Below are 72,089 nucleotides of genomic sequence, written 5' to 3'. Positions count from 1 at the left end.
GCACCGCTACAATATTATCAAGGATTATGGTGGAGGAGGGCACCGCACACGGCTAATAGATCTCAAGGATCAATTGTTGTGTCTATGGGGTGTCCCCTGGCCACGTATATAAAGGAGTGGAGGAGGGGAGGGGCCGGCCCTCTCTATGGCGCGCCCTAGGGGAGTCCTACTCCCACCGGGAGTAGGATTCCCTCTTTCCTAGTAGAACTAGGAGCCCTTCCAAGTAGTAGGAGTAGTAGGGAAGGAAAGGGAAGGGAAAAGGAGAAGGAAGGAAGGAGGCGCCCCCCTTCCCTAGTCCAATTCGGACCAGACCAAGGGGGGGGGTGCGGCCACCCTTGAGGCCCTTTTCCTTCTTTCCCGTATGGCCCAATAAGGCCCAATACGTATTCCCGTAACTCTCTGGTACTCCGAAAAATACCCGAATCACTCGGAACCTTTCCGATGTCCGAATATAGTCGTCCAATATATCGATCTTTATGTCTCGACCATTTCGAGACTCCTCGTCATGTCCCCGATCTCATCCGGGACTCCGAACTCCTTCGGTACATCAAAACTCATAAACTCATAATATAACTGTCATCGAAACCTTAAGCGTGCGGACCCTACGGGTTCGAGAACAATGTAGACATGACCGAGACACGTTCTCCGGTCAATAACCAATAGCGGAACCTGGATGCTCATATTGGCTCCCACATATTCTACGAAGATCTTTATCGGTCAGACCGCATAACAACATACATTGTTCCCATTGTCATCGGTATGTTACTTGCCCGAGATTCGATCGTCGGTATCTCAATACCTAGTTCAATCTCGTTACAGGCAAGTCTCTTTACTCGTTTCATAATACATCATCCTGCAACTAACTCATTAGTTGCAATGCTTGCAAGGCTTATAGTGATGTGCATTACCGAGTGGGCCCAGAGATACCTCTTCGACAATCGGAGTGACAAATCCTAATCTCGAAATACGCCAACCCAACAAGTACCTTCGGAGACACCTGTAGAGCACCTTTATAATCACCCAGTTACGTTGTGACGTTTGGTGGCACACAAAGTGTTCCTCCAGTAAACGGGAGTTGCATAATCTCATAGTCATAGGAACATGTATAAGTCATGAAGAAAGCAATAGCAACAAACTAAACGATCAAGTGATATGCTAACAGAATGGGTCAAGTCAATCACATCATTCTCCTAATGATGTGATCCCATTAATCAAATGACAACTCATGTCTATGGTTAGGAAACATAACCATCTTTGATCAACGAGCTAGTCAAGTAGAGGCATACTAGTGACACTCTGTTTGTCTATGTATTAACACATGTATTATGTTTCCGGTTAATACAATTCTAGCATGAATAATAAACATTTATCATGATATAAGGAAATAAATAATAACTTTATTATTGCCTCTAGGGCATATTTCCTTCAGTCTTTCAATGAGAAAAAAATAAGGAGGAACTTTTTGGGACGAGACTCCGCTGCCACGAAGCGGAACCTTGGCGGATCCAATCTAGAGCTCCGGCAGATCTGTTCTGCCGGGGAAACTTCTCTCCCGGAGGGGGAAATCATCACCATCGTCATCACCAACGCTCATCTCATCAGGAGAGGGCAATATCCATCAACATCTTCACCAGCACCATCTCATCTCCAAACCCTAGTTCATCTCTTGTATCCAATTCTTGTCTCAAAGTCCGGGATTGGTGCTAGTAGGTTGCTAGTAGTGTTGATTACTCATTGTAGGTGATGCTAGTTGGTTTAATTGGTGGAAGACCATATGTTTAGATCCTATATGCATATTATTACCCCTCTGATTATGAACATGAATATGCTTTGTGAGTAATTACGTTCGTTCCTGGGGACAAGGGAGAAGTCTTGCTATGAGTAGTCATGTGAATTTGGTATTCGTTTGATATTTTGATAAGATGTATGTTGTCTAGCCTCTAGTGGTGTTATGTGAACGTCAACTACATAACACTTCACCATTATTTGGGCCTAGAGGAAGGCATTGGGAAGTAATAAGTAGATGATGGGTTGCTAGACTGACAGAAGCTTAAACCCTAGTTTATGCGTTGCTTCGTAAGGGGCTGATTTGGATCTGCTTGTTTCATGCTATGGTTAGGTTTACTTTAATACTTTTATTGTAGTTGCGGATGCTTGCAATAGAGGTTAATCATAAGTGGGATGCTTGTTCAGGTAAGAACATCACCCAAGCACCGGTCCACCCACATATCAAATTATCAAAGTATCGAACGTGAATCATATGAACGTGATGAAAACTAGCTTGATGATTGTCGGTGTCAAAACCGGCGGATCTTGGGTAGGAGGTCCCGAACTATGCGTCTAGGGCGGATGGTAACAGGAGACAAGGGACACGAAGTTTTACCCAGGTTCGGGCCCTCTCGATGGAGGTAAAACCCTACGTCCTGCTTGATTAATATTGATGATATGGGTAGTTCAAGAGTAGATCTACCATGAGATCGAGGAGGCTAAACCCTAGAAGCTAGCCTATGGTATGATTGTTGATGTGTATGTTGTCCTATGGACTAAAACCCTCCGGTTTATATAGACACCGGGTAGGGTTAGGGTTACATAGAGTCGGTTACGATGGTAGGAGATCTGCATATCTGTATCGCCAAGCTTGCCTTCCACGCCAAGGAAAGTCCCTCCCGGACACGGGACGAAGTCTTCAATCTTGTATCTTCATAATCCAGGAGTCCGGCTGAAGGTATAGTCCGGCCATCCGGACACCCCCTAATCCAGGACTCCCTCAGTAGCCCCTGAACCAGGCTTCAATGACGACGAGTCCGGCGCGCATATTGTCTTCGGCATTGCAAGGCGGGTTCCTCCTCCAAGTACTTCATTAGAAGATTTTGAACACAAAGATAGTGTCCGGCTCTACAAAATAAGTTTCCACATATTGCCATTGAGAGAATAATATTTACACAAATCTAATCTGCTGACGTATTCCGTAGTCTGACATCACACCACGGCCAAGCTTTTATTCAAACCGTTTTACTGTCCCATCTCAGCGCGTTATGCGAGGCGGTTTCCTTGGCATGTCTTGTTAAAGCAGAGATCGTGTCCCCTTATTCCGGGATTCTCATCAATACAGGCGTGGGTAACCCAACCGTGCCATCGATTACGGCGCTGGGAGATAAGCGAGTTTTACCAGGCTGGTGGGGACATGTAGCTGTGTCCACCCATATAAGGGGATAAAGATCCACCTTTTCACCTACGCCTTCTTCCTCCTTCGCCTATCCATTCTTGCGCACTCGAGCTCCAGCGCCCAAGTCCGCACTCCCCACCTCAACCTTCTCCAGCAATGTCCGGAGCGGGAGGCAAGTGGATGGTCTCCTCCGTCACGGAGGGACACATCAAAAAGCTGAGGAAGGCCGGATACCTATCTAACGACATCGCGTACCGGCTCCCCGAGAAGGGGCAGCTCATCCCCACCCCTAGGCCCCATGAGAAAGTGGTGTTTCTCCCCCATTTCCTCCGCGGACTGGGCTTCCCTCTCCATCCATTTGTCCGGGTGCTCATGTTCTACTACGGCCTGGATTTCCACGATCTGGCCCCGAACTTCGTCCTCAACATCTCGGCGGTTATCGTCGTGTGCGAGGCCTTCCTCCGCATCCGCCCCCATTTCGGGCTCTGGCTCTAGACTTTCAACGTCAAGCCGAAGGTGGTGTGCGACAGCCAAGCGGAGTGCGGAGGCGCCATGGTGGGCAAGATGGCCAACGTCCTATGGCTCGAGGGCTCCTTTGTGGAGACCCTGAAGGGGTGGCCATCAGGGTGGTTTTACATCACCGAGCCGCGCGACGCCGAATGGGTCGCACCCCCCGAGTTCCGGTCCGGACCCCCAACGCGGCTCACGTCCTGTAATGAGACGGGCCTGTCGTGGGGTAAAAAAGGAGAGCTGACCGGACTCCAAACATGCGTCAAAACCCTAGCGGACAAGAAGCTCAAACTTGTCAACGTAGTCTAGGTTATGCTCATCCGCTTGATCCTCCCGTGCCAACGACGGGCTTTCAACCTATGGGAGTTCGACTCGGCGCGGCACCAAACTCTGAGCAAGCTCTTCGACACGACGTACGAAGATGCCTGGAAGGTGCTTTTCAAGGGCGCCGAGGCTCCCGCATCCGCTACTAAGGATCGCGGATTCAGTGCGCAGCGTCACGCGCTCGTGGTAAGCTGTTTTTTTCCTTTTACAGGGTATCAGTTTTCCATAGTTTGACTCTATGCGGGATCTAAGCTCCCTTTCCTCTGACAGGATTGGCAGGTGACGTCCGGACAGATCAACTGTCCGGCCCCTTTGCCCGAAGGCCCAGCGGACGCTCCCTTGGCGAGGTTGCTGGTTCCGGCACCCTATGTGGTGCCGGAGAAGAAGGTCAATAAGAAGGCTACGGGGACTCGAAAGAGTGTCCGACGCCCGGAGGTGTCGGATTCATCATCCGACGGATCCAAGACGCACTCCTCCCGTGAAGATGAGGAGGAGGAAGAAGAAGAGACCCCTCCCCCTCCAGCGGGGGAAGGGAAGAAAAGGAAGGCCGCCCCAACTTGGGAGGCTGAAGGGTCCAAGAAGGGGAAAACCCTTCCTCTGAACTGCTCCACCGACACCGACGGCGGCGGAGAGGAGTGGGCGCCTAGGGCCAAGCCCCTGGCCAAATCGTAAGTATCCAGATACCAGAGTAATTTATAATATTCGTTTATTGTACAACTTTCCCTCACGTCGAATATGTTTATGCAGCCCACCCAAAGACCGGCTCGACGCGTCATTGAGCGGCTCACTGGACTTGTCGGATGTGAACTCACTTCCGACGGCTTCCTTCCCCCGCCCTACGGACGACACCGAAGTGTTGTCCCAACAGGTTCCAAGCCGGGAGGAGGTGGTCCTGGAGGCGCCGCAAGGCGACCTCCTGGACTCCAGGAGTAAAGGGGATGAAACCCCCCAAGGCTCCAAGTCCGGCTCGAGGCCGAACACCGCTCCGGAACCTTCAAAGGTTCCAGAGTCCGGCCGGGGACCTCCTTCCAAGAGGAGCAAGTCCACCGTGCCGGCAGCCTCCGTCCAACCGGAGGTGCCGGACAATATACTGGAGGCGCTCCAAGGTGCCTCCATCGACGAGGAGCACCGCGCTATTATGAGTGTGGTGGTCCAGAAGGTTCAGTCCACAAAAAACGGACTGACTGAAGCTTGTACTAGCCTTTTGACAGGCTTCGAGGTAAGTAAAGAAAGTGTAAATAATAGTACCGCATAGACAGTAGCCCCTGATGCTCTGTTTGGTGTTCGGGAAGAAAAGCCGAATAGAGGATCAAATAGAATTCGCAGGAGTCTAACAAAAATGAGTCAATATGCATGTGCAGGCTACCCTGCTTGCGTCCGCCGCACTGACTGCGGAAGTGGACACGCTAAAGCAGGACCTCGAAAGGTCCGAGCAAGATCTTGAGCGTGCCAAGAAGCAGGTCGAGGACAATGAAGGTAAGAAATACCTTATTAAAAAATATATATAGAAAAGGTGCAATTGCAAAAAATGACAGGATTATCGTGGCTATTGTAGGGGCCACGTCTGAGGTGGCGACCCTTAAGCAAGCGCTGGACGAGGCCGAGAAGAATTCGGCCTCGGAGCGCACCGAGTGGGAGAAGTATGAGGCTGAGGTTGGCAAGGTGTGGCAAGAGCTCCAGGCTCTCATGGAAAATCATGAGAATTTGGAGCGTGACTCGAAGACGCAAGCATCCGAGCTTGAGGTGGCTATTGAAAATGCCAAATCTGCCAAGGCCGAATCCCAGAAGACCCTCCTGGAGTTGGATGAGGTGAAGAAGATAGCGGTGGGTAAGGAATTCTTTATGCAAAGCAAACACATAAACGGTAGTTACCTGTTACTTACCCGAATCCGGAGCTCTCCAGGAGCGTTCGCAGATCTTCCCGGAGTGTATCCGATGCCGCCGCATTCTATTGAGCCGAGGAGGGCAGCTCGATGGAGAAGGTGTTCTGGTCTCAGTATGCTGAGGCCGGACACCCCGAGCCCCTGAGCGACCAGCTGAAGCAACTGGTCGAGCTCCACAAGGCGGCCGAACAGGCCATGAAGGCCCTCGTAGTTCGGCTGTGGCCCGGAGAGGCTCAGCCTGGGAGCTATTTCGGGCTGGTGCAGCGGCTGGTGGAGGCCTGTCCAAGGCTCGAAGTCATCAAGCGCTCCGTCTGCATTGAAGGTGCCCGTAGGGCCCTTGCCCGTGCTAAGGTGCACTGGGGCAAGCTGGATGCTGAGAAGCTTGTGAAGGACGGGCCACCGCCGGGGAAGGAGCATCGCAAGCCCGAGAATTACTATAAGGATGTTTTGAAGGGTGCCCTCCTTGTGGCGGATGAATGTTCTATGGATGTAATTTTTGAGTAAAACTCGCTTGTTCTGTCCTGTGCGCTGAAAACTTGTTCATATGCGCTAAGCAATGCTGTTTGAATTTAAAATATTACCTTCTGTGCGGCTGTTTATCAATTCTGAGAGATGGCGAGTCGTCGGCTTCTGCCCCCGTGCCGCTAGTGCTGGGGTGTTCGGGGATAAACCTGAGCGCTCTTTTCCCATGTTTGGGTCCTTCGAGGGAGGCGCTCAGCCCAACGAACAAGGCAATCGGACTATAATGCATGAACACTCTCACTTAGCCATAGAATTCTATAATTTTAAACGTCGGCGAAGCCCCTGGTATTCGGAAGACCGAGTTCGGGGCGCTATCCACGCCTTGGCCGGACAGAGCCGGCTCCTCGCCCTAAGCGGCATAAGTCATTAGGGACTCGAAAAAACCACTGGAACAGCGACCAGCTCTCGCTTCATCATGACAATCAGTTTTAGCTTTCTCCACTGAGGTGCTCGACCCAGCTCAACCGGGGCACAATCGCAGTGGTTCTCCTAGTGCTACCTTACCCGATATAGCGGAACGTAAGGCACCAAAACATAGGAGCCGGACAAACCCAACTATTGACCCAAGACATGATTCGGAGCCGATGCATATAATGTTATAAGTTCGGGGTGCCGCACTTGTTAAAGTGTTCGGACTTCTCACACCATATTGAGGGGTACTAAAGCCCCTGGCGTATTTTGGCCGTACCAACGTATACGGGTGCAACATGTCGTTAAGTAACATATATAAAAAAAGGTAATGCAAAAATAGACAAAAGCTATGCATTGTTTATTAAAAAGGGCTGCGATCAAAGCAGAACGATACAAATAATGTGATAAGTGGAAGGTTGGACTAGTTAACGTGTCCATTCCAGGGGCAAGCTGCGGAATATTATGTGGAACGGGTATACTGCTCGTGATAGAGACCACCTGGGAGTTCTGTAGTGCGGCGTGGCTTGTCTGCTTCCCTGGTTCTTGCATCGTTTTGTGCGGCAATTGAACTGCCGAACAGGCCTTCCGAAGGATGAAGTCCTGAAAGTAAGAGAAAATTAAAAAATCGGCAGCCCTTGGTACGGTTTAAGCCGTGTTTTGGGTGTGCCGTGATGGTGCCCCTCCCCCTGTGCCCATGGTATCTCTAGAGCGTAGTTATGTACGCGAAGTACTAGCGTCACCTTTTTGCGAGGGTTGGGGTTGGGGCCGCATTGCTATGCCTGCTCGGATCATGCCAGGCGGTCTTGTTGTAGGTTACTCCAGGCGCGCTTGACGGTGTCCGGTCGTTTAGTGGCCGGACGGGAGAACTGCCTGGAGAGGCTGCTTTGAACTTCCGCTGCAAGGGCCGCCGTGTGCTCCTCCGTTCGGAGGGAGCGTTCAGTGTTTCCATTGACCGTAATTACTCCTCGAGGGCCTGGCATCTTGAGCTTAAGGTATGCGTAATGCGGTACCGCATTAAACTTAGCGAACACGGTTCGCCTGAGCAGTGTGTGATAGCCACTGCGAAACGGGACTATGTTGAAGATTAACTCCTCGCTTCGGAAATTATCCGGAGATCCGAAGACCACTTCAAGTGTGACTGAGCCTGTACAGTTGGCCTCTACACCTGGTATTACGCCTTTAAAGGTCGTTTTGGTGGGCTTAATCCTCGAGGGATCTATGCCCATTTTCCGCACTGTATCCTGGAAAAGCAGGTTCAGGCTGCTGCCGCCGTCCATAAGGACTCTAGTGAGATGAAATCCGTTAATAATTGGGTCTAGAACCAATGCGGCGAATCCGCCATGACAGATGCTAGTGGGATGGTCCCTTCGATCAAAGGTGATCGGGCAGGAGGACCATGGGTTGAACTTTGGGGCGACTGGCTCTACCGCGTATACGTCCCTTAACGCATGCTTCTGCTCCCTTTTGGGGATATGAGTTGCGTATATCATGTTCACCGTCCGCACTTGTGCGGGAAAAACCTTCTATCCACTGTTGTTCGGCGGCCAGGGCTCCTCGTCGTCATCGCTATGCAGCCCCTTGTCTTCATTTTTGGTGTTTAACTTGCATGCCTGCTTGAACACCCAACAATCCCTGTTGGTGTGATTGGCTGGCTTTTCGGGGGTGCCATGTATCTGGCAAGAGCGGTCGAGTATTCGGTCCAAACTGGACGGGCCCCTAGGATTCCTTTTGAATGTCTTTTTCCGCTAACCGGATTTAGAGCCTCTGAATCCGGCATTAACTGTCGTATCCTCAGTATTGTTGCCGTTAATGCGGCGCTTCTGCTTGTTGCGACGCGACCTGCCACTGCTGTCCCTGGTGTCCGAATTACCAGGGTTCTTGGTCATATTGTTGCTACGAGCAAGCCAGCTGTCTTCTCCCGCGCAAAAGCGGGTCATGAGTGTCGTGAGTGCTGCCATAGATTTCGGCTTTTCCTATCCAAGGTGCCGGGCCAGCCATTCGTCACGGATATTGTGTTTGAAGGCTGCTAGGGCCTCACCGTTCGGACAGTCAACTATTTGATTTTTCTTTGACAGGAACCGTGTCCAGAATTGCCTGGCCGATTCCTCTAGCTGCTGAATTACGTGACTTAGGTCATCGGCGTCTGGGGGTCGCACGTAAGTGCCCTGGAAATTGTCGAGGAATGTGGCTTCCAGGTCCTCCCAACAACTGATTGATCCTGTTGGCAAGCTATTAAGCCAATGCCGAGCTGGTCCTTTAAGATTGAGTGGGAGGTATTTGATGGCGTGAAAATCATCGCCGCGGGCCATGTGGATATGAAGGAGATAATCCTCGATCCATACCACAGGATCTGTTGTGCCATCATATGATTCGATGTTTACGGGTTTGAAACCCTCGGGGATTTGATGATCCATTATTTCGTCTGTAAAGCAGAGTGGGTGTGCAGCGCCTCTGTACTGGGATATATCGTGACGTAGCTCCAATGAGCCTTGTCTACTGTGTTCGGCCCCGCCGAATTTGTGGCCGGCGTGACGGTTACCGTCTCGAGCCGTGGGGCACCCACGCGATCCGTAGATCGATCTTGTGTGCCTTGCCTTGTCCTCCAGCATGTCTCGTAAGTCCAGCGCATATTCCCGTGCCTTGGTACGGGGTGCGGCTTGAGTGGAGGGCCGAGAGGCCTCTCTGTCGCGACCACGAGGTGGCCGGTTGGCCGCATCAAGTGCTTCCTCCTCTAATTGGGGTAGCAACCCACGCTTTGGGTAGCTCTTGGAGGGGCGTTCGAGTTTATGCTCTTCGGCCGTAAGGACTTCAGTCCATCTGTCGACTAGCAAATCTTGATCAGCCCTAAGTTGTTGCTGTTTTTTCTTGAGGCTTGTTGCCGTGGCCATAAGCCTGCGTTGAAAACGCTTTTGCTCGACGGGATCCTCTGGCACGACGAATTCGTCATCGTCGAGGCTTGCCTCGTCTTCGGAGGGAGGCATATAATTATCGTCCTCGACCTCTCTGTCTGCCGCTCTCTCGTGAGGGCTGGTTTCTCCATCCTCCTGTGCTAAATCTTGCTGGAGGGGGTTTTCTTCGGCGCTTTCCGGAGTATTATTATCTCCCGTGCTGGAATCACCGTGTTTGTTTTGGCGGGATTTTCAGCGGCGCCGTTGACATCGGCGCTTAGGCTGTTTCTTGGAGGGGTCATCCTCCGCTGTTACATCGCCATCTCCCTCTTTGGGGGTGTCCACCATGTATATGTCATATGACGAGGTGGCTTTCCAGGGCCTAGTAGGCGCTGGCTCTTCATCATCTCCTTCATCGGCGTCCATACCGTCGATATCTTCGGAGTCGAAGTCGAGCATGTCGGTTAAGTTGTCGACAGTGGCTACAAAGTGGGTGGTGGGTGGGCTTTGAATTTCTTCATCGTCTGTATCCTAACCTTGCTGACCGTAGTCCGGCCAGGGCTCTCCAGATAAAGAGAGAGACTTTAGTGACTTCAGGATATCGCCGAAAGGCGAGTGCTGAAAGATGTCTGCGGCAGTGTACTCCATGATCGGCGCCCAATCGGATTCGATTGGCAAGGGCGCGGAGGGTTCGAAGTCCGGAGAGGAGTGCAGCTCCTTGGAGTCACGAGTCTCGCAGAGTATGGAGCTGGTGCTTGGCTCAATCGCCGTTGGGGTCGCAGCCCCCGAGGTGGCGTCCAACCGCCCATCCTCGATCGGCGCAGTTGGCTCCGAATTAAGGGTCGGAGCCGATGCGGGTGCGGCCTCCAGGGCACTGTTCGGCGGCAGAGCTAGTTCATGCTCGTCGTGACAGTGCGGCGCGTTTGGCAGTGGCTCGAATCCGTCAAAGATCAAGTCTCCGCGGATGTCGGCCGTGTAGTTTAAACTTCCAAATTTGACCTGACGGCCAGGGGCGTAGCTTTCGATCTGCTCCAGACAGCCAAGCGAATTGGCCCGCAGTGCGAAGCCGCCGGAGACAAAGATCTGTCCGGGGAGGAAGGTCTCACCCTGGACTGCATCGCTATCGATGATCGTAGGAGCCATCGAGCCTGACGGCGATGACACAGAGGAACTCTCAATGAAAGCACCAATGTCGGTGTCAAAACCGGCGGATCTCGGGTAGGGGGTCCCGAACTGTGCGTCTAGGCCGGATGGTAACAGGAGACAAGGGACACAAAGTTTTACCCAGGTTCGGGCCCTCTCGATGGAGGTAAAACCCTACGTCCTGCTTGATTAATATTGATGATATGGGTAGTACAAGAGTAGATCTACCACGAGATCGAGGAGGCTAAACCCTAGAAGCTAGCCTATGGTATGATTGTTGATGTGTATGTTGTCCTATGGACTAAAACCCTCTGGTTTATATAGACACCGGGTAGGGTTAGGGTTACATAGAGTCGGTTACAATGGTAGGAGATCTGCATATCCGTATCGCCAAGCTTGCCTTCCACGCCAAGGAAAATCCCTCCCGGACACGGGACGAAGTCTTCAATCTTGTATCTTCATAATCCAGGAGTCCGGCTGAAGGTATAGTCCGGCCATCCGGACACCCCCTAATCCAGGACTCCCTCAATGATATTCTCATGTGTCCTCGGGAGCGCTTTTCCTATTATAAGAGTTCGTTCCGGCTTGTCCTTTGCTACCAAAAGGATTGGGCCACCCTGCTGCACTTTATTTACTTTTGTTACTTGTTGCTCGTTACAATTTATCCTATCACAAAACTATTTGTTACCACTTATTTCAGTACTTGCAGAGAATACCTTGCTGAAAACCGCTTATCATTTTCTTCTGCTCCTCGTTGGGTTCGACACTCTTACTTATCGAAAGGACTACGATAGATCCCCTATACTTGTGGGTCATCAAGACTCTTTTCTGGCGCCGTTGCCGGGGAGTGTAGCGCCTTTGGTAGGTGGAATTTGGTAAGGAAAAATTTATATACTATGCTGAAATTTACTATCACTTGTTACTATGGAAAGTAGTTCTCTGAGGGGCTTGTTCGGGGTATCTTCACCCCGTCCAGTAGAGCAAAGAGTTGCTCCTCAACCTACTGAACCTATTGAAAATGAAACTCCTTTTGAATTTCCTTCGGCTATGATGGAAAAACTGCTAGCTAACCCTTTTACAGGAGATGGAACAAAGCATCCTGATGAGCACTTAATATATGTGGATGAAGTTTATGGATTATTTAAGCTTGCAGGTATACCCGATGATGTTGCTAATAAGAAGGTCTTCCCTTTATCTTTGAAGGGAGATGCATTGGTATGGTATAGGCTATGTGATGAGATGAGATCATGGGACTATAAAAGATTGAAGTTGGAATTTCATCAGAAGTATTACCCTATGCATCTTGTTCATCGTGATCGCAATTATATATATAGTTTTTGGCCTCGCGAAGGAGAAAGCATCGCTCAAGCTTGGGGGAGGCTTAAATCAATGTTATATTCATGCCCCAATCATGAGCTCCTGAGAGAAATAATTATGCAAAGTTTTTATGCTCGGCTTTCTGAAAACAATCGCACCATGCTCGATACTTCTTGTGCTGGCTCTTTTATGATGAAGACTATTGAATTCAGATGGAATTTATTGGATAGAATTAAACGCAACTCTGAAGATTGGGATCTCGGCGAAGGTGAGTCAGGTATGACACCTAAGTTTGATTGTGTTAAATCTTTTATGGATACCAATATTTTCCGTAAGTTTAGCACTAAATATGGACTTGATTCTGAGATAGTAGCTTCTTTCTATGAATCCCTGGCTACTTATGTTGATCTCCCTAAGGAGAAGTGGTTTAAATATCATCCTCCCATAGAAGTAAAAGTAGATGCACCTATTAAAGTTGAAGAAAAGACTGTCAGTTATAATGATCCTATTATTCCTACTTCTTATGTGGAGAAACCACCTTTCCCTGTTAGAGTAAAGGATCATGCTAAAGCTTCAACTGTTGTTCGTAAAAGCAATATTAGAACTTATACACCTCCTGAGCAAGTTAAAGTAGAACCTAAAATTGCTATTGTTAAAGATCTCTTGTCTGATAATATTGATGGGCATGTTATTCAGTTTGAAGCTGAAACTGCTAGAATTGCTAAACCTTGTGATAAAGATAAACATAGACCTGTGGTAGGCGTGCCTGTTATTTCTGTTAAAATAGGAGATCACTGTTATCATGGCTTATGTGATATGGGTGCCAGTGCTAGCGTTATACCTCATGACTTATACAAAGAAATTATGCATGATATTGCACCTGTTGAGTTAGAAGATATTGATGTCACAATTAAACTTGCTAATAGAGATACTATTTCACCAATTGGAATTGTTAGAGATGTTGAAGTATTGTGTGGGAAAACTAAATATCCTGCTGATTTTCTTGTTCTTACTTCTCCGCAAGATAGCTTTTGTCCCATTATATTTGGTAGACCCTTCTTGAACACTGTTAAAGCTAAGATAGACTGCGAAAAGAATGTTGTTACTATTGGCTTGGATGATATGGTTCATGAGTTTAATTTCTCTAAATTTAGTAAACAACATCGTGAGGAAGAATTACCTAGTAAGGATGAAATTATTGGTCTTGCTTGTATTGCCGTACCTCCTAGTGATCCTTTAGGACACTATTTACTAGACCATGAAAATAATATGTTCATGAATGAAAGAAGGGAAATAGATGAAGTATTCTCTAAACAAGAACCTATTCTGCAACACAACTTGCCTGTTGAAATTTTAGGGGATCCTCCTCCACCAAAGGGTGATCCCGTGTTTGAACTTAAACCTCTGCCTGATAATCTTAAATATGCTTATCCTGATGAAAAGAAGATATATCCTGTTATTATTAGTGCTAACCTTTCAGAGCATGAAGAAGAAAGATTATTGAAAACTCTGAAGAAGCATCGTGCTGCTATTGGATATACTCTTGATGATCTTAAGGGCATTAGTCCCACTGTATGTCAACATAAAATAAATTTGGAAGCAGATGCCAAACCAGTTCGTGATCCTCAACGACGTCTGAATCCTAAAATGAAAGAAGTGGTAAGAAAAGAAATTCTCAAGCTTCTGGAGGCACGTATAATCTATCCCGTTGCTGATAGTGAGTGGGTAAGTCCTGTCCATTATGTCCCTAAGAAGAGAGGTATTACTGTTGTTCCTAATGATAAAGATGAATTGATTCCACAAAGAATTATCACAGGTTATAGGATGGTAATTGATTTCCGCAAATTAAATAAAGCTACTAAGAAAGATCATTACCCCTTACCTTTTATTGATCAAATGCTAGAAAGATTATGCAAACATACACACTATTGCTTTCTAGATGGTTATTCTGGTTTCTCTCAAATACATGTGTCGGCTAGAGATCAATCAAAGACTACTTTTACATGCCCTTTTGGTACTTTTGCTTATAGACGTATGCCTTTTGGTTTATGTAATGCACCTGCTACCTTTCAAAGATGCATGATGGCTATATTCTCTGACTTTTGTGAAAAGATTTGTGAGGTTTTCATGGACGACTTTTCCGTCTATGGTTCCTCTTTTGATGATTGCTTGAGCAATCTTGATCGAGTTTTGCAGAGATGTGAAGAAACTAATCTTGTCTTGAATTGGGAAAAGTGCCACTTTATGGTTAATGAAGGTATTGTCTTGGGGCACAAAGTTTCTGAAAGAGGTATTGAAGTTGATAAAGCCAAGGTTGATGCTATTGAAAAGATGCCATGTCCCAAGGACATCAAAGGTATAAGAAGTTTCCTTGGTCACGCCGGATTTTATAGGAGGTTCATTAAGGACTTCTCAAAAATTTCTCGGCCTCTGACTAATTTATTGCAAAAAGATATACCATTTGTCTTTGATGATGATTGTGTAGAAGCATTTGAAATACTTAAGAAAGCATTAGTCTCTGCACCTATTGTTCAGCCACCTGATTGGAATTTACCCTTTGAAATTATGTGTGATGCTAGTGATTATGCTGTAGGTGCTGTTCTAGGGCAAAGAGTTGATAAGAAATTAAATGTTATTCATTATGCTAGTAAGACTCTAGACAATGCTCAAAGAAATTATGCTACTACTGAAAAAGAGCTTTTAGCAGTTGTATTTGCTTGTGATAAGTTCAGATCTTATATTGTTGATTCTAAAGTAACTATTCAAACTGATCATGCTGCTATTAAATATCTTATGGAAAAGAAAGATGCTAAACCTAGACTTATTAGATGGGTTCTCTTGCTACAAGAATTTGATTTGCATATTGTTGATAGAAAGGGAGCTGAGAACCCCGTTGCAGACAACTTGTCTAGGTTAGAAAATATTCTTGATGACCCACTACCTATTAATGATACTTTCCTGATGAACAATTAAATGTTATAAGTACTTCTCGTAGTACTCCATGGTATGCTGATTATGCTAATTATATTGTTGCTAAGTTTATACCACCTAGCTTCACATACCAGCAAAAGAAAAAGTTCTTCTATGATTTGAGACATTACTTTTGGGATGACCCACATCTTTATAAAGAAGGAGTAGATGGTGTTATTAGACGTTGTGTACCTGAGCATGAACAGGAACAGATCCTACGCAAGTGTCATTCCGAGTCTTATGGAGGACACCACGCTGGAGATAGAACTGCACATAAGGTATTGCAATCTGGTTTTTATTGGCCTACTCTCTTCAAGGATGCCCGTAAGTTTGTCTTGTCTTGTGATGAATGTCAAAGAATTGGTAATATTAGTAGACGTCAAGAAATGCCTATGAATTATTCACTTGTTATTGAACCATTTGATGTTTGGGGCTTTGATTATATGGGACCTTTTCCTGCCTCTAATGGATACACACATATTCTAGTTGCTGTTGATTACGTTACTAAGTGGGTAGAAGCTATTCCAACTAGTAGTGCTGATCATAACACTTCTATTAAAATGCTTAAGGAAGTTATTTTCCGAGGTTTGGAGTCCCTAGATATTTAATGACTGATGGTGGTTCACACTTTATTCATGGTGCTTTCCGTAAAATGCTTGCTAAATATGATGTTAATCATAGAATTGCATCTCCTTATCACCCACAGTCTAGTGGTCAAGTAGAGTTGAGCAATAGAGAGCTCAAATTAATTTTGCAAAAGACTGTTAATAGGTCTAGAAAGAATTGGTCTAAGAAACTTGATGATGCATTATGGGCTTATAGAACTGCATACAAAAATCCTATGGGAATCTCTCCGTATAAAATGGTTTATGGAAAAGCATGTCACTTACCTCTTGAACTAGAACATAAGGCATATTGGGCTATTAAAGAACTCAACTATGATTTTAAACTTGTGGGTGAGAAGAGGTTATTTGATATTAGCTCACTTGACGAATGGAGAACCCAAGCTTATGAGAATGCCAAGTTGTTTAAAGAAAAAGTTAAAAGATGGCATGACAAAAGGATACAAAAGCGTGAGTTTAATGTAGGTGATTATGTATTGCTATACAACTCTCGTTTAAGATTTTTTACAGGAAAACTTCTCTCTAAATGTGAAGGCCCCTATGTTATCGAGGAGATCTATCGTTCTGGTGCCATAAAAAATCAACAACTTCGAGGGCACAAATCCGAAGGTGGTAAACGGTCAAAGAATCAAACATTATATCTCAGGTAATCCCATAAATGTTGAAACCAATATTATTGAAACCGTAACCCCGGAGGAATACATAAGAGCCACTTTCTGGAATGTTTCAGACTCCGAAAAGGAATAGGTATGTGGTACGGTAAGTAAACTGACTCCAAAACAATTTTAAGGCAATATTTCTCCATTTTGGAATATTTAGAAAAATAGAAAAATAAGTAGCAGTCCGGGAAGGACACGAGGGCCCCACGAGGGTGGTGGGCGCGCCCCCCTACCTCGTGTTCCTTCCGGACTCCGTTTTCTTGCACGTTACGTATTTTGGTCGGTAAAAATTCATTATATATTTTCCCGAAGGTTTTGACTCCCGTATCATGCAAAATACCTCTGTTTTTGTTTTCGAGCTATTGCTGTTGTTGATTAGGGCAAGATGTCTTCTGAAGAGTCAATTGGGGAGATCCAGGTATCTAATCCGGCACCGGAACCAAGGGCAAACAGCGACACTGACCACTTTGGGCCAGCAACGGAGGAGGAGATGGAGGCTGACTTGATGAGAGTAGATGCCATGGTGGACCAAGAAGTCACCTCTCGCCTCCGAGTTGGGTTCACAATGGGGGGAACTATAGAGCTCAGCTATTCCAAACTCAGTTATCCCTTCTAATGTTAGATTTCTTTCTTACGAAAATATGAAGAGGAGTGTCACTTGTTCTCCCGCAGCTATGCAACACCCTTGGGTGCAAGGAGCTTTAGCTGTCACAGGAAAGCTTCATAAGGAAATAATGGACCTCAAACAGCAAGTCAATAAGCTCGAGGAGGAGAACCGCATCCTGAGGGGAATCATCACCAAGAATATTACACCGACAACAAAGAAGGAGACATAATCACATGGGTATGGGCACTCCCCTTGGCAACTGCCAAGCTTGGGGGAGGTGCCCCGGTATCGTATCACAATCACTACTCCTAACTTTACCGTTTTTCTTAGTTCGATCTTATTAGTAGTATCTTGATCTAGTAGAATAAAGTTTATGGCATGATCTAGTTTTGAGTTTTGCTTTATGATCTCTCTATGTAATTGAGTCCATGAGCTATATATAATAAAAATTAGTGTTGAGTCAAGGGCTTGATTGTTTTTCCATAATCTTGGGTGAATAAAAGAAAGAAGAAAAGAATAAAAAGAAACAAAAAGTTCATATTGATCTTATTGAGAGTAATGACTTCACATAGAAAGAGTATGATGATTAAAAGTTGTTGGGAGTTGGCAGACATAGCTTTGGTCATTGTTGCAATTAATAGGAAGTAATAAGGAAAGAGAGGTTTCACATATAGATATATTATCATTGACATCTTTTATGATTGGGAGCACTCATTAAAATATGACATGCTAAAGAGTTGATGTTGGACAAGGAAGACAACGTAATGAGTTATGTCTTTCTTATATCTGAGATAAAGTATGTTGTCATGGGTCCTCTAACTTGTTGAGCTTGCCTTTCCCCCTCATGCTAGCCAAATTCTCAGCACCAAGTAGAAATACTACTTGTGCTTCCAAAATCCCTAAACCAGTTTTGCCATGAGAGTCCACCATATCTACCTATGGATTGAGTAAGATCCTTCAAGTAAGTTGTCATCGGTGCAAAGCAATAAAAATTGCTCTAAATATGTATGATTGATTGGTGTGGGAGAAATAAGCTTTATACGATCTTGTGATGTGGAAGTAATAAAAGCGACGGACTGCATAATAAAGGTTCATATCACAAGGGGCAATATAAAGTGACGTTCTTTCGCATTGAGATTTTATGCATCCAACCATAAAAGCGCATGGCAACCTCTGCTTCCCTCTGCGAAGGGCCTATCCTTTATTATTATCTTCTACCTTATGCAAGAGTCACGGTGATCTTCACCTTTCCTTTTTCATTTTATCCTTTGGCAAGCTCAGCATGTTGGAAAGAACATGATATATATATATATATATATATAATTGGATGTAGGGGAGCATGAACCATTATTGTTGACATTACCCTTGAGGTAAAAGGTTGTGGGGCAAAACTATAAGCCCCTATCTTTCTCTGTGTCCGATTAAAACTCTGTAACCACAAGTATTGCGTGAGTGTTAGAAATTATGGGGGACTAAATGATAGTTGAGTATGTGGACTTGCTTTTTAGCTCTGACATAGACTCTTTCCGATGTTATGATAAATTGCAATTGCTTCAATGACTGAGATTATAGTTTGTCGGAGCCCAATAAGGTTTATGATTTATACTTTTGCATTGTGAATAGATCATCACTGGAACATAAGTAATCATATGACAAAATCTATATAAGTTGCTGTTATGAGAATAATCATGGTGCCTTCATGTCCGTATTTTATTTTTATCGATGCCTCTACCTCTAAACATGAGGACATATTTATTGTTATCGGCTTTTTGCTTGAGGACAAGCGAGGTCTAAGCTTGGGGGAGTTGATACGTCCATTTTGCATCATGCTTTTATATCAATATTTATTGCATTATGGACTGTTATTTCACTTTATGTCACAATACTTATGGCTATTCTCTCTTATTTTACAAGGTTTACATAAAGAGGGAGAACGCCGGCAGCTGGAATTCTGGGCTGGAAAAGGAGCAAATATTAGAGACCTATTCTGCGCAACTCCAAAAGTCCTGAAACTCCACGGAACGCCTTAAAATAAGTAAAGAAAAATCCTCGCAAAGGATGAAGGCCAGGGGGGCACACCCTTCTCACGAGGGTGGGGGGCGCGCCCCCCTACCTCGTGGGCCCCCTGGTGGCTCTCCGACATCCATCTTCTCCTATATGAGGTATTTTGATGAGAAAAAATAAGGAGGAACTTTTCGGGACGAGACTCCGTCGCCACGAAGCGGAACCTTGGCGGATCCAATTTAGAGCTCCGGCAGAGCTGTTTTGCCGGGGAAACTTCTCTCCCGGAGGGGGAAATCATCACCATCTTCATCACCAACGCTCCTCTCATCGGGAGAGGGCAATCTCCATCAACATCTTCACCAGCACCATCTCATCTCCAAACCCTAGTTCATCTCTTGTATCCAATTCTTGTCTCAAAGTCCGGGATTGGTGCTAGTAGGTTGCTAGTAGTGTTGATTACTCCTTGTAGTTGATGCTAGTTGGTTTAATTGGTGGAAGATCATATGTTCAGATCCTATATGCATATTATTACCCCTCTGGTTATGAACATGAATATGCTTTGTGAGTAATTACGTTCATTCCTGAGGACAAGGGAGAAGTCTTGCTATGAGTAGTCATGTGAATTTGGTATTCGTTTGATATTTTGATAAGATGTATGTTGTCTAGCCTCTAGTGGTGTTATGTGAACGTCGACTACATAACACTTCACCATTATTTGGGCCTAGAGGAAGGCATTGGGAAGTAATAAGTAGATGATGGGTTGCTAGAGTGACAGAAGCTTAAACCCTAGTTTATGCGTTGCTTCGTAAGGGGCTGATTTGGATCCATATGTTTCATGCTATGGTTAGGTTTACCTTAATACTTTTGTTGTAGTTGCGGATGCTTGCAATAGAGGTTAATCATAAGTGGGATGCTTGTTCAAGTAAGAACAGCACCCAAGCACCGGTCCACCCACATATCAAATTATCAAAGTATCGAACGCGAATCATATGAACGTGATGAAAACTAGCTTGATGATATTCTCATGTGTCCTCGGGAGTGCTTTTCCTATTATAAGAGTTCGTTCCGGCTTGTCCTTTGCTACCAAAAGGATTGGGCCACCCTGCTGCACTTTATTTAATTTTGTCACTTGTTGCTCGTTACAATTTATCCTGTCACAAAACTATCTGTTACCACTTATTTCAGTACTTGCAGAGAATACCTTGCTGAAAACCACTTATCATTTCCTTCTGCTCCTTATTGGGTTCGACACTCTTACTTATCAAAAGGACTACGATAGATCCCCTATACTTGTGGGTCATCAATGATTTTAACTGTGCTACCTGGTCCTTATTCCCGGAGCACCACTTTCAACGATGAGCTAAGCTTACGTTGATTTTCCTCGTCATATCATTTCGCCTTGAACAACAAGCTTGATTTCGAGTTTGTGGCATACTTGTGGTTCCAATAATTTTTTCGCTTCATCATTTCGTTGACTTGATGTCATCGCCGATCGGTTACATCTTCATGAAATCTCTCGACAAATGTGTCATGATCATGATCAGCATTCTGAGCTCTTCCAGGATGTCAATTGAATTCATGATGAGAAATACCATCCTTGCCCTTGATGATTTGTGTTGTCATCGACCACTTTATGGCCTTCCCTCCAACACAAACTTGTTCGTGTTTTGTGATATACCTTGAGATGCTTGCTACCCAACATTTGTTCTTCTTTACCTTGGAGTATTACCATCTTTGTGCTAAGAATGTCGTGAGAATTTCACCACCCCTTAAGGATTCTTGGTATAGTGATGCTTCTCGCCATCACCATTCTTTTCTTGGTCCCCGTGTTGATTCCAACAAGTGAATGGTGTTGTTTGGATTCTTTCCTTCTAGCAACCCTATTACTTTGAAATAAATAGTCGACATTTCATTCTTAGACCATTTGTTATCGATTCACCATTCTAACATTGATTATGCTACCTAAGACTGTATTTCAGGTGCACCTTCAACCAATGTTTAAATGTGTATGTTTTCCTTGAGCATACATCATTATATCATTTGATCTGACAAATGTTATCTCCTTGTGCACATAATTATGGATATCCATCTTTTGAAAATCTCAATGAATTGTCGCTGAGTTCATCAGCCACCTCCTCGTCCTCTCCTTGGTTAAATGATGAACTCATGATTCAGCACTTGCTTCCATAGTTCATTTCCCCGATAATCTTACAATGTCATCTCGTCAATTTGAGTTGCACCTTTTCTTCTCAGGCATCCTGAGTCTGGGGTATCCTGACACCAATCGAACTTGAATCTCGGTCAGGTATGATGGTTGGAACATATTCCCAAGAGTTATAACATTGGTCTTTAACCCGATAAGGTGATGTCATCCTAACATACCTGCTCAGAGGGCCTATTGTTATAGTTTCCTTTCTAGCAAGGTTAGTCATTCTTCCATGAGTAAATTGTAAGACTTATTCTATGAGTTGTTCCTGATGGATCCTTTGTGTATCCAAAGTCTGGCCTTCACTTGAAGACCATGTCAATGCTATCTCGGAGTATGTCTGTGGTACTCCGATCTTCAATAAGAACAATTGAAGCACAATGCCAATTTTTCTTTATCAATTATCCTAACATCGTTGTATGGGCAATGCCATGAAATTCCTCCCCCATTACCTAAATGGTTTACTATGTTCTATCCTGTCATGGATATCCTGCTCTGCTTGCCCTTGGGAAGAATATACCCCCTGAAATATGTGTTTAAACACATTTTCCTTTCCATTGTTTTGTTTAAACTTTCTTGTGATCTATATGATCTAAGCAGTAATAATTCACTGCTTATGTAAACACCTCGGTGTACAACTCTGTCAGTAAGACCCTATTACTATTGTTGATGACATTCTGGTAGCCACCGATAGACGAGAACCTTGCCTATTGGTCCACCTCGTTCAACGAGCAGGAAAATGGTTCTCCTCGTCCCTCGCCCTTGGTACTGGTTGATGCCAACATAACTGACAGGCTATCTCCTGACATGTCTTGCTATCATGGCCATGCAAGATGTCGCTGCCCCTCTTACTTTAACCCCCATGGTGGGCCTATAACCCACAGGTCACAGGATCGAAACCTGACTCTCCTGTACACCCCCTGTTTCCATAGTTATTCCTCATGCGTGGCCTCCTATGTAATTCACGAGCCACCTTCCAAGAGATCATCAATTCTAGTATCAGGCACAGTACTTATTTCCGTTGCTTCGAGCCCCTTTCTCGACCTGCTTCAGACATAGAACGATTGCCTACCCGCTTGAAACTTCTTATTGTACCTTCTTACTTTGCTCTCAATATTTTCTTAAGTTTCAACTTGAGGGTTACTTTCTACCACATTCCCTGGGTTATAAACCAGATAGCCACCTTGTAGAGTTTCGTTCTTCCGAAGCTACCCCTTATCCTTTTCGTAAGTACGATGGAGTTCCGAAGAAAGGATGCCGACTTCATCATGATGACCTTAGGCTGAAGTATGAAGACATCAGCGTTATGGATCGACCACTTCAAGGAGAGCAACTAAGATCGAGAACACTCGCTAGAGTTTCGTAACCAGAACCTTCCCCCCTTACGCCTCTTAAATCTCGGGACGAGATTTCTTGTAGTGGAGGAGAATTGTGACGCCCAGATAATTAAGCTACAGTAATTCCCTGCTAATGATGCCACATCACCATGATTCCCGTTAATAAAACTCGCGTTGATTCAAACATAATTCAAATTCAAATTTAAAATAAAGCCAAACACTAAAAGTTCTCAAACATTAAAACTAAAATGTTCTAAGTGTGAAAAATAAAGTGTGAAAAATAAATGCAAACGCTTATTGGTAAAGGAATAAAAAAATTATAAAATATTTAAATGCCCTTACTTAAATAAAACTGCAGCTTAAACGCATAAATAAATGCCTTTTTCAATTAATAAAATATTAACTAAGTTATTTAATTGCCCAAAACTATTGGGGCAGTGGCATGTTTATTAAAACTAAATTAGGTACAACTTTAGTATTTTACAAAACTATAATAAAATAGAAAACTAAAAGAAAACAATAATAAGGAAAAATAAATAAAAAGAAAAAGGCAGAACAGAAAAGGAAAAATAGGAAAGGAAACCACCCCTGCCTGTTCGGCCCAACTGGGCAACCAAGCCACCCGACCGGCCCACCCAACCCCTGCTTAACCCCCCACTCCCACCGAACCCTAGCCCATATTCCCCACTCCCCCGCTCAGTCCACTCCCCCCGATCTGATTTGGATCGGGATCCCGTTGGCGCCGCCGCTCGAGAACCGCCGCCGCCTCATCGTGCCGGACTGCCTCGCCCGCCGCTCGACCCCGCCGTCGTCGGAGCCACCTCGCGGAGCCGCCACGCCATCCGTCTGCCTCCTCGCCGAATCGTCCCTTCCTCATCTCCTCCTCGCCCCGCTTCTTCGTGCCTCACTGCCCTGATCATCTACAACGATGGTGAGGCCGTCGGCCTCTGCCTCCCCTCTTCCTCCTCCGCCCGTACTCCGCATCGTCCGCTCACCGGCCCTTCACTGCGCGCCCACTCCGCCCTGATTTCGTCCCCGCCTCGCCAAGCGCTCGCAGCCGCTGTTGTTGCTACTGCTCCGCGCGCCCGACCTCGACCGCTGCTGCTTGACGTAGCCCCGTGCCTGCCCGCCCGCTGCCTCGCGCGCTACGCCCCTCGCCGGCTCCGCTCGCAGCTGCTACACCCTGTCTCTGCTCCACGGTCACCGCTCCACCGTCGTCGGCACCTCGCGTCCACGGCCACACGCGCACAACCGCTCATGTGCCACCCCCGCGCCTCGCCCGTGCCCCGTAACACCCCCAACTCCAGCCACCGCGCGCTCACGCCGACCGCCGAGGCCCCTTGCTCGCCGTCCCCTCGCTCGATGTGTGCCTGCGCCGCCCGCCGCAGCCTCACCGCGTCTCCTCGACCCGCCAGGAGAGTGCTCCCTCTGCCGCTACCCCAACCGCGTGCCTAGCCCCGCATCACCGACGGTGCCCCGACACCCTCCGCCGGCTGCCCCGCCTGCCTCCGCCGTGCCCTTGTCATCGCCAGCGGTCAAGCGCCCGCAGTGCCCGTTCGAGCGGCGCCCGCGCCCTGCGCCCTTTTCCCGTTCGCCCGCCCCGGTTGGGCTGGGTCCCTGACCAGTGGGGCCAGCCCCGGATTAGAACGAAACGGATTATAAAAAAGTGAATAAAAAATGTTAGAGTAAATAAATTAATAGTTAATTATTTAATCAATTAACAAGTTAATTAAGTTAATCAATCATGTTTAACTAATCTAGTTAAAATAAATTAGCCTAATCACTTAGTTAGCCTAATTAACCCGGTTTAGTTAACCTAAGTCTGTGACGAGTGGGACCCACGTGTCAGTTTGACCGATCAACGGTCAGAGTTGACCGCTGACGTCATGCTGACATCGTGTTGACGTCATAATTGTATTTTCTAAATTAATTAGTTCTGTTAATCCTAAAAATGATTTAAATCTTTAAAAATTAATATAAAATAAACCGTAGCTCGGATGGGAAAACTTTGTACATGAAAGTTGCTCCGAACGATGAGACGAACCCAAATATGCAGTCTGTTCATCCGCCACACGTCCCTAGCATAGCGAACACGCAATTTTCCCCCTCTGGTTCATCTGTCCGAAAACGCGAAACACCGGGAAAACTTTCCTGGTTGTTTTCCCCCTTCGCCCGTATCACCTCGTACTGCGTTAGGGCCCACCTAGCACCGTTACTTGTCATGTCATGCATCGATATGCATTTGTTTGCATTGTACTCATTGTTTTCCCCCCTCTTCTCTCCGGTAGACTACGAGACTGACGCTGCTGCTGGTGCCCCGATCGACTACGCTGTTGACGACCCCTACTTGCCAGAGCAACCAGGCAAGCCTCCCCCCTTGATCACCAGATATCGCCTATTCTTCTCTCTAGTGCTTGCATTAGAGTAGTGTAGCATGTTACTGCTTTCCGTTAATCCTATTCTGATGCATAGCCTGTCATTGTTGCTGCAAATGTTGATACCTTTACCTGCAAGCCTACATGCTTAGTATAGGTTGCTAGTACTTCATCAGTGGCCCTACATTCTTGTCCGTCTGCCATGCTATACTATCAGGCCGTGATCACTCGGGAGGTGATCACGGATATATACATTCATATTACATACTATACAAGTGATGACTAAAGTCGGGTCGGCTCGTAGAGTACCCGCATGTGATTCCGATGTATGGCTGAAAGGACAGGTGGCTCCATCCAGGTAGTGGTGGGCCTGAGTTCCCGACAGCCCCCAACTGTTACTTTGTGGTGGAGCGACAGGGCAGGTTGAGACCGCCTAGGAGAGAGGTGGGCCTCGTCCTGGTCGGTGTTCGCGGTTACTTCAAAATAATACGCTTAACGAGATCTTGGTATTTGATCTGAGTCTGGCCACTAGCCTATACGCACTAACCAACTACACGGGAACAGTTATGGGCACTCGACGTCGTGGTATCAGCCGAAGCCTTCATGACGTCTTCGACTGAGCGGCGCGCGGCGGGTTGGACTGCGTAACGCAACTTCCTTTGTAATGGAGGTTGCTAGGTCTACTCACCAGCCGCGTACACAATGTGCAGGTTTGCAATGGGCGATGGGCCCAGACCCCTGCGCCATACGATTTAGACCGGTGTGCTGACCTCTCTGTTGTGCCTAGGTAGGGCTACGACATGCTGATCTTCCGAGGCCGGGCATGACCCAGGAAAGTGTGTCCGGACAAAGGGGATCGAGCGTGTTGGGAAATATGGTGCACCCCTGCAGGGAAGTTTATCTATTCGAATAGCCATGTCCCTCGGTAAAAGGACGACCCGGAGTTGTACCTTGACCTTATGACAACTAGAATCGGATACTTAATAAAACACACCCTTTCAAGTGCCAGATACAACCCGGTGATCGCTCTTTCACAGGGCGATGAGGAATGGATTGCCGGGTAGGATTATGCTATGCGATGATATTTGGTTAACTTACCATCTACTCTCTTCTACTGCTTCAAGATGGAGGTTGCTAGAAGCGTAGTCTTCGATAGGACTAGCTATCCCCCTCTTATTCTGGCATTCTGCAGTTCAGTCCACATATACTACCCCTTTCATTTGATACCAATGCATATGTAGTGTAGCTCCTTGATTGCGAGTACTTTGGATGAGTACTCACTGTTGCTTTGCTCCCCATTTTTCTCCTTTCTATACCCGATTGTTGCGACCAGACGATGGAGTCCAGGAGCCAGACGCCACCGTCGACGACGACTCCTACTACACTGGAGGTGCCTACTACTACGTGCAGGCCACTATCGATGACCAGGAGTAGTTTAGGAGGATCCCAGGCAGGAGGCCTGCGCCTCTTTTGATTTGTATCCCGGTTTGTGCTAGCCATCTTATGGCGTCTTGTTTAACTTATGTGTGTACTCAGATATTGTTGCTTTCGCTGACTCGTTTGTATTCAAGTTGATGTATTCGAGCCCTCGAGGCCCCTGGCTTGTAATATAAAGCTTGTATTATTTTTAATTTGTGTATAGAGTTGTGTTGTGATATCTTCCCGTGAGTCCTTGATCTTGATCGTACACATTTGCATGTCTGATTAGTGTACGGTCAAATCGAGGGCGTCACATCGTGCGTCCATGGTGGCACGGATCTGGGGCCGGTGACGAGGGGTGGTCTCCCTGGGCTGCTTTGCAATAAGGTCCGTGTTGCGGCGGCGCCATGCGATAATGCGGCTCCTTGGAGCGCAAGTCACGGCGTCCTGCGAAGGCGGCATGGGAGCATCGCATGGCTTCACCGACGGCAGACTTCGGTCTACTGGGGGTGCGGCTCTGACTGGCCACATGACGTCGTCTGCTCCATGTTGTGTGGCTCCGACAGTTCGCAGGACGCCGAGGCAGCAAGGCAGAGGCTTCGATCTGGGAGCTCTCCGTTGCAGGTTGTGGGTGAATGGAGGTAGGCGGTCCAGCTAGTTTGGTTGGGGCTTCAGATGACAAAACCAGGCGAATACTTGACTATGGTCACGGTCGGAGCCGGCAACGATGGCGTCCGAGGGCGTTTCTACCTTGTTGAATGTGTTGTCATGGTGTGGTGTCTCCCCTACCAATCCTTCTTCAAAGGAAACCTCATATCCTATTCTGGATCGAATGATGGTGGCGCCCTTTCGTCGTGCCCCTCTTGAGGGCTTCGTTTTTGGAGGAGAGGGCAGTTGGAGGGACTAGTGGCGGGTCCGATGTGGCGAGGGTGATTTTTGGACGGTCATGGCGGCGACAGGTGAAGATGTTGGTGTGTGTTGGCATCGAGGCTTCTATGGTGACAATGAGCGATGTCGGGGACATGTCAATGGTTGAGGTAGTCGGCTCTTCTTCAGCGTGTTCATGGGATTGCCTCGGCTTGTTTGTTGCATTAAAGTCGAAGCTGCTGTGGCGGGGCCCGATGGCGTACGATGACGAGCAGGAGGTGGTCCGTTTGGTAATCTTCCACGACGCCAGTCGTGCCTAGTTCTCCTTCGTAATTCTTTGCCAGAGTCGGAGCTACGTTGTCTGGGCGCGGGTGGTTGAGTTCTGGCGCGGATCTTCATATGCTCCACTCGGTCTCTACGGAGTGAGTTGGGTCCACGATCGCCTACGGCGAAGCCGAAGTCGTTTGCTCATAGTTTAGTGATGGCGATGATGCCTTCTAGGGCAGGAGTGATGACGATGACGCCTGCGTGCTGTCTCGACTAGACCCTCTTTGTCTTTGAAGAGGTGTGTGCGGGGTATATTGTGTGTGCCGCTCACTGGTTTGTGATGGTTTTCGCCCGATTTACCACTAATTAACTGGACAATTCTCTTCTGCTCAATTAATGGATCAGGCAAATCTTTTTCCTCCGTTTAAATATAAATAAATAAGGTGAGCTGCACTCTAACATGCTATTTCTCGATCCTCGGGGCGGAGTCGGTTCCACCCCCTAAACCGGATCAGGGAGATGCATCACATTTTCTTCCCGAGTGAGTTGCAACTCAGGGTGGGAATGGGCCGGGTCGCTGATCCAACCCAAAAATTTGAGGCCAACGGGTCATGTTGGGATGTGTTTGGTTTAAGGGACATGCTAGGGTGGTTGTGGGTATCCCCAACCAGGTGGCTAGGGATAGCCCTTTTTTCTGTTTGGTTGGAAGGGTGAGGTTATCCCATGTTTTATTTGGTTCAAAGGATGAAGTATGGTTGAGGATAGCCATCAGAGTGTTTGGTTCGAGGGATGAATGAAGGATAACGGCTGTGATAACCTTTTTTTACTTGAAATGGTGAGATTACCCTCATAATTTGCACTTTTAATGGGAGGAAGGAAAATACAGTATGTATAGACATAATTTCGAAAATCTTAACTTTTTCACAGCAAACAAAACAAAACGATGGTAGAAATTTCGAACTTCATCACATATAATAGTTCAACATTTCATACATAAGTCAAGTGCATAGAACTCATAGTTCAGCATTCCACAGTATGTATAGACATAATTTCGAAAATCTTAACTTTTTCACAGCAAACAAAACAAAACGATGGTAGAAATTTCACACTTCATCACATATAATAGTTCAACATTTCATACATAAGTCAAGTGCATAGAACTCATAGTTCCGCATTCCATAGAGTACTACTAGAACTTAATAGTTATACAACCCATAGTTATTTTCTTGGTTGTCAAAAGAGCTAATCCATACAACCCATAGTTACTGTTTTGGTTGCATCAAAAGCACAAGTCAATCACCAGTTCACCACATATGCACTCACCATCCTTACGCTTCAGGAAAGGTATTCTTGACATACCTAGAAACCCAAACCTTCTTTTGATCCTCTTCCAACACCTTGAATGCCATAGCAACACGAGGATTGTCAACCAAATATGCATAGTAATGAGCAAGGTAATCCAAACTGAACCCAGGAAGTACTTTCATGCTCTCCCAAAGACCATCTATGGCATTGTTCTTGGTGCTAGAACTCTTCTCTATGGCAATAGCAATTCTTTCACTAGATGCAAGTATGGTGGCATGCAACCTGTCTTCCGCACAAGGATTTGGTTTGGCCTTTTTTGGTTTGGGACCGAATGAACCTGCATTGGTTGATTGTGCAACCTCTTCATGTGGGGCAGTGGGTTTCTTGGTTGTCTCTTCTTCAAGATTAACCACTTCTGTAGCAAGAGGGTCACTTGAGTCTTTTGCATATTGCCCTGTAGCCATGCTCCCTCCAGCTATATTCATCATCTCCTTATAATGAATAATAGTCTTGTTAAGGTACTGTTCGTCCTCTGGATGAGCCTTGTAGAAACAATAAAAGTAATTTCAGTAAGTATTTGGACAAAAAGGAACAATTGCAGCAAGTATTTGAGCATATAGGAAGAATTCCAGCAAGAATATTTTCAGCAAGTGTTGGGACTTGTAGATACTAATTTCAACAAGTACTTGAGCATGAAGAAAGAGGTACATCAAGTTCAGACATTACAAAACCATTTCAGCAAGCACTTTCACGTAAAGAATAATTTTAGAAGTGTTTGGACTTGTAGATACTAATTTCAGGAAGTATTTGAGCATTAGGGAAGAAGTACATCAAGTATTAAACATTACAAAACCATTTCAGCAAGCACTTTCACATAAAGAAAGAATTAAACAAGTACTCATGAGCAAAAAAATAGTTACCTTAACATGATTTGTGTAATGCTCATGATCAAGAACAATCATAGACTTGTCCTCATCCCATAGTGCACCACTCAAGTCCTTGAGTTTCACTATTTTCTGCAGTTTTCGCTTCCATGTCCTATTATGATTTTTAACCTGATCTCCATTCAAGCTAAGTTGGAAATGCTCATTCAAAGCAATGGCACAAGCGTTGAACTGTGATTGCTTGAATGCAGTACTTGTTCTATTGCCACTAGAGACCAAATCACTTAGCCATGTTAGCATGAACTTGGACATGTTAGGTGTCCATGAAACTTGCTTAGCCATTTCCTACAATTTTCAGCAAGTGTTTGGACATTGAGAAAGTAATTTCAGCAAGAATTTGGACATAACGAAATAATTTTAGCAACTTAAATAGTCATTACAATTACAATCTCAAAATAATATTTCCTTACAAATAAGTTCCAGCACACAAAATAGTTCAACAAAGTACAATAATTCATCACGACGAGCTAAATGACATAGTAGTTACTACATATTTTGACCTTGCAAATGGTTTTGTCGGTCTTCCCACATTTGATCAGCAACTCCTTGCCTAAAATTAACCATGTATGCATGTTCATGTGCTTGACCACTTGATGATGAAGCATGAGTAATATTTGGCACCCATTCATCCTCGGGTATGATATATTCATCTATCCCATCATTTATAACCCAATTGTGAATAATGCAACAAGCCACAACAATGTCAACTTGTGTTGGAAAGAGAAAGAATGGAGTGGCATCATCAAGTATCTTGAATCTTCTCTTCAATGACCCAAATGCACGTTCTACAGTCACGCGAAGAGAAGAATGCCTAAGGTTGAACAGCTCCCTCTCATTTTGCATAGGGTTGTTTCCCCACTCATTCAAGTGGTACCTCACACCACGAAAAGGAGGCAAAAAACCACGCTTGGCTCCATATCCAGCATCAACTAGATAAAATTTCCCTAAATAAGGAACATTTGGGTTACTTGGTTATATATATATATATATATATATATATATATATATATATATATATATATATATGAATACCCCATATTGATATGACAGATGTATATAGTTCATCTATTACCTTGTGGGACACGTAGACCATTTTCACGTTCTAAAGCATCACGTAAAACTAGAGCATCATGTGTTGTCCCCTCCCACCCGGCCAACACATATGTGAATCGAAGATCAAAATCTACAGCCGCCATCACGTTTTGAGTGGCATAAGTCTTTCTACCACGAAAGGAAGCCTCCATATCCGGTGTAACGAAGGCTCGCACATGTGTACCATCAATAGCTCCAATACAATCCTATATGGTGAAAACAAAAACCCAAAAATTAGGATCTAAACAAATTCATGCCTACAATGACAAAATGTAGTTGTCACTTGGTCTCATACCTTAAAGTATGGATCCCACCGGTAGTTTCCTTCTATTTTGGTTTGGGTCTCCAATGAAGGCTTCCTAATAAGGTCATCTCGAAGCTCGCCAATGGCATGGAGTACCCTTTGGAAGTAACGACTCACAACTTCACCGGATCTATCAAAATTGGCGCCAATTACCATGTTTCTAATGTTGTGCCCGACGGTGTGCAAGAACATTGCTACTTGTTGCTCAATAGTCAAATGTATTGTGTCCTTTAGCAAGTTGCGATCCCTAAAGAGTTGACAAAACCTAAAGAAAGGTTCTCTCCGAAGCCTAAGCATGTTCACACAGGTTGTGTCATTCTTCCATATTTTGTTGTCAAAATACTCTCTTCTCATCCTATCTCTCTCATCAATTGGGGCATACGTAATTGCTTCTCTCCTTTTTCTTTTTCTGGATTGAACAACCAATGTTATCATGTTGATAAACCATTGCGCCGCAGCCGCATAAATTAACATCTTTGTCTTTCTGTCCATCTACAATGCATTACAGGATTCAGCTATAATATGCAGTACAAGGTTTAGAGCTAAAATATGCAGTATAGGACTGACAGCTAAAATATTTTATATTTTGTCTCGCTGTCCATCTACGTTTGAACAAATTTCAATACTAGTTGTGTTGCTGCTGCTAGATGTACAAATGGCCAACTACTTAGAACCAAAACCAACATTCTGTTTCCACTGTCAAACATTTTACTAAAGAACAGAATAGGATTTAGGGGAGAAATAACCTCAGGTTGTAGTAGTGCTGCTGCTGCTAGATGTACTGACGGTGGCCTTCAACTTTCCTGCACCAGAAAATTACATCAATCAGCGAACTACACATGAGCAGAGACGAGCCGGAACACTAGCACACATATGAGCACGGAACACTAGCACACATCTAGCACACGCAGCCGTGCGCACGTGGACGAGCCGTTCGGCCACATATAGGCACTCGTGCGCACGCATCAGTCACCGGCCGCCCGCGCCTCCTGAAGTCCCCAGCCGCCGGCCGTGATATCCAGCGGCACCGCCGCCAGGCTTGAGATCCAGCCGCGTGCGCGCCTCCTGAAGCAGCCGGCCGCCGCCGGCTTTGAGATCCAGCCGCGCCGCCGCCTCAAACCCTTGCCCGCATCGCCAGGGAACACCCTCCGCAACGGCCGGCCGTCACAAGCAAGGCGAGGCAGAGGAGATATCAGATAAGGAACGAGTAGAGAAGGAAATCACCTCTTGCCGGCCTCTCTGCTATCTGCTAGATGCGCCGCCGCCGCGCACGGGGAAGAGAGAGGCGAGTAATGGGGGAAAGTGAGGGTTTCGCGGGGTAAGCGGGAGCCAATGTAGCCGAAAAAACGTTTCGCGCGTGAGCACAACGACGCGCGCGGGGTGGTTGCCGCCACCCGCTCGTTTTTCGCGGGTCGCCACATCCCTCTTTTTGAGCATCTGGCTGACCCTATCCCTCCTCGTCTCAGATCTAAACGGGTGGCAGCCACAAAAAAAAGGGCTATCCCTGTCTCTGGAAGGATAGCCCTCAAACCAAACACATCATTGGTCGGTCTCAAACAGGGATTGGGTCAACAGAGCCAACACTGGGTGACCAACTGGATCGGCAATTTGGGTCGACCCAAAATACCCATCGAGTCAACAAGGCCATTGACTATTCTTTATATGATGGGTTGACCCATGACCTCTCAAATTGGTCTTGGGGCCACAGGGGCCGGATCCAAGGCCATGTCCGACCCGACCCATTCCCATCCCGATTGCAACCCAGCAAATTTCTGCCACATGTAGCACGCGCCAGGGACGTCAATTCCATGCTCCAGGTTGATCACTTGCACACACAAAAAATCAAAAATTGACAAAAAGTTCATCCATATGAAAAAAGGTGACGGATTTGAGAAAAAAATCAGGAAATTGAAAAAATTCATTCATTTGAAAAAGTTCACGGATTCAAAAAATAAGTTCACGAAACTGAAAAAGTTTACAAATTGAAGGAAATGTTCACGAATTTAAGAAAATAAAAATAAAAGATAAAAATAAGAAGAAATAAAGAAAAATTAAAAGGAATAAAACCGACAAATGGCGATACAAAACCAAAGAAGGAGAAAACTGGACTGAGAAGATCCACAACCAAGAATAAAATGAGTAACTAGGCATAATAAATGAGTTGACCCAGTTGGTTACAATGGGCGGAAGTAAATCAATAGGTTGGGAGTTTGAATCCTACCTCACGCACCTATTATTTGAAGGTTAGAAACAGAAAAAAAAAATATGCCAAGCCCAGGACGGAGCATTTGAGTGAGGGGGCGGGCGGATCGGCTATGTACAGACTACATACAGTTTGTACATGCCACATATGCAGGTGGTCAAATCCACGCAAAAAAGGAACTTTATACACTTTGTGAGGGGGTGGCTTCTTCCTCATTTTCTATTACTGAAAATCTAACAATTCTATACTTCAGAAGAAACGAACACGGGGTTTGGCTCTCGGGTGCATCTACATCTGAGGTGAACAATAAATTCATTTAAAATAGTACAAAAATTCAAAAATATTCTAAAAAAAAATTGTGATGCTAGATGCTCATGTGCGTGAAGTCCGTGCGAAATTTCGTGGAGTTTGAACATTTAATTAGCTCTCAGAAAAAAAACAAATTTTAGGATTGTAAGAAAGTTTATTGTTCACGTATTGCTTTGTCTAATTCTGTCTTTTTTGCCATGAGCTCCTTGGACGCCTGAAAAAGCTGAAATTTCTCACGGACATCATACATTGGAACATCTTCCACCTATATTTTCTTTGAATTTGTTGAAACTTATTTTTTGATTATTATTTTTTGAATTTACCGCTCACCGGGTGCAGATGAGCCCGGGCACCCAATTGAATATCTGATAAGTAAACCATTTTTTTTCTCGAGAGTGTGCCAAAGACGTACCATATCTTTATAGAAGGCAGCAAACAATGTACAATGATTCTATCCAAGGCCCATAGCCGATGTTGCAGTGCGAGCCAAACAAACAGTTTGCACTTTAGCGATGCCCAACTCCTCCAGGTGCAAGCCGCCGTGTTAGATTTCTCAAAGTTAGTGAACAAGTTGTTGTAGACTGATTTTGCCGTATAGACTCCCGATTGCGAGCATGGCCTAGAGAACTTGTCTGGCCTGCTCGGGTCACGCTCCACTGTGGTAATAGCTTGTGACAGGTGCATGTGTTGTATCAAGGCCAGGTATTAGTGCTCCACCACACAATCGGCCATCCATTGATCATTGTCCAGCGCCTGTTGCACCGTCCTGCTATTGAGGATGCGGTTATGCACCGTGGCCACTAACTGGGGGGCAATGTCCCTTGCCGAGAAGTCGTGGATCCACTTGTCCCTTCAAAAGAGCACCTTGTCTCCAGAGCCTACATCGATATGCACGGCCGCGTGTCAAAGACCAGGCGGGCGTCCTTATCCTCGATCATCGGCAGGCCTTGCCACGGCCGTTGTGGATCTGTCCTTCGAAGCCACTCCTAAACCATTTCTTTGATTTGCATGATTGAGTGATGGATGTGGACAATCACAAGCCTATTTTGTTTACAGAAGAAAGAGTATAATCTCTGATCTCTACCTGTCATAAGAATCTATCGTGCGCCTCCTCTTCTGTGTCATTTGCCGCCTAGTAATGCACTATTTAAGTATAATGTTGTTTGATTCTTTTTTTCAAGGAAGAAACTTCCGACCTATTCATAATCAATCATGATAGTACAAAGAACAACAGAGGTAACAAAATTTCAAGGCCAATGGATGAAGCTTGGTCTTCTAAATTTGTAACATTTTCCCATAGTGTACAGATTAAATGATTTCACATGGGTGACAATCTATGGAAAGAAATGATATATTTTGTAAAATTAAATTTAGTTATGCTCATTGAATCTTGGCCAGAATTAGTTGACTCAGCCGGTCAACTAATCCTCTCCTGATTGTACACTACGGGAAAATGTTACTCCATTTTCATCAATTTTAGAAAGATAACATCCGGCCCTGATTACTTCACTTTTCTCCATTGTTGAGAAGACACCAGAAGGTCACAAGACTAACAAAATAATCAACTCCTGCGATTTCCACAACAGAAAGCCAAAAAAAGAATGCAGTATTTATTTGGTTTCAGAGACAAGCATGCATTGTGTTCCAACCAAAGGAGCTACTTTCAAGCGTACTGGTATTGACTGGCTGACTGATCATGACCATACAGAATATGTGTAATGTGTGCATCAATGTCCGAAAATGTCGCCGCCGGCATGGTCGTGGACGAGGAAGCTCCTTCCCCCTCCCCTGCTCTCATTTTCCTTCCTGCTCTTCTAGCTCCGCACTCATCATGTAATCAGCACAAAAAAAAGAAGCTTTCTTTTGTTTCAGCTCCTCCTACTCTGCCAGTGCCGCCAGAGACCGAGATCAAGAAGAGACCGCTGATGAGGAGGGTGGTGACTATTGGGCCATCGAATGCACCGTGGTACTGTACATGTTTCTGGGATGAGAATCCCAACGGCAGTACAACAAACTGATCCTTCACGCTCTAGCTGGAGCAGAAAAAACAACAACAACATAGTCGATGAATTGATGTACTAAATGTTTCTGAGATGAGAACCCCAGCGGCAGCACAACACTGGTCCTTCATGCTGGGGCAGAAAGAAAAAAACATAAACGATTAAATGTGTGACATAACAAAACTTCACAGATCAGAGTTACGCCTTCTTCATCACAAGAAGAGGGAAACTCATATGACTCAGGCCACAGGCTTGTTATTTTAATTTAGAACGTGACATCAAACATCAGGCGACAGCAAAATGGATGAATTATCTGCATTTTCAAAAACGGCAGGTGGGGGCAATGACATTCTGTCAGCTATGAGTGAATACCACCAAGTAACATCAGTAGGAAGTTTCAAGTAATACTGTATCAATTGTCAGACGAACATCTCCGGAGGCTGGTACTTCATCGGAAGCAATTTTACGTGCTCCCTTAGTTTCCCTTCCCCTGAGAAGATAGATACTATTAACGAAATCGTTGAAGCTTCAACTGACAGCTGTTTAGCATCAAGTTTAGCGAGATAAGTTGCAGCCTTCACAACTGCACATTTTTCTAGCAACGCCCTGACCACTTGATTTAGCAGACTGGAGTTGGGAGCACAGCCAGCATTCTCCATTGCTAAAAACATATCATCAGCATCTGCCAGCAACCCTTCTTTTATGAAATTCGTCATCATTACACTGTAAGTCACAACAAAAGGCACCAACCCAATGGCTGATATAGTAGCAAACAAATCCTTGGCTTCTTCAATTCTCCTAGTTTTAAACATTGCAAAAAATCATAGTATTGAGTATCATGACATTAATCTTCACGTTCTTAGCACGTAATTCCTTGAACAGCTCTATTGCTTCATCAGTGCAATTGTTTTTACAAAGTCCACTAAGAACTATGTTGTATGTGTCAACGCCCACTGGTATGCCACTTTCATTCATCGTATGGAATTTTTCCTTTGCACAAACTGTTCTCCCAGAGCAAAACAGCCCATCAAGTATAATGTTGTACATAATAGTAATGGGCTTAACCCCGCTGAGTGACATTTCCTTGAAAAGACTCAATCCAGCGGCGATCCTTCCAATTTTACAGTAGCCATTAAGAAGTATACCATACGTAACAGTAGTAGGTTGGAGGCCAGCAGACTTCATAGCATCAAGTACTCTCACTGCTTCCTCCACCTTGCCAACAAGGCAATATCCATCCATCAATGAATTGTACATAATCACATCAGGCCGCTGACCAATACCTAGAATGAAGTCAAACATATACATGTCAACAGCCCACTGTTGGAAAAGGCGCCCCCCGAACAAGATGATGTTTAAAAGTTTCTTCCTGACCTGCAACTTGAAGCAGTAGTACTCCCTTGCACTAACAAATTTCCTGGATTGTGTTGCATTCACCTCATTGTCACCAAAATCCTCATGTGGGTTATCATCGTTGTCCTCTACAGATTGACAACATAAATATCAGTGTGCTGGCTGGACTCATAATGATTGACACAATAAGAATTGAAGAATAAGAAATGATGACCGATACCTGTAGGTAAATCAGTGGCATGGTCTTCATGTGCTACAAAATTCCCAACTTGTTCGCAATCAAGTTTTCCTCTGATAGATAGATGAAAACATAAGTTTACATTAATAATAGCAAGCCTAACCCTTGTTAATGAACACATACCTGTATGTATATCAATGTCTTGGTTTCCTTGTGGTGTAGTATTATCTGATGAATGATGGGTCCTGTTATCGGGGAGACCAACATATGGCATCCAACGATTCCAACCAATCTCCCCACGTGGGAAGAATAGGGGATAAGACAACGGGTCATAGCACCCATAGTATGCTCTAATATAGAGGGGCCGTTCTCCTTTTTTTTCCATGCACGACAACACTCCTGTCAAAGCAATTTTGTGGGTCACTCCCTTCAACCCATATCGCTGCCACCTGAGAAGCCGTTGGGGCATTGTACCTTCGTTGATCCAGCTTGATATCCGTTTAGTGAGATCCTATACTCATCTAGATTTGGAACAGACCCAAGGCTCTTGAAAACTTGCGCATAAGGGTTAGGCTCTAGTATTCGCAGAATCTTCCGTATGAGATCTATCTTAAGGTCTGGAGATCTCTTAGCCCTGTGAACCAAGTTTTCATCTGTATCATAAATATAGAGTTGGAAATGTCGAGGGCCATTATCAGCCGGCACCAGATCATCAAGAGCGTGGTACAACCCGCCACACGCACGAAAAGTATATACTCCAGTTCCTGCCGCATTGCTGACTCGGCGATCAAGGGTGACTCCTAAACTTGTGAATGAGAAGTGCGAGTTGAAATATCGTATATGCTCTCTGAAATATTTAGCATCCTCATCAGCTTGACATGTAAACAACCGTTTCAACTCTTCTGGAACCTCTGGAGTAAATATATTGACTTTTCCTTTTCTGCAACAAAATGCTGGCCCCTCGAATGGAAACCGCAAAGCCCCACAGTGAAGGCAGTCTGCAACCTTTTTTAGGACATGGTGCTTTGTAGGTAGGTTTCGGTATATGAATTCATCAATCACTGCTACAGGTCCTACTTGTGCATTCTGGCGTCCAAGCTGGTACGACTCGAAAGCAACATCTAGCACAGAAGGACAGTAGGTATTAAATTATCACTCAATACAACTAAAGTGTGCACTTGAGGGTGCTAAGTTGGAAAATACATAATGGACATACCCTGACCTATAAATAGTATAGCTTCTTCATCAGGATCATGGTATGCGGCTTCTCCATTCTGCAGTGGCTCCATGTAATCTAGTACGCAATATGTTGGTCAAATATAAATTCCTCAAATTTATGGATGAAGACATTCAAATGGGAACGACGGTATATATAATGTACCTTGAAAATTGGTTTGTTGAACAGGAGGCTCAAATATTCCATATGGATCAGCTGTCTGGTCGTTGCCCACTATGGAAAATCATAAGATCAGTACGACATAACAATATAGGTGTTCTAGTAGACGTAGGGTCGGCAAAACTACCTTGCATATTTTGAGTGTTTTGAGCAGTCTCTGTTGTTGGTTCTACTCCTCGCCTATCATTAGCCATGGACTTTTGAGGTTGATTGGAGGCATTAAGAGGCACTATACATTAAAAATGAAAGAGAACCCAGATTACGGTAAACACATTTACACTATAAGTAATATTGATGCGTGATTATAGCAATATTGTTCCTTACACTGTACAAATGCCTAATGATATACCTGGTGCAATATCTGCAGTGACATTGGAAATTGTTTGCGTTTCATGACCAAGAGGTACAACAACAGCTCTCAGTCTCCCTGCAATTTCTACCATCTGATATGCATCATTCCTATGCAACCAATTGGATTCATCAATGTTTCCTAAAATATTGTCCTTGTGAGGAGGGATCCCTTCATGTGATTGGGATGAAGTTGGCATGTTTGATAAGCCTGCAAGAAATTTGGTGTCACCACATCAGTGCATATATTAATATACTCCATCCGTCCTGAAATAAGTGTCTCAACTTTATACTAACTTTAGTGCAAAGTTGTATTTAAGTTGAGACACTTATGTTGAGACGGAGGGAGTATCTCTTAATAATATGCGAGATAATAAAAGGAAATGACTATTTGATGGTAGCACAAAACCTGCAAATGATATTGTTTGTAGCTGGCTGACACCCGATTGTCCTGTAGCTGGTGTGCGTGACACATTGTCAACACTGTTAACGGTGGCAATAGATGTCTTTGACTGTTCACGGGATTGGCGTTTTCTTCTTAATATTTCATCCCTGTTTTGTGCATACCGCTCCCTGTCCCTTTGCCTCCTTAACTCTTTAGGGTCTACATAGATGCAAAAAGCTAATTAGCTTCAACAGTTAGGGGCATATGTAATGCGTTGATTGTCATTACCAATGGATGTGGACATCGGTGTTTGTGTTTCATCTTTCTGGGCACCGGTCCCTGTAGAAGCCTGAGACAATTTTTTCTGACCGTAGGCTTGACGTTGTCTTTTTATTATGTCATCCCTATTTTGTGAATACCGTTCCCTTTCCAGTTGCCTCTTTTGCTCCATATGATCTACATCTATGATACATTATAGTTATAATTCAGAGTCTCAAAATGTTACCTGAACAACAGAACATAAGCCAACAGTACAAGGTTATTTTTACTTTGGGTCATGGCCAGGGGTGTATGTGGCACACTTTGCTGGTCATTAGGCAGCGCTTTTGGAGTCCCGTTATTTTGGCGTGCATCACGACGCCGTTTGAGAATGGCATCTTTATTTCGTGCATAGTATTCTCTGTCCCGCTGCCTCTTCAATTCCTTAGGGTCTATAAATACAAACAGAAAGTTAGCGCATAAGCAATAACGGTGTTCATCATTCAAGAAAAACCATAGCATTTAGTAGGCAGTTAATTACCCACGGAGTGGGAGTTGGTTATATCCTGAAAGGGGGTGTGTGCCCCCGCGCGATTGGGAGATGACATACCGCCGCGTATTAGTACAATCTGCCAAGAGGGTTGAATTAAAGCATATTAGTGGCAAATAGCATTCACGTACACACAATATTATTATGAATAAACATGCTTGTTATGTTTATGCAGGATACATGCTCAAGATTTTTGGTTTTTATTGATGTCAAGCAAGATGGTGCGGTTAGTAGATTGACTGTATCATAAATTCTGCTCACCTTAGGCCTTCAGGGACTTGCCGGTAGCGAGGAGGTGACGACGGAGGAACGGCTGCCCACGGTACGGTACGGTGCAGGGCGGCGAGGGCGTCGTTCCGGAAGCAGACGATGTTGCCCCAGGGCGAGGGGATCTGTCGGGCGGCGAGGTCGGGGCGACGGTGCTATGATGCAGAGATGGGATAATTGTTTCCTTCCTGATGATGCGTGATTTCAGGTGTTCCCTTCCAGTATGGTATGGTGTAGCGATGGGAAGTTATTTGTTTCCCTGCGTGTGATTGATGATTGGGAGGGATGTGGAGGTGATTTCCTCTGCGGTGGAACAGTCCGTCCGTGTGTAAATTATTAAGTGCACCCCAATCAACACATGAGGTTAAGGTTGACCATTAGATTGATTTTAGTGGGCCTAATCGTAGGGTGGTAATAGGTCTGTGTACGTTTAATGGGGTGCGTGAAGAGAAGATAATGTTTGCTCTTTTATTAGTAGTAGAGAAAAAACCCAAAAAGGTCCAGACCTATTAGTTGACCAGAAGTACAAATCCTTAACATAATAAAAGTTATAGTGAGCTCATCGAACGACCACTACCGCCGTCAGAACAAATCATTGACGCGACATTGTTGTCGCTCCCCTATCAGAGTCGGCCTGACCTTGTCGACGACAACTGAGAAGTATTCGTGCATGTGCCCTACAGACCATCACTTTGAAACTACACTCGTCACCGCTAAACCCTTGGATCGATTGGAAGCACCTGACACCATATATCGTTGTCACGAACATAGGGCGAGAAACCATAACCTCAGAGTCACAAAGAGATGGCAGGAATCTATGCCGAAGCTTCATCGAATCCATTATGATGGATAAATTTGAGAAGGGTCGGAGCCCAGAAAACCAACTCGAAGATGAGATATCGTCTTTCACCTAAACGCCATCCCTTCGAGAAAATAACGTAACCTAAATTACTACCCAGAGCCAGGGCATCAAGACCCCCCCCCCTCCATCAGTTGTCGAAGCGTCAGACGAAGGGGAGGGATCCATGAGGATAACCAACTCTCCTTTTTTTGTAGAAGTAGAGAAGTTCATCATGTACTCGCCTTTTTTTAGAAGTAGAGAAGTTCATCATGTACTCCCGCTTATATTGGTTTACGGAGGGAGTATTTTACAAAATGTTTCAGCTCCCTTTCCTTCTTGTTTTTCCATTTCTTTCCATTAGTTTTTCCTTTTTTGATTTAAGAACAAACAAACATTTTCTGAAATGTACTTTTTACAAAACAATAATTGTTATTATAAGTGCACAAACACTTAGTAAAAATTGCATTGATTTTTAACTATGTGAATATATTTTTTAAATTACTTGAGCATTACCTAAATTGTGACAATATTTTATTTACACTAACTTTTTTGCGAGAATACTTCCGATTTATTCATCTTTGATAATGGCAGTACAATGAACACCAGAAATAATAAAAATTACATCCCGATCCGTAGACCACCTAGCAACGACTACAAGCACTGAAGCGAGCCGAAGGCGCGCCGCCGTCATCGCCCCTCCCTCGAAGGAGATTGGGCACAACTTGTTGCAGTAGACAATCGGGAAGTCGTCGTGCTAAGCCCCCATAGGACCAGCGCACCAGAACAGCAACCGCCGCCGATGAAGAATAATGTAGATCGAAAGGATCCAACCCTTTATTTACACTAACTTTTCTTAAATGCATGCAAAAAAAATTTAATATATAATAGGTATTTTCAGATATATGATGAACATTCTATTAATATGGGACAAACACTCTTCAATGCATGACGAACCTTTTTGATGCGTGGCAATTTTTCTTCAATTACACTACGTATGAATTATTTTCTAAATACATGATGAAAAAAACCTAGGAAATCTGTATCTAACCCGGCACCAAACTACTACTTCCGCCGTTTTAAAATGTAGGCACATCTAGACGTGCTTTAGCAAAACTGTTTGAGAAAAGTATATTTTTCGTCCCTCAACTTTTGGTGAAGTCTAGACTTGGTCCCTCAACTATAAAACCAGACAACTTGCACCCCCAACTTTTAAAACCGGACAAGTTTCGTCCCTTGTTTTCTAATGTCCCGGTATAGGTGCTGGCTCAGCGTGTTTTTGACCTGTCTTCATCCACATGGCGCTATTTTTCTCTCATATGTTGCTCTTCTTCCTCCTTACTACCCGGGCCTTCCATCGAACATTTGGCGCGCGCCTGCTCCCATGCTCAAGGCCGTCGGTGGTCTCGTATGGCTCTTATACTGCTAGCCGGAACCATGCTACAATGCTTCGAAATACACATCACCAGCATAACCGTTGCCGCTCTCGGTGCTCCATCTGGACACGGTCTCGCCGCTGCTAGTCGCCCTCTTGCCGCTGGTCCGCACATAGTCGTGGGGCCTTCTCTTATACTTCAGCAAACGCGTCGGCAGACTCGCGGTCCTGCGTTATGTACTCGAGTACATTGCACGGAACGTCGGCGACAATGACCATGACCATGCTGCTTTCGCCACCGTCTGTAGGCTGCACTGCCGCGCGTCGAGCGCTACTGGCGCACGGCTCAATCGCCACTCCCTTCAACATGAACATGGACGACACGTTTTTGTGGGCATGCATCAACTCGTGCAACTGGTGACATGCGTACGTGTGCTACTCGTGTGTTCTGGCCAGAATGAATCGAGCGATAAAGGTTCTGTACGTGCGTGTCTATGGCGGATGGGTGAATCAATCAGCTAGAGGTGAGCAATCATCCAGAGCAACGCGCGACCGAGCCTGGTTGGTGAGCACCAGCACCCGTCGTTGATGACCGTGCCATGATCGTTCACGCCATGCTCACCGTACTTCGCATGCTTGTGTAGCCTCCATGCTTCGCGCTGTCGCGCGAGCTGCGCCCCGCCATGGCCAATCTGCAAGCAACCGCCATCTGTTGTCCTGCTGGCCACCATGCCGTTGGCTGCTCCCCTGAACACCGGCGCGCCGAGCCTACCACCTCAACGCTACCGTGGTCTCGCCGCAGCTCTCGTGCCGCCAGAGACCGTCCATTCCACGAGGTGCCCCAGGCCGGCAAACTGGTCACAAAGCCAACGTGGTCCATCCCGGCAACAAGCAGGTCGAGCAACGGCGATCTCCCATCTCCTGGCGCCGCGCGCACGCTGTTGAGATCACCACCACCGATAGCTTGCTCCTCGCTGCGCTCCCTGCCCGCAGACGCCGCGTGAGAGAGCGGTGGAGTAGAGAGAGAGAGAGAGAGACAGGAACCGGGACAGGTCAATTTTGGGGTCTTCTTTGCCAGGTTGGCATGGACAGGTCAAAACCGGGGTGAGTCATCATCAAAACTGGTCAAAATCAAGATTAGGGACAAAACTTGCCCGGTTTCAAGAGTTGGGGGCGTAAGTTATCTGGTTTCGTAGTTGAGGGACTAAATGTAAACTTCGCCCAGAGTTGAGGGACGAAAAGTATACTTTTCTCAAACTGTTTTAAAATATAAGACCTTTTAGAGACGCCGTCTCTGGCGGCAGCTTCCCCCTCCGGATCCATCTCCGTCGTGCCGTCCTCCTCCTTCGGATCCTTCTCCGGCGCGTCGACGAAACAGAAAGATGATCCCCGGCAGAGCTCTGCCGGGGAGCTAGCCCCCAGCGCAGGTGAGCCGCCGTCCCCCACTCATCATCATCCCCCATCCATCTCAATTTCACTCACCCAATCCGATCCAGTTTGGTGTGAGAATGGAAACTGCATGCCAGGCGCGTTCTCCTCGAAATACTCCCTCCGTCTGAAAATACTTATCATTAAAATGGACAAAAAGAAATGTATCTAAAATTAAAATACGTCTAGATACATCTCCTTTTATCCATTTTGATGACAAGTATTTTCAGACGGAGGGAGTACAAGGGAGGGAGGAGGAACTTAGATCTGGCGAGAGGGCCTTCGATTTTCGTTTGGGTGTGATCGTTCGCAGGTGAGGGCTTTCTGAATAGTGTTGGGGCGGTCTCGGTGCTGCTAGAGACGCCATCCGGCTTCGCCGTCTTCTGCTTCTGTGGGCTCTTCCTCTACGCACCGTATGCACTACAGGTAATGTGATATTTCTTCCCTTGGTTATTTTATAATCGATCATGTGCTGATTGCTTCCTTTTGTCGTCGATTACTAACCCATGCACTGTATTTCATCCTTGTCTTCAGAGGGTGTGGGCAAACTTCGCTACTTGCAGTAGAGCAAGAAACGTGAGTCTTTCTTTTCCTCCCCTTCTCATCGTCACCGCTAATCGTTCAGCGTCGACCTTGCATCGTTTGTAACCGACATTCTTTCTTTTTCAGTTTGTATTACACAACTGTTTCATGTACGAATATTGCTTGCTTAGTAACTGCTAGCTAGGAATGTTTGAGCCTTTCATGTGGCGCTACTACACCACTTCACCTCAGCACATGAAGCTTTTCTCAACTGAACGTGCTCATCCTTTGTTCATTATTTCTGTTATCAGGTTGTTTGGATGAAGGAATTCCGAACCTTTGACAACAAGTCCAGCGCCATTAATGCTGATACTGGTGTTAACAAACAGCTTACGGAGATGATCATGAAGTCACCCGGACCTGGGCAGGAGATACTAGTTGGGAAACCGGAATATAAATCTATAATTGAAAAAAGCTTGGTGAGTAGTATAAAACAAATATATGTATAAGCTCCTTGTTTTCTTACATTGTTCACAAGTTTGAGCGCCATTTTTCATGTTACCTTTTCACAGGGAATACCCTGTCGGCATGATGAACTTGTGATGGAGGTAATGTGGGGATTAAAGCGTCTCATGCCTAGTTTGGTGCGCAGAGAAAAAACAGAGCTGCCTAAAGAAGATCTGCTCCCTATGAGTCAAGGACTACAGATGTTGTTGAGTCGTTATGGCTTTGATGTCAAACCAGAGATGGTGAGCAGATTTGGATGCAATAGTATTTTGTAGAATGTCTGTTTCAAAAACCAAAATTTTAGAATAAATTGCCATAGCATTTTTATTTCAGTGATGAATCAACCTCTTTATATCCTGCAGGTCAATGAGCAGATTGTTGCGACCGCATCCGTCTCGTTTGACTGTGATGCTTTTGAGGAGAAACGTTCTCCAGGCTTTTGATGTATTGGTCGCCACCTGAAGAAAATTTCCGGCATCGAATGTGAGAATTGGGACCTTCTGAAACTTGCGACAGCTTTTAAGATCACATGCAGCCGTGAAATTGACGATTCTAATGAGGTAAACCATACCTACTATGCAAATGGGTTCGCAGCAGCTCGCCGTGCATTTCATCTACACTTGTGACAGCTTTTAACAAAGCCTTGTCTCTTGCAGATGTTTCCAGAAGACGTGCAAACAAAGTTGCTGGATGATGCTGATAAATACGAAAAGAAGATAAATAAGTTAGTTTGCCTGTTGCACCACAAACAAATAGAGTCTAACCATCAGACCAAGACTCGTCACAAAGATATGTTGGCTGTCCTGGTAAAGAAAGCGAAAGAAGCGCATGAGGCTGAACTAGCGGATGTCCCGTGAGAAGTAACACTGAAAATAAACGCTATGGCCAACGGATGGTTGTATAACCGGTAGAGGTTTTGGCATGCATCAGTTAGAGTTTAGTAAACTGGTAAAGCAGTTCACAGAAATTTCGTTGGTCTTGCTTCCTAAATCCCAAAAAACTCTATCGAGCTTGTTTCAGAACAAAATTTACATTGTCTCAATTTGGTTTGAAGTATACTGTCAAGGATTACCAGCTTTAAGCTGGTAACAAGTTTCGAATGAAGGGCGCGTCACTGCTACTGATGGGCGCTTTGATAGCTGAAGATGGTCATGTACCTCAGCTAACTAGACAAGTAGTACTAGTTGGGTAGCTTTTGCGTCCAGATTTTTGTAAATACTATCATGCTAATTGATGATGACTATAAAATTTCTGACACTTGAATTAACAAATTACAATGCCCTTGCTCCACAACATCAAGGATTCCCTCAAAAAAGTTTACTATCAAGGATTGACCTCTGTAAGAATCAAGAGTGATAAGAGAGCACTCTTTCTGGTTCCCCCCTTTCAGCCTTTGTTTAAACACCTTTTAAACCATGTTCTTCTTCAAGCATAATTGTATACATGAAGAACTCAAATGTCACTTCCTTCCACGCATCCGTCTCTGCAACAAGAAACTGCAATATTTTTCAGAGGAAAATCTAGATGATGCAGACCAGAAAAGAAATAGAAAAACAAAATTAATATCAGAGCCAGGTTTCGATCCTGGGACCTGTGGTTATGGGCCCACCACGCTTCCACTGCGCCACTCTGATTTGTTTGTTTCATTAGTGCAACGGTACTTTACTTAAACGTTCCTGATCAACGGTACTTTTACACCTACTGGTATTGACTGGCTGACTGATCATGACCATACAGAATATGTGTAAATGTGTGCTTCCATTGGAGGCCTCCGTATTGCACAACTTTTTATCTAAAAAATGTCTTCAAGGTAATCGCTCAACAGTCAACACCGTAGAATGCACTATGACAAATGTTTCTGAGATGAGAATCCCAATTCCCAATGGCAGTACAGCGCTGATCCTTCACGCTCTGTTCATGATTAGTCAGTTAGTCAATACAATGAATAAACGCAAATATTTCTTACCGGAGAGACCTAGGCGTCTGCAATGTATTTTTACAGTCAGCAGTTCCTGGGAGTAGCTTAACGCTTCTCATCTTCAAAACATGCTTAGCACAGAACATCAGATTACTAACTAAAGTGCACTAGTAACTGAGAGAGGCATAACTGAAAGTAACCAGGATATCACTGGTAACAAATTGAGTTTACATGCAATGGTTGCTGAAATTTCAAAAATGCAAGCATTTAATCTAGAGCAACCTAACTTTCTGTAACATTATGAAGAGAGAGATCATAGCTTAGCTGGAGTTTTAAGAGTGAACATGATAGTAAGAATCATCAACAGAGAGCAAAAGCAGTGCATCAACCATCTCACAGTTATTAAACAGACTATTTTATATCTGGTTTGTGTTGCACTCCTTGGCACGCCTTCCTGCGGCATGAATACATAAATGCGGAGATTGGGTATTCCCATAGGCAAGCAGCTAAGTACTTTGCCACAAACTTGGATGCTGATAAATATGTAATGTGTGACAGATATCCAAATATTCTAAATCAGAGTTACACTTTCTTCATCAGAAAAAACTCATATGACCCTCAGGAGTCAGGCTTGTTACTTCAATTTTACCACCTTGTTTTTCAGTACGAAGCTTCAAGTATACTCTTTCAATTGTCAGCCGAACTCTGAGGAGGCTGGTACTTTACTGGAAGCAACTCTACATGCTCCCTTAGTTTCCCTTCCCTTGAGAAGAGAGATACTATTAACGAAATCGTTGAAGCTTCAACTGACAGCTGTTTAGCATCAAGTTTAGCGAGATAAGTTGCAGCCTTTACAACTGCACCTTTTTCCAGCAACGCCCTGACCACTTGATTTAGCAGACTGGAGTTGGAAGCACAGCTAGCCTTCTCCATTGTTAAAAACATATCATCAGCCTCTGCCAGCAACCCTTCTTTTATGAAATTCGTCATCATTACACTGTAAGTCACAACAGAAGGCACCAACCCAATGGCTGATATAGTAGCAAACAAATCCTTGGCCTCTTCAATTCTCCTAGTTTTAAACATTGCAGAAATCATGGTAGTGAGTGTTATGACATCAATCTTCACGTTCGTTGCACGTAGTTTCTTGAACAGCTCTATTGCTTCATCAGTGCAATTGTTTCTACAAAGTCCACTAAGAACTACTCCCTCTGGAAAGATTTATAAGACGTTGAGGGATTTTCAGACACAGCCGACAAAAGTGCAAATAGACCATTATGCCCTTATTTTGAATTTCGAACCAGTCGTCTTCTTCCTCGCGTCGTCCCCGTATCCACGCCCCCAGCCTTGCCGTCGCCGTCGCCTGGCTGTGTCCAGGAGCTGGTCCCCGTCGTCACCCGCTCGTCCCCGTCGCCTGGCTGCGCCCAGCCTTGTCGCCGCCGGGCCCCTCCACGCGCCCAGCCTTGCCGTTGCCGTGCCCTGGTCCTCCTCCTCACGCCCAGGCCCTCCTCCTCGCGCGCCCAGGTCCTCCTCGCGCCCTGGCCCTCCTGCTCGCGCGCCCAGGTCCTCCTCGCGCCCTGGCCCTCCTGCTCGCGCGCCCAGGTCCTCCTCCTCGCGCCCAGGTGCTCCTCGCCCAGGTACTCCTCGCGTCGCCCAGAGCAAGGAGAAGCAATACATTAGCAAGATACAAGATCAAAATCAATTCCACTATAGTGGAGTACAAGATCCATGTGCTTGACAGTGGAGTATAAGATCAAGAGGAGTAGCTTCGATAGCAGCAATAAATCATAGTAGCAATAATTTCTCATCATAGCACAACACCAGATCAGGAGATCTTCAAATTACTCCAGATCAAGGAATCAGGTGTGCTCCAGATCAAGGAATCAGGTGTGCTCTAGATCAAGATCAAGAGTACAGGAGTAGGACAACAAAAGAGATCTTCAAATTACTCCACATCAAGAGATCGATAGCTCAGGATTAGGACAACAAAAGCATTAAGAGCATCATTAACACAACAGCTGATCAAGAGGAGCAGTTGATCAAGAGGACCAGCAACAACAACAGCACTATCAGCAGTATCAATAGCAGGCGGCATTATTAGAAATCAAGAACGTCACTGTGAACCGACACGTAATGCGGCAGTATATGATAGAGAAAGTGGTTCCGGGAATAAAAGAAGTGTGGCCCACAGATGATATTGGCCCAATATTGATCCAACAGGACAACGCGAAGACACATATTCTTCCCGGTGATGCAGAGTTTGCAGAAGCTGTGGCTACAACTGGTCTCGACATTAGAATAATACAACAACCTCCAAATTCTCCAGATCTGAATGCACTTGATCTTGGATATTTCAGATCCCTTGAGTCTTTGACCGACTGCAGAGCCCCTACGACTATCAAAGAACTGATTCAAGGTGTGCAGGAAGAGTTCGATGAGTATGATGTCGACAAACTCAACCGAATATTTCTAACACTTCAGACCATCATGGTTGAAGTGATGAACTATCGAGGAGGAAACTCGTATAAAATTCCACATTTGCGGAAGGAGAGATTGGAAAGGCAAGGAATGCTACCGCCTATGATACATTTCCCTCGTGAAGTTTATGATAATGCCATGGAGATTCTAGGACAAGATGTCGACTGAGCATGCAGTGGAGTATGTTGAGACTTGTAGTGCTATGATGAGACTTGTTTGTGGAAATGCATCCATGGAGTCTTTTTTGTCGAAATGGATTATATTGTTTTAAAGTTGTTTGTGGAAATGGATTATACTCCATATGTGTTGTAAGAAAGTATGAAATGGATTATATTGTGTTGCTTGAAATGGAGTACTCCATATGTGTTGTTTGAAATGGAGTGTGAAAGTTTCTGAAATTATATGCAAGTTTCTGAATTTTATAATTTCTGAAAGTTTCTGAAATTTTATGCAAGTTTCTGAAATTATATGCACGTTTCTGAAATTTATATGAATTTTATAATTTTTGAAAGTTTCTGAATAATTTCTGGAATATGCAAGTTGTCTTGTTCTTTGGAGTAGTGTTTGGAGAGGTAAGGAAAGGTGATGAGAGGCAAGGAAAGTTTGTGTGCGTGCGTGAGTGCATGAGTGTGTGTGTGTGTGTGTTGTGTTTTAGCTATAGTACACTAAAGGAGAGTTTGTTTGTTTGAGAAGAAGAGAAAAGGCAACGAGAGGAAAAGCAAGGAGAGGAAAGGAAAGGAGATGAGAGGCAAGGAAAGGAGAGGAGACTATTCATCCAAACTTGTCAAGTTACTCTAGCAGTACTACTCCACCAGATCAAGAACTAGTCCATGTTCCTACAAGTAGTACAAGTACTCCAAGCAAAATCACTCCTAACATTAACATCAACAAAAATCACTCCTAAAGTTTCAGCTAAGCACATCTACTATCATTAGATATGCACTAATTTTATTTCTAGAATGACACATGGTCAACGGGGAAAACACATGCTATTCACTTGCAAAAAAAAACAGTGAATGTACTCCTACAGTACTGAATTTACTGAAGTTTCTGAATTTACAAGGCGGGGTGCGTGGATGGACCTGTGGAAGATGGCGGCGACGACACACGAGTGCGTCTGACCGAATTGTGCCCCAGACCCGGTATGTGGCTCGGCTGGGGCTTCCGGCTTTTGATGTTAGGCTTAGGTGAGTGGTCTGAGTGGCCCAGCTAGCACCCCTTCATCGTATGGATAGGAGTAGCGGCATATGTTGCCAAGATGGTGAATTCAGGCATATTGTTGTAATACTTTGTAAGGTCCTCGAGAATAATCAATAAAGTGGCCGTATGCATCTCCTAGATGCAGAGGCCGGGGGTCATCCTCCTTTTCTAAAAAAAAGAACTACTCTTACAAGGAGTACTTTCAGACTTCCAGTAGAGTACTCTAACTGCTCCTAACAAAAATCCTACTCTGAGCAAGCACTCTAACTACTGCATATACTCTACTCCTACTCATATTAATCTAGCAGCACCAGAAGATATAGCAGCACAAGCATAACCACTAGCAGTACAAGCAAAAGAACATGGAGTACAAACAGCAACTCACTGTCGTCGGAGAGGAACCGTGGATCAGAATGGTTAAATGGTTGTCCTTTCTTATGCAGAAATTGAATGGTTACGTGGTTGTCCTGTCTTCTGCACTAATTTTGGGACGCTGAGCATCTTCTCTGGGATTGATCCTGCAAATTGATTGTTCTCCACGTTCCTGTGAACATTGACATAATCAAGATTCAGGACTAGGCATGCGAGAAATTCAGTTAGATCTTTGTGTCATCATCATCAGTGAGGAGCAAGTTTGCAATACTCAACAAGCATGCGGCAAGCAATCAGATCTACAGAGAGGAGTGCTCACCGACGGCGCCGACGTCCTCCTGCTCCTCCTCCACTGGTCAGCAACAGATGGAAGGTCGCCTGCACCATGTCATCGCTGCCTCCGCTCCTCCTCATCTAAAACAGCCGCTCGCTCGTGTTCCTACCGCCCCTCTCCCTGGGTGTCGCCCTCCTCCTTTTGCTCTGCTCCATTGGCGGCAATGTGTGACCTTGGATGCAGATGCGGATGTAGTCAATCCAGATGCCCAAAATAAAATTCGCACCAAGAAGACACGCTCATCTTGATTTACTCCCAAGATTGCTCCATCTGGCGTGGTAAAAATGAAAAAGAGTTGCATTTTTTACCTTCTAGATCTTGGAGTAAGACGGAGCGGAGGTCATTGAGGTGCTTGCGGCGGCGGCGCTCCGCCATGCCCTCCACCTGCTTATTCCTCGACGCCGACGTCGGCGTGGGGGACGAACGCGCTCCTCCCGCTCATCCTGACCTCACTAAGAAAACAATTTTGGCTAGACAACGCGGGCGAGGAGAGGGAGAGGCGGCGACAAGAGGAGAAGGGAGGCTGCGAAGCGGCCGAGGGGGAGGTGTCGACGCGGGCGAGAGGGAGGAGCGTCGCCACCGCGCCGGATTCGGGCAGGGAGACGTCGACGCGGGCGAGTGAGTGCGAGAGGGGAATGGGTGAGTGCGGGTGAGTGAGTGAGCGCAGGGGCAAAAATGGAAACGACCGAATTTTCTTAACGTGCCGAGATTTGAACTACACTTTCTAAAACGTCTTATAAATCTTTCCAGAGGGAGTATGTTGTATGTGTCAACGCCCACTGGTATGCCACTTTCAGTCATCGTATTGAATTTTTCCTTTGCACAAACTGTTCTCCCGGAGCAAAACAGCCCATCCAGTATAATGTTGTATATAATAGTCATGGGCTTAACCCCGCTGAGTGACATTTCCCTGAAAAGGCTCAATCCATCGGCGATCCTTCCAATTTTACAGTAACCGTTAAGAAGTGTAGCATATACAACATCATCAGGTTGAAGGCCAGCAGATTTCATAGCATCGAGTACACTCAGTGCTTTCTCCACCTCGCCAACAAGGCAATATCCATCCATCAGTGAAGTGTACATAATCACATCAGGCCGCTGACCAATACCTAGGATGAAGTCAAACATATCCTGTGCCTCCTTTACCTTTCCTTCTTTGCAAAGGCCGTTTATTACAGGATAGAAGAACACACTGTTAGAACACAGACCTCTATTAACCACTTCAGAAATCAATTCCTTGGCTTTCACAAAATGACCATGAGAGCAAGAACCCAGAACCAGGCATTGGTAAACAGCTTTGTTAGGTGAAACTCCTTGATTGACCATCTGATTAAATTTGTCCAGAGCAGCATCCATCCTGCCCATTTTGCAAAGTGAATCCATTACAATTTGATAGCTAAATACATCTGGATTTACTCCTTGTTGCCTCATTACTTCGAACATGTGCATAGCCTCATCCATCACTCCACGTTTAGCATATGCATTGATCAGTATGTTGAAAATATGGTGGTTAGGTACGATACCATTCCGTACCATCGAATTGAAGAGATCAGTCATATCATCGAAGCATCCTTCTTTGACATACCCATTAAGCATAGTAGAGTAGGAGACGATATTAGGTTTCAGGCCCTTTGCGGCCATGGAGTCAAGAATTTCTCTAGCTTCCTTTGTCCTTCTGTGCTTGCAAAGGGAATCGATTAATGAGTTCAAAGTGACAGCATTTGGTTGAACACCAACACTTGCCATTTCTTTGAATACTCTAACTGCCGCCTTCCACTGACCAAAAGTAGAATATCCATGGATCAGACAGTTATATGTCTTGATATTGGGTTCAATTCCTTGATCAACCATTTGCCGAAGGAGCACTTCTGCCTTGTCCATTGCTCCGGACTTGCTTAGTGCGTCCATGATTGAGGTGTAGGTCACCACATCAGGTTGAACTCCCAGTTGGGGCATCTCATGGAAGAGATTGCACGCTTTGTCTACTTCACCTTCTTTAAAGCAGCCGTTGATTACTATGTTGAACGAGAAGACATCAGGCGCACAGTCCAGTTCGGGCATCCGGTGGAGCAGCATGTCCAAAGCCTCATTTGAACGCTTGGCCTGGCAGAGCCCCTTGAGGAGATTGCTGGAGGAGATGATATCCAAGCGCAGCCCCAACCTGAGGAGGCGGCCGAAGAAGGCAACCACCAACTCTGGGCGGCGTGCACGGCAGCAGCAGTCCATGAGGATGGAATAGGTAGAGAGCGTGGGCGACACCACCCGTGCACCAGCGCCTCGGGACATGCGGTTGAAGAGGGCGATGGCAAGGTCCGGACCATCGCTGCAGGCAGCTGAGGGCGGTGCACGGGCGAGGGCGGCAAGAAAGTTGTTCAGCTTGCGTACTGGGACTGTCGCGGCTTGGCTCAGCAATTCGTCGAACAGGTGGTGCGCGTCCTGCCGACTTAGCGTTCCGGCGCGGACGCGCTCCGTGGCGGCAGCCAAGGCGGCGAGGGGAGGTCGGCGCTCTCGTGAAGGAGCCTTGAAGGAGGACAGGCGGGCGGCTGGCATTGCTGGCCGTCTCCAGCGGAGGTCGGCGCGCCAGTGCACGGATCTCGTCCTCTGGAGAGGCCGAGCGACCGTCCGCGCGTCCCCTGACGAGGCGCACCGAGCTCGGCGCGCGCGCGCACCAACCAGGCTCTCGGGGGAACGCGTTCGGCAGCGGCGACGGAGAGGAGGCCCCGGCGCCCGAGCGGGAAGCGCGGGAGGAGCAGCGCAGCTCCGTGGATGAGGCAGGACCGGTGGCGAGCGGCCCCGGATGTGAGTGACTTGAGAGGACAGGAGGGAGGACCGGGGAGATGAATGTCTCCGATGCAGCTGGTGCCTGGTGGAGGCGCTCAAACAGGGGGATGCAGCTGTTTTTTTTTCTTCAGAGAAACCTTACCGGTGATGCAGCCTTGTCTTGCAGAGCAAAAAAAAATAAATAGATAAACAAAAAACCAAGCAACAAATTATCAGAGCCAGGTTTCGATCCTGGGACCTGTGGGTTATGGGCCCACCACGCTTCCGCTGCGCCACTCTGATTTTTCTTGTTCTGCATTTGCAATGCTAGCCTATAACAACGCTTGTTCATTCACAGCGAAACCAAAGTTACTTGATTTTTTAGCTACAAAAAACATGGACACGCTGACTTAGTTATGTCCCGAGAAAATCTTTGCCCGTGGAACAGTGGCAGCTTCCAAACACAACCTTGCAATTTACCAAACAGATAAAACCTCGCTTTGTTGCAGGCCAAGCCATGCTATCCAACAAACCAAAACTTACACGCTCACGATGCCGATAAACCAAATTGAATGTTTGATAAATCAATCTGCTGTTGTACATTATGAGTTTCTTGGGCAACCCCGTCCCTTCCAAGGGATGCGTTGATAGACTTTGTGTTCTGTGACACAATCTCTTATAGTTAATCATTGCTGACTTGTGATTTCCATGGTCAGCTTTAATTGACAGGAGGAGGAAGGAGGCCTTCACACAGGTGTTAATGGAGATGGAGTTCTGGATCATGTTCATATGAGTCCTTACAGATAAGGCTGAAGGAGGACAGCTTCAATTGCTGACTTATAGATAAGCAGCTATTTGGACCTCCGGAGGACAGTTGTGTATCCTTCGATGAGTCCAGGATTGAGGATGTGCCTCAACTAACTGCTCGTAATAATGATATTCTGGTTGCCCCATTCTCGGAAAAGGAGGTGTTTGATGCTATATCGCAGATGAAAAACAATAAGGCTCCCGGGCCTGATGGATTCCCGGCGGAGTTTTACAAGAGATGTTGGCACATTATTAAGGGGGATTTACTTCCAATGTTTCACGATCTTTTTTCTGGACAGCTTCAGTTATTTCACTTAAATTTTGGAACAATAACACTGCTTCCTAAGAAAACGGATGATGTGAGAATAGAGCAGTTTAGGCCGATCTGCCTTTTCAATGTTAGTTTCAAAATTTTCACCAAGGTTGGGACTAATCGGCTCACACAGATTGCGCATTCTGTGGTGCAGCATTCCCAAACTGCTTTCATGTCGGACAGGAACATTCTAGAAGGGGTGGTGGTCCTGCATGAAACGCTCCATGAAATTCATTCGAAAAAGTTGGATGGAGTCATCTTTAAGGTGGATTTCGAGAAAGCGTACGATAAAGTTAAATGGCCATTCCTACAACAGGCGTTGCGTATGAAAGGCTTTAATGAAATATGGCGACGCCAGGTTGAGTCATATACGCAAAAAGGGAGTGTTGGAATCAAAGTGAATGATGAGATCGGTCATTATTTCTAGACACAAAAGGGCCTGCGACAAGGGGATCCGATGTCCCCTATCTTGTTTAACATTATAGTGGATATGCTGGCAATTCTAATAGGAAGGGCCAAGGAGGCTGGTCAAGTGGGTGGCCTGGTACCTCATCTAGTTGATGGAGGTGTGTCCATTCTTCAATATGCTGATGATACAATCATCTTTATGGAGCATGACTTGGAAAAGGTGAGAAATATGAAGCTGGTGTTATGCTTATTTGAACAATTGATCGGGTTAAAAATTAACTTTCACAAAAGTGAGTTGTTCTGCTTTGGTAGAGCCAACGATGAACAAGAGGCTTATAGGCAATTGTTCGGGTGTGATTTGGAGGCTTTGCCTTTCACCTACTTAGGAATACCAATCCACCATCGTAAACTGACAAACACAGAGTGGAAGTGCATCGAGGATCGATTTAAAAAGAAATTGAGTTGCTGGAAGGGCAAGCTCATGTCGTACGGAGGCCGTTTAATTCTAATAAATTTGTTTCTCACGAGTATGCCTATGTTTCTTTTGTCGTTCTTCGAAGTCCCAGTTGGAGTTAGGAAAAGACTGGACTTCTATCAATCACGTTTCTTCTGGCAAGGTGATGAGATTAAAAGAAAATACCGGTTAGCCAAATGGGATATCATCTGTAGACCGAAAGACCAAGGGGGTCTTGGTATTGAGAATCTTGAAGTTAAGAACAGATGTCTTCTCAGCAAGTGGTTGTGGAAGTTATCAAGTGGAACTGACGCCACTTGGGCCAAATCCTCCGTAGCAAGTATCTTCAAACCAAAACTCTGTCTCAGGTGACGGTAAGACCGACCGATTCACCCTTTTGGAAAGGGCTTATGAAAGTAAAGTTGTCCTTGTTTAATAGGACAAAGTTTATTGTTGGTGACGGTGCCAGTACGCGATTCTGGGAGGATACTTGGCTCGGAGAGACACCCTTAGCAATCCAATACCCGTCTTTGTATCGTATAGTTCAAAGACGTGAGACTTTTGTTGCCACGGTATTACAATCGATCCCCCTTAATATTCAGTTCAGAAGGGCATTAGTGGATAATCGTTGGGAAGAATGGCTGCATCTAGTAAGGAGACTGATGGACATTCAGCTTTCCCAACAACCAGATGAATTATGCTGGAAGCTTGCTAGGTCTGGAGTTTTTACTGTTAAATGAATGTATGTTGATGTTATCAATTCAAGCTCGATTCCTAGTTCCAAACATGTTTGGGCTGTTAAAGTCCCTTTGAAAATCAAAGTGTTTATGTGGTTTCTGCATAAACAAGTTATTTTAACCAAGGACAACTTGACAAAGCGTAATTGGACAGGATCTACTAGGTGTAGTTTCTGTGATCGGGATGAGACGATCAAACACCTTTTTCTTGATTGCCCGCTAGCTAATATTTTATGGAGGACGATCCATATTGCTTTTAATATTACTCCACCGAATTCAGTCAACACGTTATTTGGAACGTGGCTTAACAGGGTAGAGCCCGAGTTAGCGAGACATATTCGTGTAGGAGTCTGTGCCTTGGTGTGGGCGCTCTGGAATTGCAGAAATGATTTGGTTTTTAACATGACAACACATATTCATTTTTGCAGGTTATTTTCAGAGCCACGGCGTTGATCTGTTCGTGATCGCTACTCAATCCGACGGAGGCCAGGGAGCGTTTGGTTACTGGATCTATCCGCTGGGAGATGGTAGTTCGGGATATCTTCAACCGGTTTAGATGGCGATCATGTAATAGGATAGGCAATTAGTTTACCTATCTCTTTTTCAGCCAGCCGGTTGTGGCGTCTTTTATATGGCTAGTCTGTGTTTCTAGCCCATGTTGGCTCTGTGTGAGCTTTGTTCACTTTTCAGTAGGAGACTTTGAGACCTTGTTGGAACTTATTTGGTTTAATAAGATGGCCGTATGCATCGATCTGATGCAGAGGCCGGGGTATCCCCTTTTCGAAAAAGCTGTGTTGAAGTGTCAAAATTGGAGCTGCAATTCACTATTTTCATCTGCACCACATTTTTGGGGTCCAGAGAATACTCTTCTGGCATTAAGTTCGAGAAAAATTAAGGGGATTTGTTTCTCAACTGTTTGTGTCAGAAGGTGTTGTGATGTACTGTGTCTGCTAGGACTTTCCAATCATTAGACAAATTAGTTGAAAGGATTTATAGGACTTCAGTTGATTTCTAATAGAGGGAAAAATCGAGCTTTCTGCTTAAACATTAACATAGATGATACTGAATATTGTTTGTTCTCTCTGTACAATTATTACTTAATTTGCTTTGCAATCATTTTATCCTAGCTAGTAGTAAGTTCCCACTTTAGAAAATTATATCTTGTCTTTGTCATAAACGATTTGCCAAAATTTCTGCAATGCCTGCACCAGTACAACGTTTTTATGATTCCCTTACCAATTCACCTTTAAAATAAACAGAGTTCATGTTTACCATGGAACTTGAGGTCTACTAATGAAATTTGAACACGAGAGAATTAGCATACACAGACCAAACTGAAGGCAGTACCATATATTTTACCTTAGTACTACTTACCGAAGGCAGTATCACAGACCAAACTGAGGTCTACTAGTGTTTCTATCTGCCATTACAAGCATTTCAATCTGTTCCTCAACAAGTTTTGGGAGGGCATTTGATCCATCTGGCTTAGAGGTGGCAACCCCTGTTCTGCTCCAGAGAGGCGCTGGGTTATAAGTACAGGAGAGGAAGTCATGGGGGTACCATCTTTCTAACAATCCAGGTGATTTCAGTATATATTCTAGCGATTTTGGACACATCAAGTCGATGACACGAGCAGTGGTTTACTTCCAATACCCCGACTTGTCTGTTTATCACTCTGGGTGACTTCGTGCTCTCCAGGCCTACTTGGTCTTGATGCGATGTGGATTCTGCCCATCGAAGCATCTAATCGCGAACAACTTGAAGCAATACTATTCCGAAAGAATCTGAAACGAACAGACAGTTTGGAATCTGAGGGCAATGTAAACCCCTTTTCTGAAGCAAGGCATTGTAAATTCAAGCAGGGGAATTTCATCATCATCATCATCATCATCATCATCATCATCATCATCATCATCATCATCATCATCATCATCATCATCATCATCATCATCATCATCATCATCGAGTGATACATACTCGGGAGTATTTACAATCAGGAGGGACCTAACCAGCCAAGTCACACGGCGTGGCTGTTGCTATAGAGGTTTCTAACATAGGCTAGAACTAGAAGAAGCAGGTAGCTGATACTAATTGGGACCCCGGCAGCTGAGGTACATGACCGTCCTCAGCCCCTCCTCGGCCTTCTCCGCTCGCCGCCTCTCCGCCGCCGCCGCCGCGGAGGCCGGAAGCTGCTTGGCGCCCTGCGAGACGCTGCCACCGACGTTGGCCCTGGCCTTGGCTGCCCGGTGGAGGGCGCCCACGCTCATGGCCACCATCCACGGTGCCTTCGCCGGGCCTACCATGATCCTCCCTTCTTCTTGCCTGGGAAAACTGGAAACTGTACTGATCTGCCTCAAGCCCTGAACTGTGTGATATCCGTATGTCTAGCTAGCAGTGAGTCTGGATTTTGTAGCGGCGGAGGAATTGGGCTGAAAACTGACCCGATGCTTGTGTCGATGGGAGGAAGGGTGGGATGGGGACGGGGTTATATACGGGAGAGCCGGAGCAAAACGGGTGGCTGGCGGCGCTGGTTTTATAGGAAACCGGGTGCTTTCTGTTCACTTTGCTTGCCTCCTCCGCACCCTCGCTTTCGTCCCGGTACGGTGGCTGTCGTCCTGCCAACCTCATCTCGTATGGACCGTACATGTGGCATGAAGCAATTTCGTTCTGACGTTTTTTACGACAAATTTAGTTACTCGAAGATGACAACTTTATTTATGAAGCATGACAACTTTCTGTTTGGATGGCAAGTTTCATGATAATTTTTTGGATTTTTTTTCGGATGGCGATTTTAATTGTAAAACCGTCAAGACGGTGTTACTTAGTGACACACGTGTAACTCTTATTATTTGAGTTTATTTTCTTGATTGATGAGTCAGTCATACCGTCTTGTATATTTATGAGTCAATTACATCACTGGTGCTTAAACTTGACGAGGAAAGTCACTTTAGTACCAACAAAACTTACGGCATACATTGAACTGGTGTCACAACTTGACTCGGGCGAGCGGTGCAAAACTCGATCTTATACACATGTGATGCTGATAAGGCGTGACAGTGTAGTGTGGGGCCCGATGTAAGTGACCAGGCGATGGAGACTAGGCATGTGGCCCTTTTTAAACATGAACACTTTTATTAACTTCATGAGTATTTTATTAAGAAAATCTGTGAAAAATTGAACTTATATGTAAATTTATTGATATATATATACATATTATTAAACTACTTTAATGTTTGTATTTAATATGAAAACACTTTTTAAAATTATACAAAAAAATTATAATTCGCAATGGAAAAAGTCCATTTTACTATCCTGAATAAAGTGGGTGGTTCACTTTACCCCCTGATTTATTTTTTGGCTTCTTTACCCCCCCCCCCCCAAACAAACCCAAACCGTTCAAAATAACCCCCTGCCTGGTTTTCCTCCATCCGCTGCTGATGTGGCACTAGTCAACGGCGGTTTGACCTGGATGGGCCCCCCTTGTCAGGTTTCTCTCTCTCTCTCTCTCTCTCTCTCTCTCTCTCTCTCTCTCTCTCCAGATACACCAGCCGGCGAGCAGAGTAGGCCCAGGCGGGGTCGGCAGGAGCACAGTGGCGCGCAGGGGAGAGGCGGTGGTGGCAACCACCGGCGGTGGGTACTCGGGGCGGGCTTGCGCGGCGGCGGGATGGCGTGGCCGGCGGGTCGACAGGAGGCGGTGGCGCACCGGCGAGCAGAGCAGGGCTAGACGGGGTTGGCAGGAGAAGGTGGCGCACAGGGGTCGAGGAGGTGGTGGAAACCACCAGCGGTGGGTACTCGGGGTGGGCTCGGGTGGCGGCGGGCTGGCGAGGTCGGCGAGGCAGCGGCGGCGCGAGGGCGGGGCGATCTGCGGCGGCGGGGATGGGGCTCCTCTGGCAGGACATCGGCGCGATGGCGGGGAGAGGGCATCGACTCCTAGGCGACGCGGTGAGGGAGGTGGGGCACGGGTGGCTCGGGCCCGGGGCGAGCTCCTTCGGGCGGCGACAGTTCTGACCTGGAGAGAGAGAGAGAGAGAGAGAGAGAGAGGGAGGTCAGAGGAACCTGACAAGAGGGCTCCACCCAGGTCAAAACCGCCGTTGATTAGTTGCCACATCAGCATCGGGTGGAGAAAAACCAGTCAGGGGGTGTTTTGTCCGGTTTAGGTTTGTTTGGGGATAAAAGAAGTCAAAAAATAAATTAGGGGTAAAGTGAACCACCCATTTTATTCATAACAGTAAAATGAATTTTTTTCGCAATGTAACTGTATGGATTTTTGTTAAATTGATAGGTGGAAATTTGGAATTATATGAGCACATTTTTGTGTAATTTGCTTAATTTATATGTACATCATTTATAATTAGGAATTTAGGATTCATATGTAGGGTGGCTAGCTGAACGTGCGAGACGACCCGTTAGGAGCTTTTCCCTGCGAAAAAGGTAATAATTGAGGGTGATTTAGCAAACAAAAAACGCCACAAGCTTGGTCTACACCGTCCGGTCACTGACAATGGGCCTCATGCCATCCTGTCATATGTCTCGTCAGCATTGTATGCGTATTCCAACGAGTTTTGCATCGTATTTGCACGCTCGAGTCAAGTTGTAACATTAATTCAATGTATGCCGCAAGTTTAGGCACTAAAGTGACCTATCTCGCCAAGTTTCAGCACCGGTGGTGTAATTGACTCTTTATTTATGGCACAAAGTTGTTTTGTCCGTTGTAACCAGACCAAATCCAAAAAAGGTATAGATCGCTATGACAAGATTTATAAGCATAACTGAATTAGGTTTTGCAAAATGTACAGTGCATTTCTTTCTAGCTTCGTTTTCTTCTTGATGCTTGTGAAATTTAAGTCATGTGAATTAACTATAGAGTTTCTTCTCGGCTCACGATGGGTGCGCGTCCACTGGGATGGTACTTTGGAGTGAGAGTGGTAAGTTGATCTTCGCTGCCTACAGATACATCTTTAACTGTAATGATGCCTTAAAAGCAGAGATCCATGCGTTGATGCAAGGTGTGACCTTGGCTATTCAGCACTCGGACAAGTCTATCATTGTCCAATCAGATTCTATAAATGCCCTGGCCATTTTTGAAGGAAACACTTTGGTCAGATTGGCCTACGGTCACTTAGATATTGGGATTAAAGCTCTTATGATTAATCAAGAGTTTGTTCCACTTAAGATTACTAGAGATCAAAATAGGGTAGCATATGAACTCACTTTTTATAGCCGTACCGAGGCTTGTACTGCGGTATGGTTGAATTCGACTCCTCTGTGTTGTGAGGATTTGGTGGCTCGAGATTGTAACCCTATCATTATGAAATGAAACTCTTTTTTACCCCGCAAAAAAACTATAGACCAAAACTCTTCACATTAAAGAACAAATTCCACTGCTTATCCACAACAACCAGACGGGAGGTATTTACGCAAAACCACCACATTTGAGGATGGGATAATAACTTCAAGCATTTACAGTGGCATCTAACTAATTTGCTCCCTCAAACATCCGCGGATACGCCCGAACACATCCGTTTTGACCCCTCATTTTTCCTGCAAAATAACAACACCCCTACTTTGAACCTCCACTTTTGTTTCTACATGCGAACATCGAATACTCTGTGTGCGACACTGTCGGGGCAAGTTGAGAGCACACACAACAGCAGCATCACCTCAAGAAGACATTGCAGATCACACGGTCAGCCAGCCAGCGCGGCCGCAACCACGCGGCGGCGGCCAGCCATCCAGTGCACTCAGCGGCTCGCCATCCCGTCGGAAGCACATAGAGCAGCGGCGACCAGCGGCTCGCTAGCTAGCATGCAAGCACAACGGCCATCACGCATGCTTGCTCCGAGGCGGCCCAGGCGTGGCAGTCATGTCGTGCTGCAGGCACAGGAGCCTACGACGACTGAACTGCGGCTGGGGCACCAGCATGCACGACGACTAGCACGGGGCAGCTGCATAGCGGCCCAGCCTATGCGAACCCCAGCGCGACACAGCTTTTTTGAATTTGATCAAGTAATATATTTTTTTTGAATTCAAAAAAATGTTCACCACACATAAAAATATATTTATACAATATGTTCTTGCAACTTTTCAATAGACTCGAGGCAGATCAGGAGCAGGGCCTACGCAACATCCTCAAGAAGAAGCTCCTTGGCTTATGCTTGTTAGAGCGCACATTTGCAAGGCAGTGACCCCGGATACTCCAACTTAAAGAAGGGGAAGCCAATACGACCTTGTTCCACCACCAGGCAAGCCACAGGCAAAGGAAGAACGTGGTCCTTTCCATCACCTCAGAGGGGAAGGAGCGCACGGGACAGGAAAGTATTGCAATGTGATGGACGCGTACTACATGAAGCTACTTGGTTCGGCCACCGAACGGACACAAGCCCTAAACATGGAGCTGCTCCAGCTGCCAGTTCGAGACTTGGCACACCTGGAGGAGCCGTTCTCAGAGCAAGAGGTGGAACGGGTGATCAAGAGTATGCCCCTAGATAAGGCGCTAGGGCCGGACGGATTCACAGGGCGTTTCTACGCTGTCTATCGGTATATCATCAGGGAGGATTTCATGAGGCCCTGCATGAGTTCCATGGTGGAGATATACGTGGGCTACATGCAATAAACAGGGCCACGGTCACGTTGCTACCAAAGAAACCTGGGGCGGTGGACATTCGCGATTTCAGACCGGTAAGCCTCAACCATGGTGCAATCAAGATCTTTGACAAGATCCTTGCCACGTGGCTTGCTGATGATCTCCCACATCTGGTCAGCAACCACCAAATTGCTTTTGTCCGGGGCCGCACTCTACACAACAACTTCATGCTCGTTCAAGGCACGACATGCAGACTACATGCACTAAAGGACCCAACGGTCCTCTTCAAATTGGACATCTCGAAGGCTTTCTATACTGTTCAATAGCCGTTTTTGGTGGAGGTACTTTTGACGCTGGGTTTTGGACCAAAATGGCTCTCCTGGATCTGTGGACTATTGGCAACCTCGATTACCAGAATCGTCGTCAACAAAATAGCAGGGGACACGATCTTCAATTGCCAGGGCCTGAGACAAGGCATCCCTCTCTCCCCATGCTATTCATTCTCTACATGGAACCACTGTATCACCTGTTCGAGTGTGCGGCCACGACCGGACTCTTCACCCCACTGGCCAGGACAGGGCTGCAGCAGCGAGTATCCATGTACGCCGACGACGTCAAGGTATTCTTAAAACCAACAGAGAGGGACCCGAGGGCCTGCGTCGCCGTGCTGGACCTGTTTGGTCACGCGTCAGGCCTACAGATAAACCTACAAAAAAGCTCAGCCCTGCCAATTCAGTGCACGCAGGATCATATGCAGCTGGTGACTGGGCTGCTGGGCTGTACATGTGGCGTTTTCCCTTGCCGGTACCTTAGACTCCCGCTTTCGTTAAGGAAGCAAACAACTGCGCCGTTTTGGGAGTTGGTCGACCAAATGGCGGCGCGCCTGCCTACCTGGAAGGTCGCGACTCTGCCCAAGAGCAGCCGCCTGTTTCTGGTCCAATCAGTTCTGAGCACTATCCCGGTGCACTCTATGCTCTCTATGGGATTGCCGCCAAAGACTATCTAGGCGATGATCAAAATCTGCCGAAGGAAGATGCTGGTGGCGGCAAATGTGTTGTGGCATGGGAATCGCTGAGTCGGCCGAAGTGGGCAGGAGGGCTTGGAGTGCTCAATCTAAGGTGGATGAATGTTGCTCTACAGACTAAGTGGCTATGGCTACAGCGAGTGGATCAGTCCAGGCCATGGGTGGAATTCAAGTTAAACATCCCCGAGGAGGCTAGGTGGATCTTTCGGGCGGTTGCGAGGATGGTGATCGGCGATGGACGCACCACTCTCTTCTGGGAGGACCGATGGGTGTGCGGCTACCGCATATAGGAGCTCGCTCCATTTGTGTATGAGAGAATACCCAAACGAACGAAGCAATCACGAACTGTTGTTGGGGCCCTAGCGGAGGCCACTTGGGCCCGGGACATCGGGCCTGACATGGACGGAAACGCGCTGACCCAGACTAGACGACCACACACCAAATTGACATGGTCATGGGAGAAGGACAGGGCTTTCTCGGCGCGCTCGGCCTATTGACCGAAATTCGCAACACTTCAGGCTTCTCCCACGACAGGCCTATGGTCATCGCATGCACCCCTATGATGTCGCTTCTTTGCATGGTTGGCCCTTCGAGATCGGGTGTGTACCTCGGATAGACTCACGAGGAGGGGTCTTCCACACCATGCCCACTGCCCGTTTTGTGATCAAGGTGATGGAAACATCAACCACCTATTGATCCAATGCGTGTTCGCTAGAGAGGTCTGGGCCAGGATATGCCAGTCTTGGACTATGAGGCCTGCATTAGTCGGAAGACACGCCAAATCTCTACGTGCACTACACCTCTTGGTCATGTGAGAGTTGTGGAAACATAGGAATTCGATAGTGTTCGAGGGGATGACACCGGACGTGCAGGTACTCCTACGGAAAATAGCCTCCGAGTACGAGGTGTGGACGAAGGCCGGGATCATCCATAGTGATTTCGATCCCTTGGCGGCCGGGATAGGAGTGTGGGCAGCTAGTGAGTAGTCCATGTATTTTTCGGGTGGAGTGCGTTTACTTCTGTAAAATGCGTATGTAAACCGTGGATGGGGCTTCTTTCCCCCTCTCTTCTTCAATATATGATATGTACACTAGTACGTATTCAAGAAAAAAACTTTCAAAAATGTGGATAGCATTCAAAATAAAATAATTTTCACATTTTAAAAATATGTATGCAATGAAAAAAATGTTATTTACATTTATAAAAAGTGTTTATACACTGTAAAAAGCATTCATGTAATTTAAAAAATATTTCTTACCATTCAAAGAAATGGTCGTCACATTTCAAAAATAATGTTCACGTATTTCACAAAATATGTTCCTAAATAATTTTTTAAAATGTATACAATGTAACAAAATGTTCATGTAATTTTAAAACTTGCTTCATACCATTTGAAATTTTTATAACTATTTGATTTGGACATAAAAAAACTTAATTGTGCCTTTTCATATTATTGGTGACGGTATAACAAAGGCACAAATGTTTCAACTATGAAAAAGATTTTCTAACTTTGGAATGCGCAAAAGATTTAAAAGTGAAATATTCTGGACAAGGAAATATTTCCATATGTTGGAGAGGATAATTTTCATGGTGACAAATTATGAGTAATGAAACTCTAGAATCTTTGAATGGTGTACATATTCCTGATGTGAAAATATGCACATTTTATTAGAGGTGGCTAAACTGAGCTCGAACTCATGTGATCTCAGATGAACAGCAAAATAATAGAACAAAATAACAAATCTGATTTTTTGTACCAAACATTGACAAAAAATTTGACCATTGATTTTTTTCTGGCCATGTTTTCCATGAATGTCATTCCATAATGACACTTTGAAAGCAAATAAAACATTTGTCAATGTTTGATGCAAATGAAAATTCTGATTTTTTTTATTTTACTGTCCACTTGAGCTCATGTGTGCTCGAGCTTAGAAAAGCAATTTCACATTTTATTTTGTTTCTCTGAGAACAATTACTATTGCTCCAACACAATACATAAGGTGTAAAGGTCAAATTTCCATATTAAGTTAATCATTTGTCTTCTCTTTAATGCTCTCAATAATATCTCATCGAATGATCATCCACCATCCATCGCATGTGAATGAAATGTTGTATTTTTAAGCAACGCATTTAATTTTTTGCAACATGGTGTTATACAAACCTAAAAAGTTAATCTGGGTGGCTAGGATGGCATGTATGAATACCTTTGTAGGATCAGCAACTTTATAACACAACATATCTCCGTGTAAAAACAACATATCATTCAACATGTGCACTGCGAGGAAGTCAAGTTTTGTTAAAGTTTAACTGTGACATAAATAATTGTATAAATTCCATGGGTGATAGATTTGAATTATTACATAATAAAAACATTTAAAATAGTCTTAGTAGGGACACATTTTGTTTCTAATTCAAATCGGTGTTGGTACAATACGAAGGGGCACGACCTTCGTAAGTGATAGGCCAAACTTTTCTTCCATATCAATCCCATCCCTTTCAAGCTCAACATGGAGGCTCCACTTAAATTGATTTAACAACGAAGTGAAGACCAAATGCACCATCCTAATAGCCAATGGCATTCCAAGGCAGATCCGACGTCCGGCACCAAATGGAAGGAGCTCAAAATTGGCACCCTTAAAATCAACTGGTGAACCCAGGAACCTCTCTGGCATGAACTTCTCAGGTTCAGTCCATACATCATTATCTCGACCTAACGCCCATATGTTTATGAACACACGTGAATCTTTAGGTATTGTGTAACTTGCTATTTGCAATGTTCTCTCGGGTTTGCGTGGCAACAAGATCGGGCCAGGAGGATGAAGTCTAAAAGTCTCTTTTATAACAGCTTGGAGATAGGGCAACCAAACAATATCATCTTTGTCAATGTTTATTTTGGGTCCAATAACTTCTGCAAGCTCGTTGCAAGCTCTAGACATTGATGATGGGTTTTGGAGAAGCTCCGTCATTGCCCATTCCACCGTGCTAGAGCTTGTGTCACTACCAGCAGAGAACAAATCCTAACATGCAAATATAATGTCACGTCAATAGTCTAGTCAATATAGCTATTTAGATACACTAAACAAGCACAACATAGAGAGTACAAATGATTGTTTTTTATAGAAGAACTCAAGTTCTCTTTGAACTACACATAGAGGTACTATTTGGATGAACTATATAAGAAACAATTCATTGATTTGTGTTATAAGATTTTATATTCATTTCATTGCAGTATAGTAAAAAATACAACAAACCTGGTTTGAAACAAAGGAAAAACATAGGAATTCTTGTTTTAAATGATTTAGTTCTTATATAGAGGAAAATTCCAGTGTACTCTTTGTAACACATGAGTAGCCTACCATGCATGATTCTTGTAAAAAAATACGTGTGACTATTCTGTCTGAATTTTAGAGGCATAAACATGATTACATGAGTATCCAAATGGTACTTGTGATGTTATCATTGTTAGTGTTCCTATAGCATCAATAGAGTGGATAGTAGTACTGCAAAATTTCACCAAAATGTTGTCCATACATAGGGAAATAACAAAAAGTCTGATACTCTCTCTGATCCATATTACTTTTCGTCCAAACAGATGTATCTAGCACAGAAATACATCTAAATACATCCATTTAAGCGACAAGTAATATGGATCCTACGATCTATATACTATCAAACTCTTATGTTTATTTCTTGGTCAAAAAAATTGAATGTGAAATTTGTGGATATTAGATATCTTGATGCCAACATTTAAAAATAGAAATCTCAATCTCCAAGGCTGGCCATGTGCTTTGATCCCGGCGGACTCAGTCGGCAAGGCTAAACCCTAACCCTAAACCCTAAACCCTAAACCCTAAACCACTACAGGAATCATCTACTTTGCCATCAGCCACGGCAGACGTTAAAGGCAGGAACGGCGGACGGCAAAGGTCTTTGCCGTCTGCCGCTGACGGTAAAAGGCTCCGGCAAAGTAAGGATTGGCAAAGATCTACTTTGTTGTCTGCTTTCGGCGGCTGACGGCAAAGGGGCCTTTGCCATCAGCAGCTGATGACAAAGAAAGCAGACGACAATAATTACGCTGTTAGTCCGTTAGGTGGCTAACGGCAGCCTTTGTCGTCCGACGCTGACGGCAAAATTTGTTCGGCCTTTGCCGTCCGCCCAATGATGTCAGTTGGACGTCACTACATGGCAGGCCTTTGCCGTCAACCACTGTAGGCAAAACCTTTGCCGTCCGCCGCTGTAGGCAAACTGGCCAAATGGGTCAGTTCCCAGGAGGCACAGGTGGCCGCCACGTGGCTGCTTTGCCGTCCACGACTTTCGGCAAAGGTGGCTTTGCCATCAGTGGCTGACGACAAAGATCCTGCTTTGCCTCATTTTTTCTGTTTTTTTAAATGCAACAATTTTGAAAGCAAATATATATGACATATATATATATTTCACAGGGCTATTTAACAGCAAACATATGACATATCCAGCACATAAGTTTCATCGTACATACATATATAGTTCCATCCATTCATACATATCAAGTTCCATCAAGTTGCACATACACATTGTTCCATCCATACATATTACAATGCAAAGTTTCATCAAGATAGCAAGTTCCATCATAGCAAGCTAGAAGAATACTTGAAGAGAATGAAAGAAAAAACAAGCACTCCATCATTGCAAGCTAGCTTTTGTGAAGTGAATGAAATTTGCAAAATGGCAAATAAGAAAGTTAGAAAAAGGTGACTAGAAGAAGAAGACTAGAACAAGAAGAAGACTAGAACAAGAAGTATATGTCATTTATGAGCTAACTTAGGTGAAATGGATCATATATGAGCTAACTAAGTTGAAATGGGTCGTTTATGAGCTAACTAAGGTGAAATGGATCATTTATGAGCTAACTTAGGTGAAATGGATCGTTTGAATGGATCATTATGAGCTAACTTTGAAATGGATCGTTTATGAGCTAACTAAGGTGAAATGGATCCTTTATGAGGTAACTTAGGTGAAATGGATCGTTTATGAGCTAACTAAGGTGAAATGGATCCTCTATGAGCTAACTTAGGTGAAATGGATCATTTATGAGCTAAGTTAGTAGAAATGGATCGTTTATGAGCTAACTAAGGTGAAATGGATCGTTTATGAGCTAACTAAGGTGAAATGGATGGTTTATGAGCTAACTAAGGTGAAATGGATCATTTTTTAGCTAACTTAGGTGAAATGGATCATTTATGAGCTAACTTAGTTGAAATGGATTGTTTATGAGCTAACTTAGGTGAAATAGATCATTTAAGAGCTAATTTAGGAGAAGTGGATCGTTTTTAGCTAACTTAGGTGAAATGGATCGCTTATGAGCTAACTTAGTTGAAATGGATCGTTTATGAGCTAACTTAGTAAAAATCATCATTTTAGAGCTAACCTAGGTATGATGGGTCATTTTGGAGCTAACCTAGGTAAGATGGTTCATTTTGGAGCTAACCTAGGTGAAATGGGTCATTTTAAAGCTAACGTAGGTAAAATGGATCATTTAGGAGCTAATCTAGGTAAAATGGGTCATTTTAGAGCTATCTTGGATAAAATGGATCATTTATAAGCTAACTAAGGTAAAATGGGTCATTTTAGAGCTAACTTAGGTAAAATGGATCGTTTATGAGCTAACTAAGCTAATTATGCAATTTTTGACATAAGTAAGCTAAGTATAGATCGTTTTAGAGCTAACTTATGTAAAATGGATGGTTTTGGAGGTCAGTAAGCTTATTAAGTCATTTTGGAGGAAAAGAAGCCAACTCTAGGTCATTATGGTAAGCATATTGGAGGAAATAAATCAAATCTAGGTCTTTATGCATTTGTTAAGCAAAACACTAGAGAAACTTACCGTGATCTGGAGGTGTAGGAGCGGGCTGGCTCATGCCGGTAGCTTGAGAAGGATCGTGCGATGCTTGTCTAGAGTTACGCTGCACCAAAGATCATTTCCAATGTCTCGTTAGCATGATGACACTCAAATGTTAAGACTAGCAAGTAATGTCCATTCAAATTAAACTCACCGTGGTCCCAGGAGCAATCACTGGCCCCGGCGGAGCGGTCTGACCGCACTTCTCACACACAGACTGCACATTTGGTTTTGACAACTCAGTCATACTAGTTAGTAATGAGACAAACACTAGATGAATGTTTTGGCTAATCTGCAGAAGAAACCTACCACAAGGAGCTCGTACATGGCCCTTGCCTGCATGTCATTCCGTGCCCTCTCCTCCTCCAACATCTTTGTCGTCCTCTCCTTGAAGGTGAGTTGGACTGGACGTTCACGAGGCCTTATCTCAGGAGCGGAGCTCGACTGGCGCGCCTTGATCTCCGGGAGAGTGTTAGGATAACGGATAAGTCCATCTCCCATGGCTATGGAGCCATGGGACCTCCCGCCACCAGATATCATCAGCAGCTTTGTATCAATGGGACCCTGGCTCGGGTTAAAGTCCTCCCCTTTCCTAGCCTTCCCCTCATCTCTATATTTCATGAGCTTGTCATGGGAGGAGATGTTGGTGAAGTTCTTTGGATCATCGAGGTCAGACCGAGAGAATGCCTTGGCTTTCTTGTAAGAGGCAGTGTGGGCCATGGCATACATGTCGTACACCTCTGGCACCTTATCCACCTTATTGTAGCGTGCCTGAAAGAGAGAAACAAAGTAAATTAGTAATTAAAGGGCTAAAGCTAGCATGATGAATGAATTGCATGAATCATGAAGCAAACCACATAACCAGTTCCGCCCGAACTGATATAAGTTGGAGTTGCCTTGATGGTGTGGCACAACTTCCATTTGGGCACGTTTGTCCTTGGCCTCATTGTGGAGGGCTAGCCATTCTTTTGAGCACCACTCATTGACCAACACCTCCCAATAATCCATCCGATCCGCACACCATCTCGGAGGGGCCTAAGTTAGCAAGTAGAAACTTGAGCGCTACGACTATGAATTACTAAATGAAGGAAGTAAGTACAAGGCCTTAAGAATTACCTTCATGGACTCCTCCTTACTCAAGAACTTCTCGCGGCACGCCGGTTTGGTCTTCTTGATACCACGCGAGGCGTAGTAGTCTCGAACAGACTACTCCCGAGCCTCCTGCTGTAAGTTCTGTAGTAGGCGCTTGCAGATGTTATCAATAACATTTGCCGCTTCCTCCTCGTATCCCTCCTCACACCTGTCAAATGAGACAATATTGATTAGTACAATTAATAACTAGCTAGTTGAAGATTTTTAATTGTGTAAAGGAGAAATTACCCACAACTTTCTGATCACCACATCTGCCCTCATCTTGCACAAGACACCGTCGATAATCTCACCCGGCGGGGCCGAAGCAGCCAAGTAGTGCTCCCAACTCAATCCAAGCTCTGGAAGCCGACCCTCACCAGGCAACATGACAAACCCCGGGAAGTTTTACCGACAAAGAACTCCAAGGACGGAGTTGGTCCGGCGGACACTATGATGGTGGTCGGAACCCCTGTAGCATGACAAGGCCAGCGCATTAGTTATTTGAAGAAACGTGAATGCAGAAGGTACAAAAAGATTAAATGCACTTACCTCCCCCCATCAGGGAAAATCAACCACCTCTGCTCGTGGGTCGCCGGCACGGACGGGAGCCGTGTACAACCACGCTGGTAGACGGT

The 72,089-nt window shown here is 45.2% G+C and overlaps 3 protein-coding genes across 6 annotated transcripts; all 3 read right to left on the bottom strand.

Moving 5' to 3' along the window:
- Positions 1-28,592: 28,592 nt before the first annotated feature.
- On the bottom strand, positions 28,593-32,520 carry LOC123186428 (protein ALP1-like). 4 transcript variants are annotated; one of them, XM_044598197.1, is made up of 6 exons: positions 32,368-32,520; positions 31,890-31,946; positions 31,135-31,635; positions 30,820-31,045; positions 29,724-30,032; positions 28,593-29,345 (listed from the first exon to the last, which is right to left on the bottom strand). In XM_044598197.1, the coding sequence occupies exons 4-6, from the start codon at positions 30,838-30,840 to the stop codon at positions 28,827-28,829; spliced, it is 849 nt and encodes a 282-aa protein (XP_044454132.1). In that variant the 5' UTR covers positions 30,841-31,045; positions 31,135-31,635; positions 31,890-31,946; positions 32,368-32,520; the 3' UTR covers positions 28,593-28,826. The 4 variants fall into 4 exon arrangements, with proteins under 4 accessions (XP_044454132.1, XP_044454133.1, XP_044454130.1 ...); XM_044598195.1 differs by lacking the exons at positions 28,593-29,345; positions 29,724-30,032 and adding an exon at positions 30,146-30,691 and having other exon boundaries at positions 32,368-32,519; XM_044598196.1 differs by lacking the exons at positions 28,593-29,345; positions 29,724-30,032; positions 32,368-32,520 and adding exons at positions 30,146-30,691; positions 32,040-32,326.
- Positions 32,521-50,094: 17,574 nt separating this feature from the next.
- LOC123190885 (protein Rf1, mitochondrial) lies at positions 50,095-54,208 on the bottom strand. Its single transcript, XM_044603611.1, has 3 exons — positions 51,671-54,208; positions 51,348-51,534; positions 50,095-51,200 (listed from the first exon to the last, which is right to left on the bottom strand). The coding sequence occupies exon 1, from the start codon at positions 53,910-53,912 to the stop codon at positions 51,801-51,803; it is 2,112 nt and encodes a 703-aa protein (XP_044459546.1). The 5' UTR covers positions 53,913-54,208; the 3' UTR covers positions 50,095-51,200; positions 51,348-51,534; positions 51,671-51,800.
- A 12,651-nt stretch (positions 54,209-66,859) lies between these two features.
- Positions 66,860-67,459, bottom strand: LOC123186427 (geraniol 8-hydroxylase-like). The gene has a single exon (XM_044598194.1). It carries the CDS (start codon positions 67,412-67,414, stop codon positions 66,860-66,862), a length of 555 nt encoding a protein of 184 aa, XP_044454129.1. The 5' UTR covers positions 67,415-67,459.
- Between the last annotated feature and the right edge of the window lie 4,630 nt (positions 67,460-72,089).

The sequence above is a fragment of the Triticum aestivum genome, chromosome 2A (genome assembly GCF_018294505.1).
Source record: "Triticum aestivum cultivar Chinese Spring chromosome 2A, IWGSC CS RefSeq v2.1, whole genome shotgun sequence".
Taxonomy (NCBI): Eukaryota; Viridiplantae; Streptophyta; class Magnoliopsida; order Poales; family Poaceae; genus Triticum; species Triticum aestivum.
Note: the sequence above shows the minus strand (reverse complement) of the source record. Positions and strands in the feature narration are given on the sequence as shown.

What these genes read in the sequence shown, in the direction of transcription:
- LOC123186428 (XM_044598195.1), bottom strand. Translation starts at nt 31,635, where the DNA reads ATGGACAGAAAGACAAAGATGTTAATTTATGCGGCTGCGGCGCAATGG. An exon ending in GGTGGGATCCATACTTTAAG is followed by an intron (nt 31,046 to 31,134) that starts GTATGAGACCAA and finishes TTCACCATATAG; the next exon opens with GATTGTATTGGAGCTATTGA. An exon ending in TGGTCTACGTGTCCCACAAG is followed by an intron (nt 30,692 to 30,819) that starts GTAATAGATGAA and finishes TTCCTTATTTAG; the next exon opens with GGAAATTTTATCTAGTTGAT.
- LOC123190885 (XM_044603611.1), bottom strand. Translation starts at nt 53,912, where the DNA reads ATGCCAGCCGCCCGCCTGTCCTCCTTCAAGGCTCCTTCACGAGAGCGC.
- LOC123186427 (XM_044598194.1), bottom strand. Translation starts at nt 67,414, where the DNA reads ATGACGGAGCTTCTCCAAAACCCATCATCAATGTCTAGAGCTTGCAAC.